Source organism: Bacillus rossius, chromosome 1 (genome assembly GCF_032445375.1).
Source record: "Bacillus rossius redtenbacheri isolate Brsri chromosome 1, Brsri_v3, whole genome shotgun sequence".
In the NCBI taxonomy this organism is placed as follows: Eukaryota; Metazoa; Arthropoda; class Insecta; order Phasmatodea; family Bacillidae; genus Bacillus; species Bacillus rossius.
Window position 1 is genome coordinate 365520635 of NC_086330.1, and position 72089 is coordinate 365592723.

General features: G+C 37.6%; 2 protein-coding genes and 1 long non-coding RNA gene across 4 annotated transcripts; 2 read left to right on the plus strand and 1 right to left on the minus strand.

The window, feature by feature from the left end:
• Positions 1-6149: 6149 nt before the first annotated feature.
• Positions 6150-23161, minus strand: LOC134528372 (RPII140-upstream gene protein). Its single transcript, XM_063361944.1, has 6 exons — positions 22469-23161; positions 21275-21440; positions 18192-18280; positions 15205-15338; positions 13891-14005; positions 6150-6517 (listed from the first exon to the last, which is right to left on the minus strand). The coding sequence occupies exons 1-6, from the start codon at positions 22633-22635 to the stop codon at positions 6385-6387; spliced, it is 804 nt and encodes a 267-aa protein (XP_063218014.1). The 5' UTR covers positions 22636-23161; the 3' UTR covers positions 6150-6384.
• A 156-nt stretch (positions 23162-23317) lies between these two features.
• LOC134528373 (zinc finger protein 714-like) lies at positions 23318-43072 on the plus strand. 2 transcript variants are annotated; one of them, XM_063361945.1, is made up of 9 exons: positions 23318-23520; positions 25927-26087; positions 26675-27130; positions 29210-29665; positions 31440-31613; positions 34032-34115; positions 35806-35970; positions 37253-37420; positions 38392-43072. In XM_063361945.1, the coding sequence occupies exons 1-9, from the start codon at positions 23486-23488 to the stop codon at positions 39414-39416; spliced, it is 2724 nt and encodes a 907-aa protein (XP_063218015.1). In that variant the 5' UTR covers positions 23318-23485; the 3' UTR covers positions 39417-43072. The 2 variants fall into 2 exon arrangements, with proteins under 2 accessions (XP_063218015.1, XP_063218016.1); XM_063361946.1 differs by lacking the exon at positions 23318-23520 and adding an exon at positions 23531-24556.
• Positions 43073-52142: 9070 nt separating this feature from the next.
• Positions 52143-56728, plus strand: LOC134530550 (uncharacterized). Its single transcript, XR_010074837.1, has 2 exons — positions 52143-52519; positions 56586-56728. It is a non-coding gene; the product is annotated as an uncharacterized LOC134530550 (long non-coding RNA).
• Positions 56729-72089: the final 15361 nt, after the last annotated feature.

Here is a 72089-nt window from a genome sequence, read left to right on the forward strand (position 1 = left end):
AACAACTCGGTTACAAAAAAACTAAATAACCAATTAAATAATTTGGTGAACATATACTCTTTTGACACCAGTGTCACGGATGAAACTCGCATTTGATATTGTTTAAAATAATTAAATCTGTAGGCTTCATGTTTACAAATTAACTAAAAAAAATACAACTTTAACTAGTGTGATAAGTGTTCCAAGTATTATAAGTTACCTTTGCATAACTAGTTACATCATTATAGCAAATAAAAAAAAAAGTTATTTCATGGATCACACCTGGGGTAAAGTGAGAAACAGTAAAGTAGTTAATGTTAATAAATGTTTTGAAATTTCTATTAACAATTTATGTAAACAGTTTAAATCGAAGCAGCAGTTATTAAAGTTAAACTCGCTGGTAGTCGAAAGAGAATGCCAGTTACATAATATTATATAAAACAACATTTCCCCCGAAACAAAATTGTGAGTTTTAAATACCATGAACCATACCTTATTATGCCACAGTACAATGGGAATTTGGTGGAGAATTTAACTGTCGGAGCTAGTTACGATCTGATGAATCACTGTAGCGATAAATGTTCAATGACGTGTGCTTACAAAACTGAAGATTTGGAGTGGTGACTGGCTGCAGTCACCCAGAGTCATCTCGAAGGAACCATCGAAGAGTCCGCAGCACTCGGATGGGTCGTCGTCCTTGTTCCAAAATATCGTAGTTCAGGCGAGAGAGAGAGAGCGCGTGTGAGAGAGTGCACAGAAATTCTATAATTGATGACATTTCACTGTTGAATTGTTGCTTTCTTCAACTCTGGGTGATGGCAATTACATGGACAAGGCTTTATTCACTTTTGGGTCCTAATAAGAGGAGGTTGTACATGAAGAAGCTTGGCTTCTGGGTTGTAGCAGTGTCCTTGGCGAATAATTCACAGACATTTCGGTCGACATTGCAGTCACCATCATCAGGGAGCAGTTATCTACTCAAAGTTGTATTTTGTAGTTGAGGTTGTACATGCCATTAAAATTTGTTTTTTACAGTAGACTCCCGATTATACGGGGTAATGACTGGCAAGGGGTCCACGGATAATCGAAAAACACGGTTAAAGTAAAATAAACTTACACTATTTTATTCCGACTAGCTAGACAAATACTGTAACAAACGCCCCTTAGAGTAACGCCCAAATTCGTTCCAGTAAAACAGAGCGCTAATAGAAACAGCAACGCTAGTCAATTTTTTTTTTTTTTTTTCAATAAGAGTAATTTAATCAATATAATTCATTTTCCAATCAGGTTAGTGCTCTTGGTGACAACCATTTTATTCAAGGTACTACTCCTGTTAATACTTATATACGTATGTCTAAATATTAGGGATGTGCGGGTACTCGATAATTTCAACTTCGATTCCTCAACTATTTGAACCCGGAACCGAAACTAAAATTTGGAATCGAAAATTTCTGGCAAATTTTTCAAAAGTAAAAATTTTGAAGAAAGAAATTGGCGGTTACCGTTTAACTGATTGCTAGAAATAAATTTATTCGTCAATTATCATTAATGTAACTCGTAAAATTGCCGCGCACTTTCACTCAAGCAAATTTCATAACGTTTTGAAATATAGGTTAGGCCGAACATTAAATTTTTTTAAAGATCGTGTATGATATAATTTACACGTTCAGAACCACTAACTGTTTCGGCTTGCAAAGATAAATACCTTACGAAACTGCTTGTTTATGAAATAGTTTAACAATCTACATTTTTATTTCTGCCTACTTACGGCATATTACTCATGAGTCATGACCATTTCTCACGTTGCACGGGAAAAAAATATTGTTGGTTTATTTGTTTTGAAAAATAAATAACACATATTAAAAATGAATTTTACAACCATTAACGCACAATTTTCTGTTAACAGTTAAAATAGTTCCTTGTTCAACCATAGATACATTTACAAAGATCGCCATTCTGTGACAGTCTTCTGTTAACAGAATAACCAACATTAAAACATTTACGACATAAAAATATTTTAGCGGTGCCGGACGTGTAGACCAGTTGACATGCCGGGAAGCCTACAACTCACGTAGTTTCAGTTCCCTGCAAGAATTTCCGAAGATTTCCGAAGTTTTGCGTTTTGGTATTAACGCCACTTCAGCCGCTAAATCAGAAGTTTCCAACGAAAACAAGCATGTTGTGACTGACCTAACCTATCCTAAGAACACTTCGATTTTTTTAAATTTCAATTTTTGAGAGAAATCCGAAGTTGCACGAACGTGGTAGGGAACCGAAACTACGTGAGTTGTAGGCTACCGTGATAGGCCACCATTTATCAAAGATCGCGCGTGCTGACACAAAGGAATCGAATCACTGAATCGTAACATTCTGTCAGTATCTAAGTACTGTTTATCGTTTATGCTTTTGCCTTTTACATAAATTAATTATATTTACGTATTTTTTCCGTTTTTAGGGGAACAGATCTTGTTGAAAAAAACAAAGAAAAATATGTTACTTATTGGTTTTAATTTAAATAAACCTACTGGCTAGGCCATGCTGCATACGTCATATGTGCAAATGTAGGTTAATTAATAAATTATACTTCTTAGTGCAGCACGCATCGCACTATCTCGGTGACAACAGTGACAGTGAGGCAGCTGACTTTACCGTTGGTAACATTTGACATCTTTAAACAGTGGTGAAGTGATTAAATAAAAAAATAAGTAATGGATGAAAATGGTGGCAAGTTTAAGGGCCGCAGTCATCTTCCAGAAATGTATTTCTTATTCATTTTAGTTAAATACATATGGTTCAAAATAAATGCAATTTTTTTTTAGTTAGCCGTACCAGACTAATGACTATGTAGATAAAGTTACCCAAAGAATCGAAATCGGAATCGAATTTCAACTCTTGAAGTGAGAATCGAATCGGAATCGAATCGAACTGAAAATCATGGAATCGCACAACCCTACTAAATATGTTAGCAGTAGTGATGGGTCGATTCAGATTCCGGAATCCGTCGGTTCCACCGATTCCACTGGAATCGTGGGATTCAGAATACAATGGTTTTGGAATTGACCATGACCGATTCCTGCATTGTTTTTAAGTTTGCAAAATACATCTCCTACGCAACGTAAGAAAATATTAAAATGCATGTAAATATAATTTTTACACTACATAATAAAATCTTTTTTACGGAACTGATTTACGAATTTCGGTGATTAACGTATTTATTTACTCGCACCGCCATTTTCCCTACAGTACAAATGCAGTATCTACTTTCCCGCTTTAAGCGAAAGCATTTTTCGGAAATTACGTTGCAGCAGCACTGCATTTAATAGTAAACCTTCCAAAAAAATTAGACGAAACCATAAATGTTTAAAGAAATAATATAAATTTTATTTACTAAACGTTAACTATTTGATCATGGCAGCTACGTTTGCCATTATAAACAACCTAATGTTTTGTTTGTGCTACCTGCCATGGTAAACCATACAGCCATGAACCAAATCTTTGGTGACGTGAACGTGAAAATTAAGATGTTTCACATCTCTGCAGGTTATACTTAAGAATTATAAATGAAATAATTTTTGAATGAGATTTTACCCAAATTCACAGTGGATTACTGCTACCACATTAAAATTAGTTTAAAAGCAACATAACCAAATTGCCATAAATCGGCGTTCTTGTGCGTGTTTAGCGATGCTCGTTTTACATTAGAAATATTTTGGAAAGGCAGTTGGCCAAACTGAATTTCCAAACATTGCTGCTGAAACGTTCGTAAATTTTTATTACTAAACATAAACAATCTTTTGAAAGTAGTTGTGTTAGTTTAGAGGAATTGTTACCGATAAATTTCAGAAATGAATTAAATGTTAACACGCGATTATTTGAAGAGTTTAAATATTTTGTGTAAGAAATCTCACCATAATATGTGGAAATTTTGAGATGCTTAAACATGCACAGATCTTTCTTACTCAAGAACTGAAAATTTATTTTCTCTTTATGGTTGTGAAGAACTGCAAGGCTGGATGGATTTATTCTTTTCACCAAGTGAGATAATTAAGTTCTAGGTAATATATTAAAACGTAAGCATCTCTGACATTTTATTTTAGTGTGGTGCATATTTGTTTCTTATCATTTCCATCATAATGAGATAATAAAGTTTTATTTTTACATTTCCCTCTATTTATTTTTGCCCTGGTCCCTTGAAATATGTAAAAACGAGGTTATATTGTCATTTTATTTGGATCATCGTTTAGTTGTGCTTGAAAATAAAATTCTTAACCTAACTGTACAACCCTCTTTTTTACAATAAATATTTTGAGTTGGTAATGTAAGGTATCTAAAGTTGGTTAAGTTATAACATTATTTCCAAATTACGTCATATGACATCTTTGATTATTGGCAGTGTTTGAACACGTGTTTCATCTTAACTATTTGCAAGGTTAAAAGGCCAAATTGTGCTAGAAATTCAAGGTAGCGTAACTTGAAGGTAATGAACATGCTTTTTAACATTATATAAGCTGTATATAATGTTAATTTCTGCACAGAAAATGAAACATAAAGCAAGTAATTTTAAAATCATAAATAACCTTTTTTTCTGAGTATATTACTCTGTTGAACGTCGTCAGATAAAAATTAAGGAATCAGAATCGGAATCGGATTCGAAGAATCGACCCTTTAATTTAAGAATCGAAAATGGAATCGGAATCGGTATATTTCAGGAATCGGCCCAACACTAGTTAGCCGTGCATTAAAATAAATATTAAATAACATTTTGAGATTTAACCTCCTAAAATTAATTTTAATAATTCACGTACTGTATTATTTACATACATAATACTGCTTGAGAATAACATTCCAATGTAGGCGCTACCAAATACATAATGTTTTACTATAGGAAATATATTTCATTTGTAATAAGATTAAAAAAAAAAATTAACGTTTTCTATTGTTAGAAAGAATATTTAACCTGGTACCACAATTCCTGATTTTTATTTACTAAATGCGTTTCAAACTGATTTGCAACTAGTGCATCCTAGGAGGTGCGAGGTAAACTAATCCTGAATTTTTCTGGCTTGTTTTTCAAGAGTTGACACGGCTGACATGCGGGATGGCGGAATATAAACGTTGGCTTAACCTCGGTCGTCGTCGGAATTAAATACACAATAGCTATGGAGGAAAAAACAAAATATTGTTTGATGTTTCGTCATATTAATAATTTATGTTTTACTAATTAATTTCATTGGATTTAATGTTACACAAGTGACGTTGTCATGGAAATAAAAAATAGTTTATGTTTTATGGAAGTGAAAAATGCCACGGTTAACCCGCAAACCGGATAATCCGCAAACCGGATAATCCGCAGCCGGATAATCGGGAGTCTACTGTAGTTATAAACTTAAGCCTACCAAAATAGGTTAACATTTACATGATACATACCTCTTTTCTCCGAAGAAAACTTTATTAACGGACTCCTACCTACAATATGATTTTAGTTGGTAGAACTCATCTTTTTTTAAGTTAATTTTTGATAATTCAGAAGGAGAATCTCTTGTTTTCTAGTCTCTAAGAGGGCGTTGTGGTACTTCAAGTAGTTTACCAGTTTAAAAAGTGGTTAGTTTATTTTATTATAAATACTGTACTGTGATGAAACAATGGTGAGATATTTAGGTTGGCTTCAAATAAATCATCTTAAAATAATGTGGACGTTAAGTTTGGTTAGATTAGGTTAATTACATTTAAAATAGTGTAGATGATTGGTTGGATTGACATTTAAGATACTGTGAAATAAATCATTTCACTGTTGGTTACAACACAGCTAACATAACTTAACCAATTGCAAAATTCAATGTAAAAAATGAAAAATCAATAGCACTGAATGTAGTATTTAATTTTCACATTGTGTTTTGTTTTCATTTTGAATTTCTGAATAATTCCCAATTATGATCTCCCAGACTTTTCCTGGTATTTCTTGACTTTTCCTGGTTTTCTATACCTGTAGCAACCACATCCAGTCTCTCCACAAACACTCCTTTCCTATTTGTCGTGTCCTTCACCCTTCGTCCTTCCATGTGGCATTGTCCAACCCAAGCATGAACGTGTATGCAAAACCACTGCAGTTACAGAATTACCCCTAAGTCATTGCAGACCAGTGCGGAAGGTTACCAAATGACCGACCCAAATAATATAAATAACATTTTAATCTCAAATGATTGAGTTACATGATAATGCGAAGATTTACATTAACTTCCATTTCAGTGCATGGTGCGCTGTATTTGATACGAATACTAACCACCATTTACAGTCGCAACACGTACAATGTCAGAGCAGCACACACTGTGCAACAGCTCATGACTCTACACGTCGTACCACCAAATGATTGACTTGGTGGGTGACTACGTGCCTTGCAAACACGAGTCAGCGGTCGACAGATTCCCCAGCATCGAGCGTCGCCAGCGATTCACCGGAGGGCCCCACCATCTTGTTGTGAGCCTTCAGCAGACTGCTGTCGTCCATCTCGTCCCGCGCCTTGAACACGGCCTGCTGCTGCCTGCGACAAGCCGTGGACGGGACAGTTACCAGCCGCGAGCCTCATCTCGCAGCTGCCGACGCCACGCCCCGGCACAGAGCTGCGCCGGGGTGGTTGGCTCCACTTATGGAGAACATTCCAGTAGGTGTATACACATTTTGCCAGTTGAAAAAATATTTTGAATTGTGGTAAAAGGTAATCCTAGACAAGCAAACATTAGTCATTATTAGAGACATGCAGTTTTGGGGTTTATTTTATAGCAAAATTCGTTGTTATTTACCCTTAAAAGTGGTGTTATCATACATCAAAAGCGGTGTTATTTTTTAAATAGTTTTAGCACTATAAATTTAAAAAATTAAGCTAAGCATACCTTGAAATTTTGGACACATTCTTGCATTGTACAGTTGCACTAGCAGCAGTAATTTACAATCGAATTTACACATCACTTTTTACATACAGTAATTGAAAATATTTTAGTACCTAAACCAGCAAGAATAAATATGAAGTCTCTAAAATAGTGACATAAACACATGGAACAAAATCCTCAAACTTTAGCTCTCGAAAGCAAAAGTAGCCATGATACACAAATTAGCCTCACTTAAATTTGTCCTGCGGTCTGTTAAGACTGTGTTATATGAGGACAAAAATCGTTCACAGTCAACGTTTGCAGAAGGCATCCAGATGGCTTCAAGGCAGCTGGAAGCAAACAATGGCTGTGACAGCTTTACTACATTCAATGACTTCACTACGTCCACTGAATTGTCTGTTTCCATTTGTTTTGTAACAATGTCCTGAAGCTGACCAAAACCAGCTGTTAATTCTTCAGTGCTTATGGAGTAGAGACTATGGACAGTTTTCAGTTTCTGCACCATTTCTGGGTTTAATTTAGCAAGCAACAAACTTTCCTGACTAAAAATTTGAATTGCTTCAAATCTCTTTCTACTTGGGTCAGTTGTCATGAGAGAGTTCAGTTTGGAAAGGGCTTGTGTTGCTGTTCTTGTGATGGACACTTTAGCTTCAGCAGCTTTAGCGGGGGGCATGTTAGACAAAGCTCTACTGGTTGCCTCAAAATAAATGCCACGAGTGATGTTTTCAAATTTTTTTTTTATACCTTGCAAGTCCATATAGTGAATGGGCAGTTGGATACAAAGAACCTTCAAGTTTCTGTATTAGCTCTACAAGGCTCTTGGCATGCTCTTTCACAAAGACAGCTTGACAAAGAATGAGAGAAATGTCATTTTCTGTGAGTGAACACAGAAACTCAACCCCTGAATTTTGTGTTGCCTTTAGTTCATCTGTTTTGCAGAAATCAACAATGTCATGTATGTAGTCTGCTACATAAAAAACGCTGTTGAACCAGGAATTCCATCTAGTAACAACAGGAAGTGGGAACAATGGACGTTTCTCTCCATGCTTTTCTTCAAGAAAGCTAGCATACAGGTGCCTTCTTTTCCTGGTGTTGTTGAACACATTTTTTATTTTGCTCATAGCATTGTTCAACTCAGGCAACTCTTTCACCCAGACATTGCCAACAAGATTTAACTTATGTGCCCAGCACTGGACATGCGTTAACTGGTCTCCAAGGATTACTTCGAGAGTACTAACAGCCTTGGTCATATAACGAGCAGCATCGGTTACTACTGAGAGCACATCACCATACTGTACATTGTACATTTTGAGTGAATCTAAAATTGCCCTCACACAGTTTGTGGCATTAGCAGCTTCAAGAAAGTGAACTCCTGCAACAAATATTTCTGGTTTATCCTGTTGAAGATTCAGAATTCTAAATAAAACAACAAATACACACCTACCCATTTTATCTGTTGTTTCGTCGCACAGTATGTCAATTTTTTTGTCCTTTAATGCAGTTTTGGCATCTTCAATTCTGCATTTGGCTATGTCCCCTACATATTTCTCACGGACTGTTCTCGCAAGTGGCATGTCTCCAGCACCTTCGATGTATTTGTTCAGCCATGCCCTGATATTAGGATCATCAAGCTTTTCAAGGGGTATATTTGCCTTTATAAAGGTCTCTGCTGTTTCCTTTATAAATTCCAACTTTTTGTCTTTTTGGACATTATTTTTTGCTGTCTGAAACGCTGAAGATATTGACGACTGGCGTTCAGGCGCGCTAGATGAGCCTTGCAATGAAGAGAGACGCTTCTTGTGTTTTTCACTGCCTACATGTTTTTCACATGAGTCTTTCCTATCCCAAGAGACGGTGACATTACAGTGACGACAAAAAAGTGTGGTTGAATCACTAGCATAAAGTCCGTGTTGAGAAAATTCAGAGGCTCGCTGTTTTGCAGTTACCGGCACTTTAGGCATTTTAATAGGCCTAATGTTTTAGCAGACCTTTAAATTGTACACCTTTAATTTATTTCACAGACGTTGAAAACTATCTGTAACAAAATTCGACCCGTTAAACTTTAACTTGCGCACAACAGAATGTTACGAATCGTCACCGTGTTTGCATTTTAAATTTGGTATTTGGTTAATAAAAATGGACGCAATGGACAAACAACGCTAAAGACCATATAAGAGAACAACGCTTCGAGAAACAACCTGCTGTAAACACCGTGATAATCGACTGTCCAGGCGAGCCGAATATCAAAATACAGCAAAACCCCTTATTTGCACTTTTCATGGGGACAAAGTAAAAAAGTGTAAAAAGCGCGGGAAAGTGTAAATAAAGGGAAAAGTAAGAAATACGTTAAAGTTAATTAAAATACAGTCGCATCCTGCAGCGTTCAGAACGGGCTACATTACACAGTAAAAATAAATAAAAAAGGGGCGCAAATTGATGAAAATTTACCGTCAATTGCGCGCCTTGCGCGGAGAAAGGTCATTGTACTCGATCATCTGTTGTTACAGTGCGGCCTGCGGCGTCTGTTCTCTGAGCTGCGCATGCGCAGTATAACTCATTCAATGCTCCGCCCAGACTCGTGACCTTCCATCAGCAGCCAGCCAATAGAAGCGAGCTTAGCGGAAAAAAATATAAGCTCCACCTCCCGTGTACCAGTTTTGTCCAGTTCTAATACCAGTTTATTGGTATACGCACCCGCTTACTCGCTGCCGTGACATGTTCAAGTTTACGTTCATCTTGATGTCTTGATACCAATAATTAATTATTTACGATCCCCACAATTAAATGGTTAGTTTAAAAAATATGCGTCAACAGTATAATACTTCCGAAATTATATAATACGTATAAAACAGTTACCAAGGCTGTGTTCCAAATAGGTAAACATGCGTGCTCACGTACTCGCTCTCGGAAGTGACGTCACGAGAGTGTTGTTCCATATAGTCGAGTGCGAGCACGAGAACGAGTGCGCATATCGAGTGTTTTTGAATGCATGCTCGTTGCGTACTCTCGTAACCATTGTTTGTTTACGTTTACGTCTGGACTATTGATCTAAAACAAAGGCAAATGAACAATGCACGTTTCATTGTAAGTACGTGTTCGTAATTAAACAACACGCGATGTCTTCATGTGATCTGTAAGACTTGGAACAAATATGCAACAAAGATGAACAAGTATGATACCGGTAATAGCACGGAAATTGACCCGGAGGTACAGGTTAGGATAGTTAATTTTAACATGATGAAACATAAACATATACATAGGCTACATGCATTTAGGTGATGGATAAACCAACGTACATGTCTTAATGAAGCTGTTAGCATTGTACATTGTTGTAGGAAGCCTCATACACATGGGTGTGTTTACTTTGGAGTATGGTTGTGTTCCAAATGGCGAGCACGCATGGAGCATGCACTTTGCACGCAAGGAATTGTGGGTGTGAGTATGAGCACGAGTGCAAGTGCGAGTGCAAGTGCGAGTGCGGATTATTTGGAACACAGCCCAAGATTCCACTCATTTTATCTTGTGAAGTTCATGTCTCGTACCAGTATTTCGGCTAAGTTGTGACATAAATACAGTATCAGCACTTACAATGTTACGATCAGCCACGTAATATTTCCGACATTTCCGTTACGTTTCTATATTCGTGAGTTTACGTTTTTCCCTAGTACATTTTAGAGGTGTAAAAGTAACGAAAAAATGTGTACCCGTATGTATTCGTTACTATAACAATTAGTACTCGTTACTTTCGTATCGTTACTCGTTACTTCTGATACCGCATGTCATGGCACATGCTATCTTATGTAACAGCATCGAATCGAGTCGTATTTCGTACGCGTACAGTATGACGTCGCGTAAATAAAAATAAATTGAATATAAACAATTAAAAATATTTGATAATGAACAGCTTTTGTTAACCAAGAAACAATTAACTCTCATTAGAGCGGCTTTATTATAATATATCTTTTAAGATAAGAACATAAAACGTGAAAATACGCGATTATAAAAAACAAAAACATACATATTTATAATTTGTAAAAAATACTTTCTTACGTTGTTTCTGTTCGAATCTAAAACTTTGTCTACACACACAATACCTTTAATAAACAGTAAAAAACTTGGACGACGAATTTCCAAATTATACTTTTATTAATAAACAAACATCGTTCTTTGTAACGAATAAGCGCGCGCATGCGTGAAACATACGAAAGATGCGAGTAACGAAATGCATTCGTGTGTAACGTTTCGTTACTCGTTACTAGATGCCGCACCCGTTACTCAGTAACGAATACATACGGTTTGCTACAGCTCTAGTACATTTTAGATTGTCTCCTGCTGTAATTACTCGGACTTTTACACGCCTAGGCTTAAATTGTTACATGTTTAGAAATAAAAGCAACTTTTCATGTTATAAAATACACTGTGTGGGTAGTTATCTTTGGTTTTTTGTTGTTTCACGTTTGTTACTGTATTTACAAATTGAATTGCCGTGTTAGAATGAGGAAAATGTTCTGACTGTTCGCCGAAAATTCAAGGATTTCGCGTTATTATCCAAAATGTGAGAAAATCGCGTTATTCTTAAAAATGTACTCAAATTCGCGTAAAAATTCGTTTTATCGCAATCGCGAAATATGCATGTCTCTAGTCATTATACATAAAGTATATACACTTTATCTTTGTCAGAATAATTCCTTGAAAATTACAGCCATTTACATACTTCTTTTTTCTCAGTTGTGATCAATTGCATGAAAATACTGAAAGCAGTGAAAACATAACTATTAAAATTAATGCTTGTAAATATAGCAAAACATATTTTGAAGAATTGTTTTTACCTCTAAAATTAACTAAATGTTTTAATCTTTCAATAGTGCAACTCAAGAACTCAAGTCAAGTGAGTAGCTTTTGTTTACAAACAACAAAAAAAAAAAGCTATTTTTTTTAATATGCCACACAAAAAAAATTAAGTATTGTTAGTTTTTAACTGGGGGAAAATCAGTTTTAAACCGAATGGCAGAAGAAAATGGAAAAATAATACCATAGTTAACCTTTCTCCCAGTTCTTACACTTTCTTTTCAGTAATTTTCATGTTTATGCAGTTTTTTTTTTTACAAATCAAATGAATGGTGTTAAAAATAAGTGTAGGTTAGGTTATTTAAATTGCGAAAGCAAACATCATCCAGGACTACGCAAGGCAACACTGTCTCCTTCCCTACTCATAACCTCCCCTGCTCGATCTAATGTGTGTGTTCAACATGACACATCTCGGCATTTAAATAGCGCGCCACCGGCTTAGAAGAGGGTGCGAGTGATTTACCCTAGGAACAGTGCGACGTTCCCATAATTTCATTAAATATAACATTGTAATTTATTTTCTTTTATTCCCAAAGGTCTCTGTTTCTTTTCAACTGCAATGGTCAACATTTTACTAAATAACCTTACTAATTATATAGTACCCAGGCAAACTATGACATTAAGGAACGCACCCCTAAGCAGTAGTATTATTTGAAAAATTATCTATTCAAATAAGTTATTATAATGACTGTTTTAATACACAGTCCTAGTGGCCACTAGATATCTAGTGGAATCTGTGATTTTGGCACTATGAATTATGGTCACCACAGGTACGCAAAGTTCTTGCTAATAACTGCAGTAAGTCTCTCTTGAGAAATCACTAAGATGAGTGCCCGTTTACTCTTGCTACGCATACAGCTCTTCTGGAAAGGAAAAAAAAAAACTTGTTTCTAAATACTTGCTTGGCATTAAACTTTATAGACCTTTATAACCTCGGGGGGTTAACATGTTCCTATCCGGACAGGATCGGGAATGAGACGGTGCTAGCAGGAGCCGTGTGCGGAGAAAAGGGAAAATGACGGAGACCGAGGAGGAGGTGGGAAGAGCAGGTAGGTGACGAGTTGTAATACTACGGTATTATCAGACTAACTGAAACTGTTTGTTATTGTTTTACGTTCGAGGTTAATACCGCTTCCCGGACTTTCGGCAGTGTTTTGTTTTGCTTCTTGCATGGCGGCTCGCGCAGCTCGTGCTGCGTCGTCATGACAACTGCTGATATAAATAATCGTGCGGCGTTTGGAACAGCTTCAACGAGCCTATGCTTGTGTAATAATGACATTTTATTGGCTTAGGTAAAAAGGACGCTAACGTGTAGCGGCCGTGATTGGCCCTTTTCAAGTAACAATTTAATTTAGGCAAGAGAGAAGAATAAAAGTGGAAAATGACGCCATTTAGTGCATGTTGAAGTGTATTCCCTCGGGGAATATTTATACGTGGCGAGGCTAATTTCGGCGTTATTGTTGTGAAAAATACGCCTGCATACAGGGCAATAATCAGCGACGCCCTGATATTGAATGCTGAAGGATGGCATTCAATTTACGTGAGTGACGACGTATTTTCTGAACGACCTTAATCGTTAAGGTATGGTCTGCATCGTCTTTATATTGGGACGATAACGTAAATTTTACCGTTGACGTAGTTGAACAGTATTAGTATAAACTTTGAATTATTATCAAATTAAGTGAATATTGACTTTCGAAAAATATCGGCAAAAATATTTAAAAATCCACAATTTACACACACACAAGTTCAGAGGTCCAGAAGTTAGGAATTTCATGCTCGAGCAAGCCGGAGCAAACCCCAAGCCTTTTTACTTTGTGAACACTTTCAGGAACTTTAATACTTTTATTTTATTTTGTTTAAGAGTCAGGTTATCTACGACATCCCATAGACTGGATTTAATATTTGTTTGTTTGTTAATTCCATGACTCGAGGTTTTTCATGCTATGGTTAATGCAATAAAAATAATTATTGTTAGTATTATTTTGTTGTTACCCGTTGAATACCTCTGGCGCCCTGTTATTAATTCCTGCAATAGCGTTCATGAGTAATTTTAAAAAGAAAATATTAATTTCTTCAAGTACACGTTTGTGTACAGAGTGCGGAGAGAGAGAAGGCTGCCGCAGCACGCAGTACGCTGGCGTGTGGCACAACGCGCTAGTAGTGTCGGGACACTCACTGCAGGCGCTGCTCCTTCCACTTGTACTGCCAGAAGCGCACGTTCTCTATGGAGGCTCCCGTCATGTCCAGCAGCGCGAGGGAGCACCCGCCCGCCATCAGCCCCAGCACGCTGCCTGCAACACACCGGCAGGTGTAAGCATTGCACCTCGGCCACCCGGCCACAACCTCGCCGAGAAAGTCCGCTCCAAGCTCCACTCCCCTTTTCATCTACCAACTGAAGCTAACTGCCAGAAAGTTTTGGTGTCGTACAATAACCCCACTTGTGTTGAGTCTTTAACGAATCATAAACCTTATGCATGTCACCAGCATAAATTTGTTGTAGCCCTTGACACATTTTGAATCGGTGCTTTAGATGAGTACTGAGAAATTGGTGAACAAGAACTACGGTGGAGATGCCACGTTAAGCATGGATATAAGCTGTGCTGGCCCATGAAATAGCAACAGACTTATTTTGCACAGTAAAATGGCAGTACATTTTAAGCTTATTTTCAAGTGATAAGTACTGTGGACGTGTTAGGGATTTGCGATGAGACAACCAAAAAAAGAACTAAAAAGGAAAATTAAATTACTAAACATGCCAAGATAAAAGACTATGAGTTTTGTATAGCACACTGCTTATGCACTGGGGAACCACAGGATTATGGCGCAGCAAAGAAACTGGGATGAAAGAGCAATGCAGAATGTAATACATACTTTTTAACAACATGAAACATAGGCATTGGCAGAAGCTGTTGATGCGAGATGGCCAGATGGGTATTCAACACAAAACAATGTGGTGTGAAAGAAGCAAGACTGGTTAATGGTTTTCAGGAAGTAGCCTGCAATTCCAATCTAACTGGTCCACCACTAAGTCTGATCGCAATACGATTGGCGGAATAGCTTACCACAGACATAACATGTTCTTATTTCAGTAAGTCAATTTAAACAAAACAATTTGGTTTGCTCTCAGTTATTTATGTTTAACTAAGGGGGAAAATCATACAGCAAAACCCTGTTAAAAAGTTTCTCAAGGTATTTACAAATTTCAACTTATTAATAATAATGATAACTTATTAAAAGAGTAAAATTTTATGTATGCATAGGTCAAGTATTCATTTTTTTTATTATCTTTCTATGGACGAATTTTTCTTAAGTTACATTTTCTCAACACAGTTTTACTGTAGACAATTTTTGCCACACTGTCTTTATGGTGGTTGCTGATGGCAACAAAGTGAAGGATAATTAATCAGGTAATGGTTGTTTGAATATCTTATGGTAATGACTCCTATACACAGCGAGTATGAATTAGGGCCACGCTGTGGAGATACGTTACCCATGAGCCCGCCCACCAGCATGCCTCGCGGCCCCAGGTTGAACTTGTAGAGGGCGCCCGTGACACAGCCGGCGGCCACGTACTCCAGTACGCTGGACTTGCCGCGGTACACGGACAGAGCCGTCGACACCAGCCTGAGCACAGCGCAACGCCACGCTATCACACGCCACTGACATGGTCCCGCCAGGAACAAGTTACAATCAATTTGCACCAGATGTGAGACAAGACAGTAATCATTGAGCATGTGTCGATGTGTTGTTTTTTACTCATTTAGGTGATCATAAATACTAATGAAAGAGTTGTGATGTAGGTTCGACAGTAAAATCAAGATGATTGATGTACAGAATTGTATAGTTTAAATAACTATACATGGTACTTTCTCATTGCAAAAAGGAAGTTAATACGTTGCACTGCTAACATAAACCAAATTTTTAACTGTTCGTCTGACTGTGTGTCAGTTCTTTTACTGGCTTCTGTGGACCATCTAAATTATGAAATGTAACAAGAACTTTGAACGTCGTTTTAAATGTGGATATTGCAGTTGTAAGACGTTTCTTCTGCGAGTATTTTGAGATTTATCGAAAGATTATGTAGCAGGTGTTCCCTGGATGAATGTGATTTTGTCACATTAAATAACATTTATTGTTTGAATTTTTGACAGACCACAAGATCCTCTCCCGCACAGTTAAATTCAAAAAATGTTGGGCAATTGTTAATTTTTCCGAGAATAAACTGAAAATTGAGAGTCAAAATTGTTATGATAGGAAATATCTTCAGAAAGGCACAATGAATCTTGAATAGTAAACTTTCTTTTTTACCTTACCAAATCGAAGCATATACTACATTTCCAGGAAATGTCATGTTAATATTAAAACTGTAATGGATTGGACACTGTTTTGTAGAGAGGTGATGATTTAATGGTGCATCACTGTAACGGTCAGTAAATTTGTGAGCGGTTATGCAGGTAAGACAGACGAAGCAAAGTTGAGAAACTGATCTGCTCTTAGCGAAAGAATTCAACCCGCCTCCAACACAGGCGAGTTATTTAATGTACGTTCATGTTTCCTAGTACTGGTTATTGTTTTGTTTCTTTAATATATAATTCCGAGGTTATGTTTTCGCACTAGTTGCCGATTCATGCAAAGTGAAATGCCAGCTACATTACTAGCTAATTCATATTTAATACATAGTAAATATATACTACCTATGTAATTAATGTAGCTAACGTAACCTAACTGTTAAAACAGTATACTACACAGACTAATTAAAAAAATTTAGGTGGTGGGGTTTCCCCCCCTCCCTTATATTACTGTATAGTGTGAAGACTGATGTTTATTCCAAAACCACAGCCATGTTTTTCTCATATGAAACAACACACACATTTCAATATTTCAGAGAAGCTTTTTAAGTGAAGGTTGCTTGAACATGCTATATCTATTGTCACAGTAATTTTGGAACATAGTATGTGTTTTTTTAAACCTTCAAGTGGAAACTACCACCGGTAACCGAATGGCAGTTTCTTAAGTTAGAATTTTCCTGACTGTGGGACTTTAGTTACAAGCACCACCTGCTGTGTACAGGGGGTCAGACGTCGTTCGGACTCTAAACCGACTGGGAGTCAACTGGTAAATACAAGCTCATCAGTAAATACCGAAGTATCAGGGGAGCATGATAATCTGCTATGAGTCAGAATCTTCAGAAGGAAGAATAAACCAGCATTCTGCAGCTGTATTTTTTTTTATATAAAATTTGAATTGTTTGTCAAATGAGACATCTGTATTTCATGACAAAAATTAGTGGAAAAGTAGTTTTTAAAAAAAACTGTAGCTTTTTTACTGTTATGGCAGTACATTGGCAAGTCAACTGTAGAACACATCCCACTGACCATAGCTAATAATAAAACTAATTATGCAAATATTAACACAATGTGTAGAAGTTTAACAAACAAAATTGCTTAGTGAAATACAGTTGTCTGAATTTATAAACAATAATAATTATTGTTTGTAATATTATTGCAATGCAAGTTTAATTCTTGAAGACAAAAGGAATTTAATGGCTTTAATATACCATAAATCTACAAATCTATATCAATAATCATGTAAAATATAATAGTAATATTACAAATAATATTTATAATCAATATATTCAGGGCTCGATTTTAGCACCTGTCCGCCTGCCCGGGACAGGCAAAATAAAAAAGGCAACTGTCCGGTGGACAGGTGCAACTTGTGACGCCGAGGTTATTCGGACGCACTAATGCAGCAGAGGTGATTAATAACATTTATGCGACCGCGACCGCAAATAAAACGTCTCTGACAATATCTATAAATAAACAATAATGGCTGAAAGTGAGTTTGATCCAGCACCAGCAATAAATCTCTGGTATCATAATGTTCAGAGAAAACGTTGAACCTTTCAGCCTCCTTATCGAAGATGTTCAAGACAGAATCAGCAAAGTAATTCGTGCAGTGACTCAGACAGTGACTTGTCTGAAAATGATGATTAAATAAGGATGTTAAGTGTGTGATAAAAATAGGTGCAAAATATTGCAAAAATCCTTTTTTCTCACTTTTTCAGCGACTTTGAAATTTTTTTTATTTGGGTAAAACAGCGGAAAGGCAAATTGAATGGCGGACAGGCAAATTTTCGATTACACCTGTCCGTTGGGCAGGTTAAAATATTCCTTAAACTCTAACCCTGAATATATTACATTTTATTATAATAATTACTCATTTAAAAAAAAAATTCTAACAAACATGTGCCTCACACCTCACAGACTACTGTCACCACGCAAAGAAGATGGTTCGACCAGATATGTCTCACCAGCAGCATGTAAGTAATTGTGTTTTTAACCATGAAGCAATGAATGGATTGGTCAGAAAGGAAGCAATGTACTCGTCAAGTAAATGAAACGAGAAATTAAAGCGTCTCCATGCAGTGCACACCGAGCTAATCTGCTCCAGAGCGCGACGAGCGACGACACTCACATGTAGCTGCCGGAGAACAGTCCCAGGCGCCAGCCCCACTTGAAGGCTCCTCTCGCGAAGCTGATGGTCACCTGGTCCTGCAGCTTCTTCTGCAACACAGCAGCAGGCATGCCAACCCACCCACACGACCCGGCGTATGGTCACCAGGTGAGTGGACACTAACATGCAACTGACAGCAAAAACTAGAACTTTTTTTTTGTGAAAGTGTAATGTTATGTTAAGTATTTTTGCTCACCATAAAACCTATTTTTTTTTTCCATATAAAAGCAATAGTATGGATAATCATAAAATTCAAAACCGGTATTTACTCAAGAGTTTGCAATGCAGGAAATTACGTTAAAAAATACATTAGGGTGTAACTAAGAAAAAATATAAGATAATACAAAACAAGTGACTGTAAACAAATATTTTAGTCACATTCTTAATAAATTTTCACTTAAATGCATTCATCTTGCATCTTATCACAGTAAATACCTCTCGCAAATATGTTTCAGACATGTTTTACCATTATTAATGTTACTTGTTTGAAAAACGAGGAAAATTATAAGATCCCTATAAAACTGCCTGGACTGATAAGGCTCCAAAAACAGAACATGTTTGGGTGAAAGAAGATGTTGGAAAATATAAATATATCATTGCCAGCACTTAGATGAAGCTATAGAACCTACCTGAGGGCCAGTGAAGTGGAGGATGTTTAATGAATCGCAAAAGTAAATAATAGGGACTCTTTTGTGACACATAAGGTACTTTCATTATCATAATAATGTGTAAACTGATGGGAATACAAAAAATCTGCATCATTGCCCCTTTTGAAAAGTAATTTTATTTCTCAAAAACTATTTATTTATTTACTAATGTGGATAACCCATAAAGTCATGCTCAGGAATATCATGTATGTCTTATGCCTGTACATGTACACAAAATATGTTTATAAGGTTAGATAATTGCAAAAATTTGCAGATTCGTACAAAAAATGATTGTTGGGTTAGGTCAGATACATTAGTAAATCTAATAATTACATAACCATGATCCCATATAAATGTATCCTGAGGTACATGATGCTTGCTGTTTTAATTTGGTACGTCGACAGATGCTGGGCATAAAAAACTTGTGACTTGTGATAGACCTGTAGCAATGAATTATGATTTTAAGTTTAATATAATAAAAAAATATTTTTTTATTCAACTTACACATTTTTGTTATGTTAAGAATTTTTCAATGTAGGTACCAAACTAAAACAGCAAGCATCATGTACTTCAAAATAAAATTATTCAGGATCAAGGGATAAACCTGGACATGAGATACAGAACGTTTACCAATTTGTCAAAAAATTTATTTGGGATTTTTAGTATGCACCCTTATGTTAAATAATAAACAAAATCATTTGTCAAGATTATTAAAATACAATAACATTCAAAATACCTTACATGAAACAGTATATATACATACGAATAAAAATGGTAAATATTTACTTGGGCGGTATTTCCGAAAAAAAATGTTAAAAATCCGAAAATACCTTTATTTAATGCTCTTCAACTTCCTCTTTTCATTAAAAGTGGCGGACATTAGAAATTCCAAATACTTTAGGAGATATCAAATTTTTAAATTTCAGCACAAAACCAGCGCATTCCTGTGGCGTGCGTGCAACATTGTTTCTTGTTTACGTACGAGTATCTATTTTTTTATTGGATAATGATGTCACGTGATTGTTCGTGATAGGCCAGAATTTTAAATGAACTAATACGTGATTATTTAGTTCAATTATTGTTTAAAACGGTGTTTAATTACCGCCTCCAACTTAGGTGAGTTTTTAACGTTTCTAATTTTAAAGTCTTATTTGTTATTTTGATATTGTTGCGCAAGTAATAAGTAACAAAAAAATTTACGTGAGTTGTAACTGTACATCCTTTGATACGGGTTTGTTAGGTAAGGTCAGTTACATTATAAATAATTCAAAACTAAAGAATAATTAAAATTAATTCACATTATTTTTAATATCACCTTAGTTTGAAAGTATTTATAATGTAACTGACCTGACCTAATCGACCATTTTAGTTTACTGTTCACCCTCTGTCCGGGTTTGTTTGGTCAGGTCAGTTACATTATAAAAATTTTAAAACTAAACAGCCATTAAAATTAATTCACAAAATAATTTTTAATGTCGGCTTAGTTTGAAAGTATTAATAATGTAACTGACCTGACCTAATCAACCATTTTATTAATTACACATTCACGATTCACGTATTCACAAACACACTGCAAAATAACAAAAATGGCGCCGCTCTAATGGTTCCACAGGTCTTGTATTGCAAAATTAAAAAATTCGATATCTCCTAAAGTATTTGGAATTTCTTATCTCCGCCGCTTTTAATGAAAAGAGGAAGTTGAAGAGCATATGATAAAGGTATTTTCGGATTTTTACCATTTTTTTTTGCAAATACCGCTCAACTACATATGATGAAATTTAAAAATTCGATATCTCCTAAAGTATTTGGAATTTCTTACCTCCGCCACTTTTAATGAAAAGAGGAAGTTGAAGAGCATAAAATAAAGGTATTTTCGGATTTTTAACTTTTTTTTTCGGAAATACCGCCCAAGTAAATATTTACCATAAAAATAGTATCAAACAAGTTTTGGTCACATAAAGTTAATTTTAGTACACAATTAAAGAGTTTTAATAATTACAAAAATTAATATTAAAAAAATTTATTACAGTTACAGTTTTCTATCTTTCATAAGATAGAAGAATTCCTTCAGAAATGAGGAGTGCAGTGAAAAGAAGTTACAAACAACCAACTTTAAATTCGTAGAAAATTCTTAACCTATGGTGATCTTGGTCACCTACAGTTGTAACTTGGCCACGCTGAAAATAAGCAGAGTTTTGAAAACTTGTTTTGTGAGAAAGGTGAAGTCTAATCCAAAAGTAAGGGAGTAAGCAACAAACATTAGTAAGAATTATTTAGTTACAAAGGTATAGACCTACATCAATCCAGAACGAATAAAGTAATGTAAGGCCAAATTTGTCTGCAAAAATCACGTGTAAGGTTAAAAATGACAAGCTAGAGTAGGTACTGGGGACATACCTTGGCATCTAAATGGCTTTTGAATGCTGTTGCCTGGTTTGTATCCATGAAGTTCAAGTAAGCAGCCTTTGAGCCCAAGAAGCCCCCGATGCAGGCACCAATAAAAGCACCGTAGAAACCCGCCTGGTACACGACATGCAGCTCCGGGCTGTGGGTGCCAAACTCACTGGAACAAAACAACCAGTACAACAGTGTGGCTCGGTGATTGCAGAGTTTGGGAGCATTTCTGAAAAAAATTGAAATAATATTCCAAAAATTGTGATTTTTCCATACTGCTGAAGTATGTTCCGTACCATTCATAATCATGTTTTCAGTTTAATTTTTTTCCCCCCTTATTCTGCTTCCCAGAGTCGAAGTGAAGAAAGAGCAGAGGGTAGCCTGTGCCTATCTACTTGCACTGAATTATTATTTAGGTAATTTAAATAATTCTATTATAATTCTATTCATCTTTTAATTACGAAATTGCCCAGTGGCAAGGAACCAACAATCCAACACCCCTCCCATATCTCCTTCTAAATGACCCTTAATTTTCTAAAAACAAACATCATCCCATCCAACTCAACCGAATCTTCATCTATCCTCACTATAAACCAGAGTATTCCCTCTTCATCCTCCACTACACACTGTTGCTTTGGTTTGTGTAGTTTTCATTTAAGTTATTTTGCATTCAAAACCACTACGTCAAATGCACCAATTTTCCCTTTTGTTTTGTGTAACCCTCTAAGGGAGTTTAGGTGTTTTTATTACAGTTGCGTTTTTATCTAACTTATCGTAAGTAAATTACCGATAGCCAGTACACTGTGTATCTTACCTTTCCCAACTCTCTCCACACAAAAAAAATGCTAGTAAAATCCTTGCTAATAAAATCCTTCCTAACACTCTCCACACCAACTGTTATTGCCTCTCTGCCATTCATTGCATTATGGGAAAATCTTTATTATTTAATTATATGGTCAACTCTTTAAGTACACACCCTGAGAATTTAATCGGCACTCTTTAAATCTTCATTAATCACAAACAGATATTTCTTGCAAATTTAAACCCGTTGCCTGGAACTGAACCCAGATCCCCTATAAGGGGGGAAACACAACAAGTAGACATGTGTGTTGAACCCACCGCTCGAATTCCGATACGCAGAGTAGCACAGAAGAGAACCAGTATGATGGAGACAGGGGTTCATACAGTAAAACTTACTCTACACTGAACATTTGATATAGTCTGTCCCATCCTGTTGGTTTGTTATTGTCGTCTTCTAACACTGATTTAGCTGTTTTAGAGATACCGGAAACGTTATCCACATCTTCAAAAATCTTCAATGGAAATAAACCACAAAACCTCAATTTTCTGCTCCACATCAGCATTCCAAATACGATTCGAACCGGCCACGGTTATATACATAGATAGGTCTGGCAACTTCCAATTTTTATACTCTTTTTTTCGACTATGCTGTATTCTTGTAGCTGTAGGTAGGTAGCCATTTCTTGTTTGCGAGTATCAAATGGTTTTTTCTTGTAATTGGAGAATGTTGTCATGTGAACATGAGCAATAGGTGATTATGTATTCATTAATTAAAAACGTTGGCTGCGTGTATGCATGTTTAGGACAACTTTTATTTAAAACGGTCAATTAACTACATTATAAATACTTTAAAACGCTGCGGACGGTTAGTTAGGTTAGTATAGCTACATTAAAAATACTGTCAAATAATTTTAATGGTTGTTTAGGAGTTTCTAATTTAATATATAGCTGTCCTAACCTCACATAACAAACCATTCACACAATCTCCCAATTTTTTTTAATGTAGCTATACTAACCTGATTAACCGTCCAAAATAATTATTTAAATGATTTTAATGGTTTTAGGAGTATTTCAACACGTATGTGTTTGTTTTTTGTTTAAAACAGCTGTTCATGCAAACAATTTCTCAGCTACGTAGGCGCCATATTGCTTAGTGAATGCCAGCTTCAAGAAGTTTCGGTTATGTTCCATCTGGTCCATTTACTTCTCTCTGGAAATAGCGCATTTACTTGACCTGGGTCAATTTATTTGCTTGTATCCTAGTCTTTGTTGAAAAATTTATGTGTAGCAGTACATAACCTGGAAAGTTAGATCGTTTATTCCTTTTCTCTTTTGTTATATTAATATATAATTTAATTTTGATCACTTAAAAAAATATTTTTATTAATTTTTTCGTAAGAGCCGGAATAAATAATGGAAAAAGTTAGCCAAAATACTAACGTTTGCAGGTATGATTAATGTTAATAATTCTGATTGGCTTAATATTTTTAATTAACGATCGTAATTTTTATTTCGTAATAGGTTTTGTATGTTTCCTTGCCTTCATAGGTATCGCGGAACAGAATAGTAGACCATTGTAGAATCTGCTAACAAAAACTTTGTATGCTTTGAAATGTTAGGACCGTCTAAAACATTCCAAACTTGTGCATGTTTCGTGTCCTTAACTCAATGTGAATGACGTCACATTGTAGCACGGAAAATATCCTGTCTGCAATCATGTCCGATGTCCGAATCCACTTATTAATAAAGTATTCACCAAAGCGCAAAATATTTTTTTTTTTAATTTTTTATTTATTGTTTCCATGCATTGTAAATGAGTTCTCAGCTAAGCTTTGAATATTCATTTAACTTGTAAAAGTTGGGGGAGATCAATAATATGAATTTATTCCATAAGCCAAAAGTAAATTGTAATAAATTAATTCCAACCACACAGCAAAAATGTATGTGTGTTTTCAGCCTTTGAAAAGCACTGATAAGCACTGAGCATTTATTTGTCTTAGTTTTCTTGGCTTCTTACCACAATATCTGTTATTTTCTGTTTATTATTTTTTGAAACTGTAACTGGAAACAGCAATTATCACAAGTGTTCTTCTATGCTGCCAAAGGACTCGGATTGGGAAACATAGTTCGAGAAGAGGGATGTATTGGGACCAGGGAGATCTGGACTATTGCACACACATTACCCATGTTGTCAGAGGGTCACGTGGACCAATCAGCAATCAGTGTCCATGGGACACAATCGAGGACAACACAATTGTAGACTGACCTTTACCGGACGAGTTTATTTTTTGTATAAATGAAACCTTAACATTTGGTTAGCTGGGTCATTTAAGACGGTAACACTGCAGACTGGGTAAGGAATAGGTGCCTTATACCAAGGAACCATTCCAGTGTTTGCCTGGACTGATTTTGGGAAACCATGAAAAAAAAATCAGGATTTCAGGACTGGGATTGAAACCTAAGTCTTCTGGATTGTGAGTTTAGGTAAATTTCAAATGTTACTTCGCCGTAAATGAAATAAAATTCCACTCTTTTTTTTTAACACTTCAAATATTCCTCTATCTACTCTGAAAAGAGTGTTTCAAAATTTTCCTGTTTTGTGTTGTACATTTGGTAGCCTGTGCAATGTTGTGGCAGTCACCATGATGTGCTTTATTTGTTATTAGCATAGCTGAGATTGGCCAGATTGTTGTTGCTGCCCTACCATACACTTGGTACTGGCTGCAACTTGATCCTATGTTTCTCCAGAGATCCTTAGGAATACTGCATAGCCGAGGCTGCTTTCAAAACAACACGGTTGTTTAATATCAGTATGTTATGCCCAGGGCTAAGACTGTTTTCACCCTAATTGGTTTTCCATCTAATGTGCCTTTCTTTTATAATATAGCCTTGGCTATGCTGAATTCCTAAGAATCTCTGGAGAACCACAGGATCAAGTTCCAGCTAGTACCTATTAACTAAACAGTAAGGTGGCCAAAACAGGATTAGGCATATCTCTTGTAAACTGTCTCTGCTATGTTATTAAAGCACAAAATAAATTTAATTCATCATGAAAGCAGTCTCGGCTACGTTAATAACAAATAATGGACAACATTATGACAGCTGCGTCATTGCACAGGCTACCTAATTTAACCCATAAAAGTTAATTACTCAGAAAGCAGTACAAATTTTGAAACAATCTTTTCAGGGTGAATAGAGAAACGCTTTTAGTGTTCAAAAATCAACACACAAAATTTTATTATTTTAGTCACTGAAAAGCTGGAACATAAGAAATTTACCCCAGATTTAGGACTGTGTGGAATTTTTAATGTGGAGCAATTTTTTCAATGTGTTGGACAGGTGGTAGTGTAGAGTTGCAGTGCAGTCAGATGATAAAATTAACACAGTTGAGTTAGACATTGATTATTGTTCCAACCGGTATTTAGGCTTTCGATTAACATGAATTAACTGCGTCAATCTTCAAAGGAACGTTGGCCAAGCATTAGTTGCGATCACTATGTGTTAGTAATTGTTTTCTCCACACTAGAACTAAAAAATATATTGCTAGTCATACATTTTACATACATTAAGCTGAGCATTTAAAAAATGCATAAAACTATACATCATGTCGCAATCTGCTACGTACTCAAGAGTACTCAAGAGAAAACAGTCTAAACCACTGAAATGCAACCGCATTTCCCAATTATAATAAGTCCTGGTTCGACTTTACCGGTAAAAAAAAAAATGGATATATCATTGTTTCAAGGCACGTGCTCTAACCATTCCACCAGTGGCCCCAGAGACTTACAAAGTCACCCTCGAGGGAAGACAGATCCTTTGCTAGGCTGGTGAGTGTGTGCGGGGTTGCGTTGCAGCGTGCCGGAGACGTGCCCTCAGTGCGGCGGCCAGGTGGACTCCTCCCGGCCGCGCCTCGTGGTCGACAGCTGTGGCCACAGGAAGTGCCGTATGTGCTTGATCCTGGACGAGCTGGGCTGCTCCCTCTGTAGCGACTCACGCGAGGCGACAGCTCGCCTAGGTCAGTGAGGAGAATGTCCATGCTGAAATGGTACTTGTTGATACCATTGTATATACGGTACTACGTATTGTGTTCTCACAAATTCATCAATTATACTTCTTTCAATTTTAAATTGTTTTTCTAGTAACAATACAATAAAATCTAAATTCTTTATAGAGATTCTTAAAAGAAAGAACCCACAAGCAACACTGCAAAATTAATATATTATTGAAGCTTTCAAGAATTAATATAAAAGACTGAAGACTTAAGTATACAGTTGCCCTCTCGTATAGTTCTATAAACTGGAGCAGGTCACCTGTCATAATCCTGCGGGATCTACGCACGCAAACCCAGTGCATAAGTATGAGGTAATCAAATATTCTTGCGTTTAGCAATGTCCGTGTAAAGTAATGGTGAAATTTGTTAATTGACTGAAGTATTTTTAATTTACATGATAAGGAAGAACACTTTTACTATCTTAAATAGTTAATATTTTTAGTTTTATATCTATTAGGAAATGTTTGACTCACATTTTTGCACATGAAAAGAGGGGGGGGGGGGGGGGGGGGGGAAGGCATCAGAAAGTCTCATTGTGGATTGTGTTTCAGACTTTGAGCACAAGACAAAGAGCCCCGCAGCGGTCGATGCACTACCGGTCGTGAAAGAGGAACCTGGCGACGGCTCCTTCGCTCTCAGTTCCGTCATCAAGTTCCGCGAGGTGGACGCCGGCCACTTGGCAGACGACGCCAGTGCCGACCGCGATCCTGGGGCGAGCCCTGACCGCAGTGCTGCCCGGAAGGAGCCCCTGTCCGGCTCGGGGAGTGTCGGCGAGGGCCGAGACCATGCCGGGCAGGTGTCGCCCCAGAGGCAGCTCGGCGACCAGTGCGAAGACTACTTCTCTGGCATAGATACCAACCCTGAGTACGGAGCGACAGACACACTAGATGCAGTGCTACTGACCCAGGACTCGCCCATCGCCCACAGAAACAAGCCCCCCGACAAGACACAGCTGCGCAAGAATAAACCACCGGTGAAACTCGCACAGCACATAAAGGTTTTACCAGGTAACAGCTGTCAATACGCACTGCCACTTACCCACGGATCATCGCATCCTGTCGGTCAGCTTCGTTTACTTACAAAATCATTTTTAGCTGACACTCAGTACAAAATATGCCTGTTAATAACTTCAGTGGATACTGTTGTATTTCAAGAGCTTTTCTTGCAGCATTGGCGTTGTCCGTTGTTTCCAGGAACACGAGATGTGTTTTCGCTCACCTACAATAATGTCACGTATCTATAAAATTATTTTCAGTATCAGAAGTCGTAAACCCAAGTTCTTTAGCAATGCTTACACGTGATGCTATTGGATTTAAGTCCCCATTTTGAATATTTTTCAACTTTTCCTTTACTAATAATGGCTTTCTGTTTATCGCTGCTGTATGTATAACGTACAAAAGCAATAGTTAACATTAAAGTTTTTAAATTTAAAAAAAAAAAATATTTATGTTGTTTGAAACAGTACGTGGTATTTTATGTACACTGGAAAAAAAATACAGCTTGTTTTCATTAAGCAAATATTAAAAAAATGTTCTTGACATTGTGACAAAGGTGGAAAACCGAACACAAACAGGGTTTTGTTGTGTAGTGTACTAATGTACCGTATTTACTCGCATAATGTCCGCAGTAATTTGGCTAAATTTTTGACCAAAAAAAATGGGGTGTGGGCATTATGAGGTGAAGTCCGAAAAAAAAAATTTTTCCTCAAAATTTTACGTTTTGTGTAGAGTAAAAAATTTTTTCTCTCATAATCAGTTTACTAGCAGAGCGCTGGTGACTGGCGACCCTCTGCAGCGGACGTGAGAAATGTGATAGGTGTCAAGATAATTGGGTGCCGGCGATTAGTGGAAGACACCACTCATTTTTTTTTCTTCTCTCACTCGCGTGTGCGCTCTTACGTTCAGAAGCTGCAGCCAGCCTACACAAAATAAACGCTTTGCGTGAAAAGATATTTTTTTAATCTTTCATTGAGATGGCCACTGACGGCACGGGGCAGATGTCTAATGTCTGCATTAGCCGACGCCGGCGAGCCTCCCTCCCTGTCCCTTGCCCTAAGTGTGTATAAAAAAACTGTGCACATGTACCCACACCACTTCTCCGCTACCTCCCCTACTTTGTGACGTAGTGTGAGTTGACGTGTACTGGCTTGTGCTATATATAGCCCATCCCCTTGCAACTCGCGTGACGTCGCAGGCAGCTGCGCAGTAAAGTGCGAGTTTCTGAGTTCGGACAGTTTCACCACGCTACAAACCCTCTCAGCGACCGCTCCGGAGAAATGAACAACTCAAGGTCAAAGCATTGTTGACAGTGTCGGTAAATTTCCATCCCGTTTCTGTGCCTTTCAGGGGTGGCCAAGGTTGCTTTGTCTGGTGCGGAATTTATGCTGATTTTAAAAAATTCCATTTCAAGTATTTAAAAAGAAATGTGCGGACATTATGCGATTAAATACGGTACTGATTCAGTGGAAGAGACAGGAACCGGAAAACAAATCATGGTTTTATACAGGTTTTATGCGGTTTAAATTTCTGTCAAATTAATTAAAAATTTTCCTTCATATTTATACCATCATTGGATTCTGTGTTATGGTTGAAGCTAATTTATTATTGTTTAGTTACTGCTTTATTTGTTTGCAGTACTCAACTGAAAAAAATCAGGGCATAAACAATAATATCTTTTATTGATAATCTCTCTGCAACTATATTATTTTACGTCTCACTTTATGAAGTACTAATACTGACAAGTAAATGCATTAAATAAAGATTCTCAAAAACTTAAAAAAAGTATTATACTTACAACTGTTTTTCTATGCTGCTAATTTTGTTTTTAACATGAAAATATCAAATAAGATAAGACAATTTTTGCACTGGAAATTAACGACAACGTTAAATGTAAAACATGGGAACAATTAACATTGTGCTTATGTGAATATTAATGGGTCGGAAGCAATTAAATATCTAAAAGGGAAAAATGGATCCCTCAGTAGAGTAATAATTTACACTTTCTTTTTTCATTATTTTACATGTTTGATGTACAACACCCACATGAAGGTGAGGGATCAGAAAGTCTCATTGTGGACTGTGTTTCAGACTTCGAGCACAAGACAAAGAGCCCCGCAGCGGTCGATGCACTGCCGGTCGTGAAAGAGGAACCTGGCGACGGCTCCTTCGCTCTCAGTTCCGTCATCAAGTTCCGCGAGGTGGACGCCGGCCACTTGGCAGACGACGCCAGTGCCGACCGCGATCCTGGGGCGAGCCCCGACCGCAGTGCTGCCCGGAAGGAGCCCCTGTCCGGCTCGGGGAGTGTCGGCGAGGGCCGAGACCACGCCGGGCAGGTGTCGCCCCAGAGGCAGCTCGGCGACCAGTGCGAAGACTACTTCTCTGGCATAGATACCAACCCTGAGTACGGAGCAACAGACACGCTAGATGCAGTGCTACTGACCCAGGACTCGCCCATCGCCCACAGAAACAAGCCCCCCGACAAGACACAGCTGCGCAAGAATAAACCACCGGTGAAACTCGCACAGCACATAAAGGTTTTACCAGGTAACAGCTGTCAGTACGCACTGCCACTTACCCACGGATCATCGCTAAGCCTGTGCGAATATAAGTTTTTTAGTTTGAATCGAATTTGAATACGAATACCAAATTATTCTCGAATATGAATATTGAGTTCGAATAATTGGAATGAGAATTGAAATCCCATTAAACATGTTATATCACATCCCATACAATATGATAACAGGTACATATTTACTGATACAATGTATGTAAAATCAAAAAACTGACAGTACTTAAAATTTTAAGGTTCTCCAATTTTATAATTAGTTCGTATTAAAAAAAGTCTTGTCACATCACTACATATTAGCTAATTTAAATTTTTGTGGAGAATCACAAGCTGCTCTACATTTTCGGGGAGTAGACTCTCTCTTCTACACGTCACAATGTTGCCAGCTGTTGAGAAAAGTCTCTCACTGCACACTTGTGTGGCAGGTATAGGCAAGTACTTTCTTACTACCACAGCTATGTTTCGGAAACAAGTGCCCCCCTTCTCTGACCAGAAACTGAAAGGATTTTCATTCTTTGGGATTAAGGGTGTTGCCAGATATTCGTTTACTTCTCCTTGGATAGTTTCTTCGTAGCTTGCAAGCGTAGACTGAGCTGCTGTTGAAGGTTTCACGTAGGCCCACAGAGATGACTTATTAATAGGCATTTCACTTGTAGCCTACTTGTCTCAGTTATAGTTTCAGCTACTGTGTTCAGCTTACACAGCTTACATACCTCCCTGCACAAATTTTCAACCCATTTTTTTTTTTCAACCTCAATTAGTGAATCTTTGAACCGTGGATCTACCATCATAGAAAACACATTTACTTCACAATCTTGGTACACTATGTAACGTGATCGCAAGCTTTTAATTTAAGTAAGTTCTTGGCAAGGTTTTTTTTTTTTGATGCGCGGGACAGGATAATTGCCTGAGCTGTCACTACGCGAGGAATTTGGGATGGGCGGGAAGGGTATGAAGTTTGGGGGGGGGGGGGGGGGGTTTCCGCCTGCATCCGGTCGTTTACTGTGTATTATCCTATTGAAAAACATTGACGTAGCATGTTAGGCTTTTGGAGTCTTTGCTGTGAGTATGCGGCCAGATGTTTTCCACATGGTCTGTACAATTTTCTTTCTCTTCGCCGTCACGTTCGGAACGAAATTACAGTGCCGAAAAACCATGTTTCACCCTCTAATCTGAAAACTGTCACCTATAACACCCCGGTTGTGTGGATTTTACAGACACATATCTATCTTTATCAGTGTGCTGACAGTTCTAATCTATTTTAAACAACCTGACGAGGACGACATTCTTCTACATAAAATACGTTAGTTATCACTCCAAATTACTGTGTTCAAACGGGCTTTACGTGGCCAGATGTAGTGGAATAACTCCACATACATAACTCTAAAACATTACGAAAATCCCGCAGAACTTTTGCCCCCGCCCAATGAGAGAAACCTCCGTGATACCGAAATGTTTTCCGGTTTCAGTGATCCCGCTCAGCCTTTTTCGTGAATGACTGAATATTATTTTTCGAAGTGTTAGTATTCGAAATCGAATCGAATACGAGTAATAAACTACATTCGTTTTGATATTCGAAAATTTGAATATTCGCACAGGCTTAATCATCGCATCCTGTCGGTCAGCTTCGTTTACTTACAAAATCATTTTTAGCTGACACTCAGTACAAAATATGCCTATTAATAACTTCAGTGGATACTGTTGTATTTCAAGAGATTTTCTTGCAGCATCGGCGTTGTCTGTTGTTTCCAGGAACACCTGTCAAGTATTTTTGCACCATCTGCCGCAAAACCGTGCTGAGCAGACAGCAGAGGAATTACCACAGTTTTTGCAGCGGGGACAAGACCAAGCCGTACCACTGCATGCTGTGTAGCAAAGCTTTTGTGACGAAGTACCATTACGAGTACCACATCCGGACACACGCAGGTTAGTGTTGTGAATTCTCTTTAGATTGCATCATTGAAGTCACACTTTTACTGTCTTAATCGAAGATCGTGTAGAATTATTGTGTAGTGTCCTACCTTTTTGCATGGCGTATACAAATACATGTTTGAGTTGTATTAAGAAACACAGAATTAATGCCAAAATATGTATAGTAAGGTGGTGGCAGATGGAAATAATATTAGTAATTAGAAAAAATTCTACTGATATCAATAACCTATTTTGAATTAGAACCAAGTAACTTATGGTATGCATATTCATACCCAGGTTGGAAAAAAAACAGGAACTTTTATTACATTATTTATTTTGGGTCCTAGCATGTTCAAATGAAAGCCATACAACATCCCACTTTTTGCTACGCATGTTGAACCACAAAAATTATAACATCAAAGAAAATCTACACATCTGGTTGGGACTTAACCACAGAAAGGGTATTTCCCCACAGGAGGAGCATTCACCATAGAACGGGTGTTTCCCACAGAAAGGGGTTTTACAGACAGTAAGAGATTTTCCACAGAATAGGATTTTTTTAAAATTTTGTTTTCCTTTTTTTATACACTTTTGACTACAATCTACTAATTAATTTAATTTTAGAGGAGTATTTAGATGGTTATAATTTACAACTTATTCAAATAATTTAAATGGTAAGATCTTGATTAGCATATAATTATTAGTATGTACCTGTATCACAAGAAACATTAATGAGCAAACTATTGTTATTAGGATGAAATTAAATTTTCATTAAAATTTATTTAGATATTCTAGTGTGTGTGTGTGTGTGTGTGTGTGTGTGTGTGTGTGTGAATGTGTGTGTGAATGTGTGTGTGTGAATGTGTGTGTGAATGTGTGTGTGAGTGTGAGTGAATGTGTGTGTGAGTGTGTGTTTTTTTTTTATTTTTTTTTTTTTTTTTTTTTTTACTAATCACTTGATTTAAACAATGGTTAAACCGTTATGATTTGATTTACATCAGCCAACCCTGATTCATACACAACTTTTTTTTTGTTTGGGCTATTTGAAGTGTGTTATTTTTTTTTAATGAATTAATGAATCCATGAAAATTATGAACTTTTAGGGCCATTTTCTAGTGTGCAGCTAGCAACCAGGTTGGATGATTCTGTAAACCAAACGCTTGTGGAACATTTTCTTTACAACATTAATAATTCCTTGGTGCCTGGTTTGTAGTACAGAAGTGGAATTGAAAGGAACTCAGTGATAATGTTTCTCAAATTTGTGACAATTTTTGGATGAGCAGGGCAACGATCCATGAAAAGAAAATCTTTTTGATTTTGCACCCCATTTTAGTATTCAAAAAATGCAAGAACACCTCAAAAATACTGCAGGTCAACCAAGCATAATTGTTATTCTTGCATGGACAAGGCAAAGTCTTGATATTTTTAAAGCACCTTGGCTTCTTGGGTTTACCAATCATTCGACCCATCCTTATTGGCTCCGGCCAAAACAGTCATTCTGTCTTTCCTCTGTTTCCCCCATGACCTGTTTCACCTCCCAGAGCAAGTGCCTTGTCTGGTAGCATAATATATGTTGTAAGCTCAGAGGGTGGTTTTGATTCAACAAGTTGTTAAGTGGGCGCCACCGTGTGTTTAGGGGCACACGAACCAAGCGGAGACTCCTCTCAGGGCATGACGGTCTCCCGTGGGAGGGCAAGATTCGGACCCTCCTTATGTGAGCTACCCTCTCTCAGCGTTGGGCATGCTATAGACATAATATGCTACATTGGGTTCTTGAGGTGTCCCACACGCCTACCAATTGCAGATGGTCAGCACGTGGCCAAGGAAATAACATGGAATTTCAAAACACGTATTTTATTGGCAGTTACAATTTACAACCTGCCCTCTTCACATTTGAAGCATAACAGTTACAAAGCCCTATGGCACGAATCAGTTAAGGTGCCGTACAGTTCACCTTTGTAGTCGTACGAAGTAACTCGTCGGTTCTTTTCAAAGTCCCGTTGAGGGGATATAAATATTTAAATAAGCAGTCTGCCGCCCGAGTCAGACCCCGAGGACACTAAGCAAGTGATGTAGATTATCATATTATTAGAACATAATTACATACTTAATGATGATTATAAATGACTAAATGAGGTTCCCAGGTTGCTGGAGCGTCCTACCTCAGTCAGTGGTGAAGACAGATTACTCAGAAGAGCTCGCTCTCTGAGGCAAAATGGTGTCTTGGCACTGATCAAAGAAACTGTGATACTTATTTGCTTACGTGTCATAGATTGCTGGAGGAAATAAATATAAAAAACACTTTTATAAAATGTTGTCTGTTAACTTTTATATTTTTTTAGACAGTAAGTTGCAGAAATTAAAAATTGTACATTTCATAATATTTCTGACTCTCAGAAAGGATGTCACTAATGTGTTCTTAATCAATTCCAGGGGTTCGACCATTTTCTTGCGAAATATGCAGTAAAGGCTTTTACGAAAAGGTAAAAATGATTCGACATATGATGTCTCACACAGGTATGTGTATAGTATAATTTGCGCATTATGAGTTACAGCTTTTTTGTTGAACGAATGTATTTTAAGGTTATTTATGAGTTGAAGATTTGTACATTTATTGTTTTACGAGGGCAAAATATTGAGCTGATTAAAACTTCAAAATTTTATGCTGTTGGAATCCATAAAATTTGTATTGTCAAATTATTTTTGTAAAATATATAATTTTCATTGTTAGATTCTTATGCTAATCCTCGCCTTTTTTAAGAATGATACGTAAGTAAGTGGTTTGGCACCCTGTAATGCTCAAGGCAGATGTTTAGGCCCATTTGTACAGTCATGACAGTATGTCTCATGTACTCTGTTTGATAGCCGGAAAAGTTTGTACTTAAATTTTCTTCAACTAACTGCGTGATGATCTCAAAGCAACAAGACCTCTAAGATTGCAATGAGTTACGTCTTGCTCGAGACCGGACCGTCAATTGTTTTTTATGTGAGCCTGATGTTCGGTAGTCGCGTGAATTCGTGTGCTTTCCAACCACGCAGACGAAAGGGGCATCTCACAGTCTCTGGATCCTTCTTCATCAGTTCCTAAAGTAATTCACTTGCTTAATTGTTGTGTTTTATAATTTGTTTAACATAGCATGTTTTACAGGCTTGGAAAGAAACTCAAATAAATGATTCGTAACTTAAGAAATTGTGTTCTTGCCGTTCTTTGCATGAGAAGAGAAAGTGAAGGTTTAGGTTTGCAAATGAAAATAGATATATGTAGAGTGAAAGATCTTGAATCCTGCAGTCCATGGTTCGGCACGTACTGTAGTCCAGCATCAATTTAACTGCTCGCATTCAAGTTTTTTGTGGTGAATTTCAGCTTTGACTTTGGTCGCCAATTTACTACTGTTTTTTTTTTTTTTTTTTTCTCTGAGTTTATCGTTGCTATTGGTTTTCACATTGGTACAGTTTTTTTTTTCCTGTTTTATTGCAGATTAGATTTCATGGGTACATTTCTGTAATGATATTTTGAGAAAGACTAATTCTCACTTGTATTTTGTCTTAGTAAAGAGCAGCTCATTACAACTTGTTTTAGATACCATATCATACTGTATGTGTGAGTGTATTTTATTTTTATTAAAATTTTATTAAAGTTTGAAAAATTGGCAAAATCACGTATTAGATGTATATCTGTGACCCCAAATGTGCTATATTAAACACCTTTCATTGTACAATCTACAATGCATTCAAGATTATCTGAACAGTTTGTAATATTGAATCAGTTGTTTCTTTTGGTTAAGAAGGCATACTAGTAGGGACCGGAAAAATTTGCGGATTCAATGACATGTAGGATGAACTCCATAGTTCTTCATACACTCGGTCAAATGCCACCCACTCATTGGCTGCTGTCTTGAGACGTTCCAGCGTAGCAGCCTGTGATTCGATAACGCTTTGGCCGGGTGTTTCTCATTGGCCCAGAGTCATCCAGGTGAGTTGTGAACCAATAGCAGAGGCAGCACTGAGGTACAACGATTTGTATTTTAAACCTATCGCAAAATGAATTCGCAAATTTTTCCGGTCTCTACATACTAGTTGTTTATCGTCGGATGTAACCGACGTGAGAACATGCCACATTGTGGGGTAGTTGACGGAAGTGACTGGCAGCTGAAGTGCACCGGGCAGAATGAGGCGTCGAGAGTGCGAGATTGTCCGTCTGCCGCAGGAGAGCGTCCCTTTGAATGCAAGGAGTGTGGCAAGAGGTTTGTGGAGGACTGCCACCTCAGGTACCACCTGAACACACACTCCAAGGAGAGGACGTACCTGTGCTCGTTCTGTGGCAAGCAGTTCTCGCTGGCGCTGAACCTCAAGAGGCACGAACTCGGGCATGGTGAGCCTCGTCTGTGAATCCCTTCATAGTTTAGTTAAGTGGATTGAGCTTCTTAATGCAGACTATAATTGGTTTTATTTCCCATGGTTAACTATGTATTTCCCATTACTTCACTAAGTACATTGTTACGTGCGGGAATACAGGTCTGGAAAGGATAGCATTAATTTCTTAATTTATTAGAGTTTGTTAAGGTTTCCAAAATTACAACAATCTAAATGACTGTCACAAATTAAGCAATCACACTTTCATAATTCCACTATTTATTCTCCTCACTGGAGCTTGACTCGATATTGCTCTCTGTTGTTTGTCTCTTACCGCACACCTCGGTCCTTCGCATTGCTCGCTCGTCCGCAGCTTCGTGACACTGTCCGTATTGCTCCAACCTTCGCACACGAAGCCTGTTGCTCATCACCTGCTGTCTCTCGCCAAGGGTTCATGTCACTCATCCTCTTCGCCTCACTCTTGTATCGCTCTGAGGATTCACCAGTCTCTCTCTGGCCACAGGTCGGCCCCAACTTATACAACTCTCAAGTCCTGTCCTGGAAAGGTCTCGTAGCCCTCCGAAGTGTCGCCTCATCAAAATTCCCCGACCAACACTTGCACTTTCGAGAATGCGATAGGGCTCTGGGAACTTGCTGAATCCTCCAGAGAGAGACCCTTGGGTGGCAGGGGAGGGCTAAGGGGAGTTCCGTGTAGCGGCGGGAAATGGATGGGAGTCACCTGTGTCATGTCCGCTCCCGAGGAACCCCACAGGGTAGCGCGACAGGCTGGTCAGCCGGCCTCGTCTCTGGCAGCCTGGCAACACTGTGTTTCATTTTAAGACAAAAAATGATCACTGAGTGGAACAAACCTCACAGTAAACAAGTTGCAGGTAACAAAAATTTCTTGTAACATTTACATCATTAAACAGTTTCCTCTTCCATCATAACTTGAAGTGCAGATATGAGTATTGTGCAGTGTTCGGCATGGCATTCCTTGTACTACACCACCTTTACTGTAAGTGATCATGCATGTGAAAGTTGATATCAGTTTTCTAATGTTTAATGAAATTACTGACAATTTTCATTTCAAATTTTACCATTATTATTAGTATAACCGAATAAAGACTCAAAATAGTGTTTTATTTTATATTTTGTTCCCAACGTAATGATGTAATATGAATGGTTTGCTGATATGCTATGGATTATTGAGCGTATGGGGTGATTGGAATGAACGCACACGCCCCCGGGTGTAGCCCTGACACGAAGAGACTGGCCAGATTGTGTTGTGTGGTCTGTTCCAGAGAACAGGCAAGTGATGTGCGAGCTGTGTGGCAAGGTGTTCACCAACAACTATGCCCTCATCATGCACAGGAAGATACACGCTCGAGTGCGGTCCCACAAGTGCCCCGTGTGCGGCCGGACCTTCATGTACCGCAAGGACCTGACACGGCACCACAACATCCACACTTGTGAGTTGCTCTGTGCTCTGTGTGCTCTTCGCGGGCCATTTGTGTTCTGTGTTTGTCTTATTGAAGTGATTACTCAAGGTGGGAAATATTGATGTAATTGTTGGTAATGAATCAGCATATTGCTAATAAATACGTAGTGGTAAAGAAAAAAAGGAAAGGTTACTGCTACCTATATGGTACATATAATAATTTAAGTTTAGATATTAACAAATAAGGACTCAAAAATCACAAACAAAATACCATATTTAATAAAAATTAATTCCAATAACTGAATTTTTTTTCCCTGTTGTTTTATATTGTTTTATCCATCTATTACGTTCAATTCTACTAACTCATAGTGTCCACATTCTCGAGAGTCAGGGAAAAGAAGTAATGGAAGTTAAAATTGGTCAGGAAAAGTCAGGGAATTTAATTTAAAACTTAGAATTGTGATGGAAATTCCTCAGTAATAGTAATTTGAGGGGAAATGGCATTCTCTGGTATGCCATTACACAGACTTTGAACTGTTTCCCAACACCCCCCCCCCCCCCCTCCTCAACATTATCATACACACTGTGAAATGGCAGATGTAAGGTTATATTTTAACTATTACAGCTATAGGGATGGTGGAGGCTGAAAGATTATTTTTATACATTTCAGAAAATTGCAAAATAGGTAAAATATTTTTAAATATTTATTAAGGAAATTTGTGATTTTGGTTATTGCAAAGTTAGGGAAATTTTTATGCAGATTTATGTGAACATCCTGTGACTTCATTAGTTTATGTAAATCAATATCTGCCAATTATTATTTTTGTGATTGGTAATCATTAAAGTCATAAAAGAGTCCCCTTAGTAATGAAACATCATTTAAATGCAAACCAGGCTAAACATTATTTTTAGTTTGCACGTTAGGACTGACCCTTTGTTTTATTTCTACCTTTTTACAATGTTATTGTAAATATTATTACTATATGTGTGTGTTTTCTGCAGGTACTCGGCGTTACAAATGCTCTGAATGCGAAGTGGCGTTCGGTCGGAAGGATGCGCTTGTTAGACACATTAAAGGCATCCACAATGATGGTGGGCGAAATAAACAGCCAAGCAAGACTGTTGAAGCAGAAGATGGGACAGCCGTGCTTGGACCAGACAGTGCAAAGGATAAAGAAAGTGAGGAATGTAAGAAAGAGGTAGAGAACAGTGATGTGACTGTAAATGTTATGTCTCCTCCTCATCACCCAAAATCCCTGGAAGAACTCCTTGACCGGCCAAGCTACGCCTTCGAGTGGGACGGTGAATTCAGCAATGAGCTGAAGCTGCCCAAGTCTGGCAGGGTGAAAGGCTCGAAGAACCATACAACTGCAAAGGAGTCGGAGAGAGAGGAGAAGAAAAAGCTAAAGCCACCTCGGTCCAGAGAATCTCAGCCCATCTTCCGGCAGATCATTTACTCCAACTTTCAGGTCAATGGGAATTTCAAACAGATTCCCGTGTTGTTGACGCAAGACAAGACAGTTCGTTGTAAAGAGGTTTCCGTTATAAATAGACCTGTCACTAATACCGAAACACCTGTTGAGAAAAGTTCCGTCTTGCAACCAACTACACATTCCACAATATCGCAGTGCATCATTCATCACACGAGTGCCTTGTCGACGGTCGCGACGACGATGATGCCAACCCTATCAACGACCACCCTCTCTGCAGCGATCCCAGCCCCGGGTACTGCGGGCAACAGCGTTCAACACTCGGCCGTTCCTTCGCCGAAGCGCCGTCCCTGCGGTGAGAGGAGCGCCGCCAGGCCGGCCACCGTTGTACCGGAGAATTGCATTCGCACCATCACGAGGCTGCCGGAAGGCCTGCTGAGGCCCCTGGTGCCCGCGACCGGCGACAGCGCTCGAGAAGGTGCCCTGTCGGGCAGTAACGTGATACAAGTCTGCGGACAACCAGCACTCTCCAAATCACTCCACGATGTGCACTGGAAGAAACGGTCTGTCGAAATAGCCATGAAACAAACGCAATGACTTGTGAGTGCAGTTCTGTCGTGGAAAGCTCTTGGAGTGATTAGGCCAGAGTCCGTCACTGTATGATCGTGGTTTATGAATGCCGTATCGTTGTATTCATGTGCCCAAAAATTACTCGGCAGCTGTGCTGTTATTACTGGCAAGGTTTAACGGCTTATTGCGAGTGATCCGTACGTATAAATCTTCTGCAAGAAGTCTCCATGGGTTGCAACTTGCAAGTTATTGGTGGTCCCAAAGATCATTGAGCCGTTGGGTATGTTTTCGGATGATCTCACTCTTCTGTTCAAAGGCTGAAGAAGACGTGACTTAAAAGATTAAGGTTGGCTCCGAACCACTTGTGCTTTGACTTGGCGCCTTGGCGCTCACTAAGATCGAGCTCACAACCCTCGCCATGTTGATGGCCTGCGAGAGATGCAGACAGAGATGAAAGGAATCATGAATGTTAAAGTTGAATACTCATATTTACGCTGGATTAGAAAAATTTATGTTTTGTCAGATTTAATTACGCTGGAATGCAAGTTTTATTTGCAGTATTATGAAACTGTTTCAAAATTCTGCTGAAAACTTGGCTTTCAACCCTGTTAACTACTGAAGTGAAATGGCAGAAACGTTATCCAGTATTAATTTGGACAGCTCTGTGTTTGTATTTCCTGACAGTGTGTTCAATCCTGACGAAGGTGTTCGTGCACGCATTTCATGGTGTGCATTATCTAATTTGTTCTTTTAATAGTTCAGAGTATAATCAATATTAATTCCTCAATTTTGGATCAGTTTGACTTCTGGGGGTTCTAAACACCCCAAAATAATGCTATACTTAAGGATCTAGTTCAAGACAATCAGATGAACATGTTTAATTCACCACCAAAGAAGTCAGTAACTGGAACTATGGAAACTATAGGAAGTTATGAGCTGTCCAAAACAGAAGTTTTAAAATCGGAAGTGCATAAAATGGATGAGTGAATTAAAACTGTTGAATCGTTTTGTACCAATTTCGATGATCTTAAGAGTGAGAACTTGGTTTTAAAGACGTTACTAATTGATTCACATGCTAAAACCACGAAACGACGATCAAACAGGAACTTCTCCACTCAAAGCAAAGTGGTGCATTAAACAGTCATATATTAAAGAAACCCTTGAGTGTGAAGAAGGCTGTTAGGTTGGAAACACCCAGTGGTGATGGTAATGATACCTTTGTCTCGTAACCTACTTTCAACTCAGCGCAAAAAGCACAACGTCTCGACCGACTTTATTACCACCCAGCATGTTGATAACAATGATGGCTTCACTGTGGTGCAACACGCACAGAAGCATAGAACCAATATCAACTCTGAAGCCAAAAAAGATTATGAATGCAAGAAAACACCAATGCAAATGGGCATACATAATTTCCCTACTCTTAAAACTCTAAGTAAACCTGTTCAGAAAAACACAAAAGCTCTGTTCGTTGCAAGATTTGATCCTTCTGTTCAAGATCATGAGATTTTATCATGAGAGTATGTTTCCAATGAACTCAATTTGTCGCATGTAAAAGTAGTGAAACTCGGTACCAAATTTTTCCATATTTCAGTTGTCTGAAGATTTTAACAGAATATACAACATTGTGCAGGAAGCTTCAATCAGATCAAATTATCAGCAACGATTAATCTCTTGCTTATGTCGTAAACACAGCTAGAGCAAGTTCCAAACCCCTACCAGCCAATGACCTTGCTGCGATCCTAGTGCCTGGAAGAGCCTCTTAAATAACTCCTGTGCAGTTGGACTTTTGTAAGTGGGTAATATATTAGCAAACCGTTAGAGGATTATGAACCAAAGTTACTGAATTCTCAGAATATTAACCACTTATTGATCATGATATAATATGTCTTACAGAAACATGGTTTTGTAACAATATCATCACCTCTCATTACCGTATTTACTCGTGTATAGCGCGCCCTCGTGTATAGCGCGCACCACGATTTTTGCAACTAATTCCAAAGAAAAAAAAAATTGAAATTTTTTTTTCCCCCATAAATAAATTTTACTAACATTTTGTGGTACCTGATTATTTAAATTGATGTGTGGTGATGCGTCAGGAAAATACATAAACTCTGCTGTCTAAACGGAAGATAATGAAGCGCTATATCGTCACAACTGGTACGTGGAAGGAAGGAAGGGAGGGAGGCGTGCCGCGCTACGTTGCTAAGCTGGCGCGGAGAACTTGATGACTCACCGGTGAGGAATGGAGGAAGCGAAGAAGTTGCCGGGGGGGGGGGGGGGGGGGAACTGGTGACAACATTCTCTCTTTCTCTCTCTCTCTTTTTACTAGCTTCTGAGCTGGCTTTCTGTAAAGGGGGGAGGTCTAAAAATAAACAAGAGACCATGATGTGCGAGCTTGCGCGCGCGCGCGTGTGTGTGTGTGTGTGTGTGTGTGAAACAGAGGCCTTGTTGCTTGTGCGTATGTGTGGGGGCTGGCCAGAAACGTCACCCGTCACCCGTCACCCGTCACCCGTCACCCGGCAGTTAACGACTTCCACTCCTCCTCCCCGCCTCACCCCCCCAAAAATTTTTTTTCCCGTGTATAGCGCGCATCCTTATTTTTTTCCTTTACTTGAGGGGAAAAAAGGGCGCGCTATACACGAGTATATACGGTATTTTAATGATTATTATTATATTTTTAGAACGGAAAAGAGACCCCTTACAAACCTTGATGGAAAGAGGAGGCGGTGTTGTGATAGCAGTTAATAATCATAAATTTTAAAAATGTAATACTGACTCCTGATTTTGATCACCCTCAAATAGAAACTGTCTGGATAAAATTAAAAACCTGTCAACCAAAACTTTAATCCTTGGTAACATTTATATTCTCACACAAACAACTCTTTCAACATATGCAACTTATTTTGAAGATTTAGAAGACAAGTTTGCGAAAACCTAAGACAGTCTCCTAGTGACTGGTGATAGAATGCCAGGTGTCAACTGGACACATGTATACACTAAATATGTTACAATCTAGTATTACATCTGAAGCCTGGGTCTTAATTAACTTTGTATCAGTAATGGGTTTATCTCAATTGAATTACTCAACCTTCCAATCACCTGCTGGATTTATGTTAATCTCAAACTCTGATTTGCTGGATTCCCAAGTTAAAAAAGTCTTACCTTATCCTGCCATTGTGGTCAACATTAAACTCTACATAGTGTCAAGAAATGAAAATGTTGCTTCATTATAAGATTGGGTTTAATACTATTTTTTGCACATACACCATTTCAGTTTTGCACTGTTTGTCGTAGAAAATATTCAAGAACGCAAATTAAGAAATAAAAATGAAAACATAAACCAGCAGACAACAAGTCTAAATCAGCTGATGTCAAACAGTTGAACCCAACGATGAACCTGGAAAACAGGGGCCTCCTCAACTAGCACAGCCAATGGCAGGTGAGGACTCTCCTGATTGGCCGCGCACCTAGTCAATGGCAGCTGTGGGCTCCCCTGAATGGCCGTGCAACTAAGGGCTGATATTACGCTGTGAGGATTGTTAGTTTGCGAAAGATTTTTTTTGTTAAATTGGTTTCTTTTTTAATTGAAGGTATCCAAATATTTTTTAATTCAATACTTTGTTGACTGATTATATTGTAATTTCTGACAATAAATGCTGAGTCCTACAGTTTTCTTTAAATTTGGTTTTCTTCCTGTATGAGTAAGCAGCATTGTCTCTTTTATGGCCTTTTGTCCCAGGCATGTTTGGAAAGTCTCGAAATTTTTTAGTTTCACCACTTAAAATATGAATTTCTTGCAAATGGCTTCCCACATGATATCATATGACATGACAAACAAATCTCAAATCACTGAGCAAAAAACTACAGGCCTGTGCGAATATCAGTATTTAGTTCGAATTGAATATGAATATAAAATTATTCTTGAATATGAATATTTAATTTGAATAGTAAGAATTAGAATCTTACTAAAAAAAAAAATTTTTTTCATTTAACAAATACATTTTGAAAGAAAGAAAAAAAAGTAAATGTGAAGTGTAGTGGCTTCTGGGAAATTAGATTAATAATATTGAAGTGCATATATATATTTATATAATATATGTCGATCGTGGGGGGGGGGGAGGGGGGGAGGAAGCGCCTGTATCTGGTAGGTCATCGTTCACTGTGTATTCTCCACCCTAAAAATGTTGTCCTAGGTTGTTAGGTTTTAGGATTTTTTGCTGTGTGAATGCAAGTTTTTTCCTTTGCCAACCTGTAGGAAACTGATCACATGCTGTGTTTCTACTCTGATCTGAAAACTGTCTACTTTAACACCACGCAGTATTTTTATATTTACAGGCACAAATTTATCCTTCTTAGTAAGCTTTGAGTTCTAATCTATTTTCAACGACTCTGTTCTCTGTAAAATACTTTAGCTGATAACATGGGTGTTAGTAATGGTTCCAAATTACTGTGTTAAATCTGGCTTCACTATCTGAGTCTTCTCTAAATTTACGTGGCCAGATGTAGTTAAAAACTCCACATAAATAACCCTAAAACATTACGAAAATCCTGTGGAAATTTTGTCTCCACCCAACGAGAAAAAATAATGAAATCCCTAAAATTTTCCAGACTTTCGAAATCCCACACAGACGTATTCGTAAATGACTGAATATTTGTTTTTTTGAAGTGTTAGTATTTAAAATTGATTCGAATACGAATAATAAACTATTCATTTTGATATTTGAAAATTTGAATATTCACACAGGCCTGCAGATTAGTGATGTGTCGTTCATGAATGATTCATTCGAAACAAACAAAATCGTGAGATTTGTTCGCGATGTAAAGAATTGGTTCTTTGAGTCAATTCCTTGAAGGCAGAACACAAGTCAGATTGAAACAGCGAAAGAACGAGACGAGAACCAGCACGCAGTCAGTCGGATTTGTTCGTTGGACTCGTTCGTGAAATGAATCATGATATCAGGAGTCAAGAGTGATCAGAAATTTCTGCGTGAGTTTGCGCATACACAAGAGCAAACGATACTTCATAAAATAAAATAGTGTAACATGAAATTATTTACACCTGACAGTGTCAATGGTTAAATGGTAGTTAAAAATTTATTTTTCACATACACAAACAAAATTTTTGGAAATAAAAAACTTACAAACAATTCAAACTAAAAAAAAATTTAAAATACCAGCAAAAAAAATGCACTACACTTACCATTAATTACTTTACATTGCTTGTACAGGCTTTTTAGAGCTGTTTTAAAACCACGTAGTTTAGTTGTTGCTTATATCTTTATTAAACGATAAATTATAAATATAAAAATAAAAAAACATGTAGAAAAAAGTTTATTTAACGGTTTTTATTTTAGACAAAATTGTAATGGTAAAATTGTCATTATCTAGTCTGGAATTTCAGCTACCCGAGCTAAGCATATTACGATAGCCAGCCACACACGAAGACATAACTAAACAAGTTACGATTCTTGATAAAAGACATATCCCGTAGAAGAACGAAAAGAATGAATCTTTTGAACGAATCATTACATGGAATTGATTTAAATTAATTGATTCGGTAAAAAGTATCATTCTGCCCATAATTACTACAGATAAACCAATTGGTACATGGTTATTCACTATGTTTGTGGCCTCTCTGAAAAAATAAGATGTTTGGGAAGGAAACACTGACTTAGAATAGTTTTCAAGTCCAATTCTACCATCAGAAGCATGATTACCAGAGTAAAACTAGCCATAGATAAGTTGCAATATCTTCTAATACATTGTAACAGTAGTATTGACAGTGGTATTTACCCTTGCAAAAGAAAGCTTGCTAAGGTCATTTCTATACATAAAAAATTAAATAAGTTAAATGTTTCGAACTATAGACCAACATAATTTTTAAAAGGGTTTCCTAAAGTCTTTGATAAAAAAAATAGTTAAACATCTCGAATTCAACTTAAAAAATAGACTTGCCGACTTTCAACATGGCTTTAAAACTGGTACAACAGCCAAGACAAACTTAGTTTCATTTCTTAAATATCTCTATTCAGAAGTTATTACATGTGGTCAAGTCGATACTTGGAATTAGCTAAAGCACTCAGTACTATCAGTAATCATATTCTACTTATTAAATGTACTAAATTTGTATTAAGTCACAAATACATAACCTGGTTATCTAAACAACAGAATACTTTCTACAGCAATACAAAATGTAAACTGTGATTTACATTTTTAAAGTTCTGACGTTCCTCCATGCGGTACCCTTTCACCGTTACATTTCAATATTTACGTTGTTGATAATTTTAGTACCAAATCATTCAACTGGTACTCTTTTTGCTAATGACTTAAAAATATACAGGAAAATATCATCTTATCATGATTGCTATCTATTTCAGTTTGACATTTCTGTGATTTTAAAATGGTGTAAATCAAACTTGGTACATCTTAATAGTGAAAAAACTACTACCAATACCTTCTCAAGGAAATTTAATCAAATTGTATGTGATTAAATAACTTGAAAATTAACCAAATTCAAAGTTGCTTTATGTTAAAAATCTAAGAATTTTACTTGCTTCGAATCTATATTTCCATCTTTATTTAGAATCCCTTTTGTCTTACTCCAATAGAATTCTTTCTCTCATCAAATATATTAAATCAATGCTCCAAATTTATATTCCACCCTTTACCTCTATACAACACTGGTTGGATCCAAACTTGAATATGGTTCAATTATTTGGAATAGTATCTATAATTATGATAGCCAAAAACTGAATAAAGTTTTAAATCTTTATTAGGTTCTCTTTCCGATAAAAGAAGTATATTTGTTGCTTTATTTATTTACAGTTGTTATAACCACAACTTTAACTGTCCCTTCTTTTTTGAAAAGACTTTTTAAAAATCATTTTTTCTGTTAGTATTTATTTTGATAATAGTAGAGCTATTGATTGGAAATGTTTATCTGTATTATTATTCGTTGTGGTGTATTCTGTTGTTTTGTTAGTTTGTGTGTAATGTTATAGTTGTCTTTTATGTTCCTTGTATGTGCCTACCACCAAGGTTCATACAGCCGTTTGTAGGTATGTAACAAATATTAATAAATAATAATAAATAAATAATAAATATTTATCTATGTAAAATCAGTGGTCATCTTATATATTTTTTTTTAATTTTAAACAATTGTGGTTGGTATTATTTTATTTGTGTGTGGTCATTTAATTACATTAAAGCAGAAGTATTTTATTTAAAAGTGGACCAATAAAATAGACCTTTCTCATTTCTGAAGAATAAGATGCTTGTGTAACAGTAGACTGATATGTAGTGAGTTGGGCAAAGCTTCAAAAATACTAAATCTTCAGGTTTGTAATAGATAAATTATTTCTTTCAGCTTTTTTTTTTTATTTATAAATAAACTGCTGTTTTAGGTAGGTAGTTAACATAAAATAACTTTCGGGTAACACATGTATATTTAGGAGATGAAATAATACAAAATGACGTCTATGGTATGTTAAAGTACTAGCCCATAGCTGAAGCTTTGAAAAAGGTTGTCTGATGTATTTCATTAATTTTTAGTAATGTGTATTTGTTACACATACATATTTTTTTTACATGCTGGTAAAATTAAATTTTATTCTAAATTCTATTTGATGAAATTATTTAGTGATTATTGCTTTTACCGCAAAAATAAATATCCAGCTATGCAAGCCCCCTAAATACTGAATACAATTTCAGTTTTCAAAGGGTATTTAGCTAAACAGTTTTTGCGAGAACTGATTTCAGTGTTAAAACTTTTGTTGAAGTAACGTAAACAAATTCCAATGTACAGTTTTTTTAAAACCATAGACAGTTATAGATCAATCCAGCTGTCTGTGGTTCTGCTCCCAATCGAGCCGCTCACGTTTAGAATTTTTCTGGTGGATTCCAGCTGTGGACCTTGGCTGCCGGCATTTTCAGTTGGCCCGTTCAGCGTTACTGTCAGTTTTCACTTCAATGCAGTGTTTCCTGGGTTACATTTTACTTGTCTTGTTTTCAAACTTGGTATTCCTGTTAGAACTGTATTGATGTTTGATAGTCTGGCATGGCTGTGGTCTCAGACATGCCGGATTAAAGACTTTTCACTGCCCCGCATGCATGAGAGTGTGTGTGCATGGTGCAGCATGGACGACCGACTAACAAGTGCCTTGTGACCGTGATTCCCAAGCCATCTCGCTTGTGTCTCACGTTGCACCCTTCAAATCCCTTTGACCGTATTCACATCTATGTCTGGAGCATTCAGTCTACGTGCAAGTGGGATAATGATAAGAAGGCATTCCACGTTAACTCAGCTCTTGAGTAGATAAGTCCGTTAACATGAAAACTTAATTGCATTAATGTGTGTTGGCAGCTGCAGTAGCTACTATGTTACAAACTACAAACTACAATCTTGTTCCACTATGGATGAACGTGGAATTGAAAAACTGATCACCAGTGTTCATTTGTCCTGGAAGGCACTACCGTAGTAATGACGTAGTATTCATGTTGTTAGTAGGTTATGTGGTGCATTGCGATAAAACCATCAGGCATGCTAATACAACATATAACATCGTAAAGGAAACTAGTATGTACACCATTTAGAACTGAAATGGAACTAAAAACACAAAATTAATCGGAACTTATGACAAAACTTAATTACAAAAAATAATAATTTTATCGTGATAAACTCATTGAATATAATTTGCGTAGCATGTACTTGAATGTATGACCTAAATCAATTGGGGAAAAAAAATTGATATTATATAGTTTGATCTAGATTCTCTTACATTAGTAAAACATTTTTACAATATAATGGCACGCGCTTCAAACACACACAAATTTGCTGATTTATTTTTATTTTTCTTGATTATTTCTGTTTGAGACATCTTATTAGTAATTACTAATGATTTTGCAGTATTAGTGCACGAGGTGTCTTAAAATGATACTAATTTGGTGAAATAAGTATTAAGAAATATTTTACTTTAATATTTGTTGACTAGAACACTTTCTTTTTAATTAATAAAGACAATATATAAAAATAAAACCACAAAATCTTGTCCCTAGTTTTTACTGGTTGGTAAAAAAAATCCGGCCGCACAGATAACTGTGGGGGAAAATCACCTTTCTTCTTTGAGACGAGATTGGAACACAGTGTGTTACAGCTTTAGTAGTTTTTCGTCGGGTGAGATCTTTCAGTTACAAATACGGCTACTTGTTCTTACATGCTGTCAGTTGGTGCAAGTCAGAGTCAGGCTATGTCTGGGTTGGTTTCTGAGCAGTCGTTGACAGCCGTCTGTAGTTGATTCCAAAATTTTCAGACTATGTGGAATGCACTTATAATTATGTTTTTAAGAAATATTTTCAATTTTTATGACTGTTTATTGCAATAATTTTTATAACAGCAGCATACCCAAGCTCTAGAACTTTTAATTGCCTTGTTGTATGGTAAAGACAGGAGAATGGAAAGGTGGCATAATGAAGGTTTGCAGTTCTGGTGACACCTGCTCCAAAAAAGAAACATGACCACATACGTATCTCTGAAAACATGTCAGTTGCTATCACAATAATAAATCCCAATACATTAGCATATTTTACACCTGTCATTAAACATGAGCATTTTGTAACAGAACGTACTCATCAAATGCAAGTTTATTTTATTTTTTATTTTAAATATTGTATGAATGTGTCTATTATTACTTTAACGAAGAGATTATTTTAACTATAAATTTTACATGTACATGTTTTCTATTTAACTTCTTCCAGTCTGTGTTATTCTGTTAAGGATAGAACGATGATAGGAAATGAATGGGAGTGTTTCAAGTTTAATGTGCCTCGAAAAAGTCAAATCGATTGTTGTTCCAATCAAGTGGAAGAGAGATAGATGTGGCGCAAGCGTACAATGAGCGTAACGGGACCATGTGCGTTACGGGACACTTATCATGCGTGCAGCCGGTGTTCATTGATTTATTAGACGTTGTCACGTCAAAACAAATATTTATGGTTTTCAAAGAATTGCAACACTGATTCGTGAACACTTGACAGTGACACATTACGCACCAATGTCACGCCTGAAGAGGCGCTAACGAGTCTTCCACACTAGTTTTTCCTGCTGGATTGTGTTGCTGGAGCTCTCGACGGTGGACCAGGAAGTCGACCATTATTCCCTGACGTGTGGACTCTTGTTCTGTAGTGTACGTGCTTTTGTGCTGCGGAGGTGCATAGGTGACATCTCCATACGTTGTCATCGTACTTCATTGTCTCTCCCTTTCATCAGGAGAGGAGTGACTGCATCATTGCAGACGATGTTACAGCAGTTTAATCTGTTTCACTCAACAGGTTAAGAAACTGTTTGTGCAGTCACTCAGGGATTCTGGGTTTAAGTTGTTTAAGGCTGTCTCATTTTTTCTAATCATTACTATTATTTAGGGGTTATTTCTGATATTTTAACACAGTAGGTACCTCCTGTAAATTTTTTCAGCAGATATTCACTAAGTGTAATATAGTGGGTGTAAAAATTTGCACAACTTTTTTACACCCATTATATTACACAAATGCAAGGGAGATGAGTTGAAATTTCAGAAATAGCCATTGAATAATAGTGATGTTGAAAACAGGAAAAAATCAGTAAATATGTGCGAGGCCAAGCCGTAAGGAACAAGAGTTGCAGTGACATTAGGAAACGTTCCAGCAGAAAAAAGAAAAGTCTAACACATTTTAACACTTATTTGAAAATTAAAAAAAATTATTTAGAAATACCTAGACTATTATTTACGAAGCAACACTTCAATCCCAAAAGTACAAATGTTTTAAGTGTGATCCTTCCATAGCTAGTAAACATAGCAACATCTACTGTCTTTAAAAATCATTCTGCATATTACAGGGTGGTATTGTTTAATTATATGTAAAATAATTTGTGTTTTGAATAATTTTTAATTAGAAAAGAAACTATGCTTTTGAACTTTATCACACAACTTGCCAACCACATTCCACAAGGAATGTCTGATTGAGTTATTTCAGCTGTATCTAAGCAATGTGGGTACTTTTTTTGGTGTTATGATAACATACCACCACATACCTAATTAGACTTGTGGGTATGATGGAGTGACCTTTGAAAACTAGATTGCTGTTTGCAGTTATTGCTAGCTTGTGGTCACAGGGTCCAAGGCAGTCAGTTTCTTTGACACTGCTGCAGGGTGGGTTTTTTTCAAAGTTGTCGTGGTGGTGCACAGAGCTAAGGTCATATATGAGTCTGTGTGGAAGAACTGGAGTGCTTGTAATGCACGTATGATTTTGCATAGAAAAATTTTATCTTCAAAATATCACACCATTACAAACAAAAGCTACAATATTGCAGAAAGTACTGACAAAGAATCCACAGATTTTCCTGTTACTTTCCTATAAATTACACAAATTTCTGTAGGAAAGAATAACAATTTTTCATGGAATAAATTATGTTGGTTTAGTTTGAATATTTTGCATATTTCAAAGTAGTGTTACTGTAAAAAAAAAGTAATATTATTGAAATAAGGCAAACGGATAAACAATTTTCCACAAGCCATCAACTTCTCCAGCTAGTGCGTGCAGGCATTCGTTAACTCCATGACACTGATAAGAAAGAAAATGTGAAACATATCACCAGTGGTGAAACTTCTTTAGAGCCGGTAAACCGAGGTGATGACATCTTATAAAAAAATGTTGCACTGATAGCGTTACAGGAAATGTAACTGTCAGGAAGAGAGGGTGTAACTGCAAAACTGTTCTGCGCCATGTTTGTTCCATTTTTACTTTTATGGTGTCACCAAACAATTGTGTGGTGAGGCTTGGTGACTGCTCTTAACAGTTATAGAAAGGTAATTTTCATGTTTATATACATTTGAAAAAGCATAACTTAAACATTACCTGTAATTTTACTGGACTAGCATTAACACAATAGCCCCTTGAATTGCGAATATCTGCATATTTTAGCTATCTTTAAGTAAGTTACCTGAAACACAGATGGCAGAAGCAGCACTGTTAGTGAGTTTCCTTACTACGATCTGTGAAGTTTCACCTCTAATGTGATTTTTTTTTTTTTTTAATATTTACCACCATAGAACAAGAGAGTATTTCAATCTAATCACAGAAATTTTTACTGGTATACTGTCATTAATTTAAAGAACTGGTGATCGAAAGATGTAGTAATAATGCTACTTAAATACATTAAAATTATTATTTTTGTTGTTCATCTGGAGGGGTGAGGTGGCATAGTGAAGGTCTTGACAGCGGTCAACGAGACATTAAGCACAATAAAATGAATACGTATATAAATTGTGTACACAGCATGGCCCCCACAAGGGTGGGGCTGGGTGGACCCCTGGGTCCAGGGCCCAGCCCTGTTTATTTTTATCTCAGTGTGTGAAATGATATATACATACTCGCTAAGGTTAATTTAAAGTAAAATAATTTTATTAATAAAGCTTAGTTTTGACTTATGAAATAGTAACCATAATAATTATACCCTGTTTTTCAGGTTAAATAACATTCTAAAAAGAGTGTAGGTAAGAAATAACCATGCAATTATAAATCAGCATGTGACTGTAAAATTGCCCCCCCCCCCCCCCCCCCTTCCAATCCACCCATCCCAGATCCTGGGTCTAGGGCCCGTAATCAAATGTGGGGGCCATGGTGCACAGATATTTCCCAAGCTCTCGGAGAGTTCCCCAGGTGCAGTTCTCTGGGGTTCACGGTTGTCTCCTGCTCTTCTGGTCAGCATGAAGAGAGGCCAAGTGTAGAACAAGCCTTGCCTAATGTGTTCCACACAAACTTCGTTACTGCCCAAACAGATGACTGTGATTAGCAGCTATTGTGTGACGAGCTGATGCCAGCGTGACGTCTCAACAAGGAAAACCACGCTAGTCAATGCTGCTGGTATAAGAGCACCAGGGAGCAGAGCGCAGTACCAGCCGCCGGGACAGCAGCAACTGAACACTAGCTTCCAGACGCAGCGAACATGAAGCTGATTGTCGCGCTCTTCCTGTGCCTTGTCGTGATGGTAGCCTTCGCGGCAGCTGTCCCTGCTCCGGAGGTGATCATGAACCCCGTCGTGACCGAGGCTTCGGCTCAGGCGATCAACAACTCGACCGGGCTCCCTGATGGCGGTAAGAAGGCTGCATGTGTTGTTATAGGCATATAGAATAAACATCTTTACATAGTCTAGCACAAATATTTCTTGCTCAACAATCAGTCAAGAAGATAAAAAAAAAACTAAAAAATAATATAGGTGGATGAAGTTTAAATAATACATAGTTTAATCATATACCTATTTTTAAAATTCAACTTTGAATTCAAACTTAACTTTTTTCTTCGGACAGTTTTCTGTTCGAAGGATGCAGGCTGGTCTCCCGGTAGTGTTGCTTGTAGGAATTGTTGCTCAGAGCCAGTTCTTTCTCAGGAAAACCAATCTCACAGAGAGGTCAGTCGTGGACAAAGGGGAAAGTAGTACCTACTCGCATGTCTGGTAGCTGTTATATCCTGTTTTATTACAGGGCCCAAATGCCCTCAAAGTACGACACTCCTCGATAAAACTGTAATTTCTGTCATTTGGATAAGTTACAAGGCACTTGATCACAGTCCGAAGCATTGTGGCCGACACACGTCTGTGCCGGAGATTACCTTTTAGACACACACCAGAGTCTGCTGGTCTCGTAAGATGTCAGTTCGCGTGCTTGATGAAGCGAGCGGTTAACTGATGGAGGCAGAAGAGGGTTAGACCCTTTTCTCCCAACTCAAAAAAAAAAAAGGTGAATTTTGCACAGAGTTCCAGATATATTGAAAGTAAAAGCCTTGTAAAAGATTTGGATGACAATAGATTTAAATATAAGTTAAAACGAGTAATTGTTGGGGGACTTTGTGGGACGTCTGCTGTCACCAGTTAGGCACGCTCCGCTGGCAAGGACTTTAAAGGCACCGCTTCCATTCCGCTGGGGCAGAAGTTCCGTCAAAGATAACACTCAATTAAATATGAGCTACTGTCAGTATGGATTTGGGTGATTGTTAAAGAACAACCAAATCACATTTGAATTAATGATGCCGTCCATATTTCCACTTAGATTCTTAAAACCAAATAAAACAGTATTTTAAACACAGCATGGATGGCTGGTGGCGGCCAGCTGTAACGTGCTTTCCTACAATTATTGTGGAAGGTACTGGGACCAGGCTTCGTATACTGTCCAGGGAAGTACCACATTAAAGTTTAACAAATTCATTCTTACAATCATATTTGCCAGCCCAATTTTTGTAATAGTTTGTGTACAATTTGGTAATTAATAATTTTTTTTAATAAAAAACTGAAATTTTATGGTGTATTTAAGATAGACCTTAAATTTCATAAATAATTCCAAAGATATTTTTAATATTATATTACAGCATAGCTGTATTTATTTCTTGCATCTTGGAAAAATATTGACTCAAAATTCAATTTGACTTTAAAAAAAATTTGAAATATAAGCTTTAACTTTGCTTTAAAATGAAATATTAGGCTATACACAGGCAGTCACCCGTAGTCTCTCTGAAACCCAGGGCCAGGGTGAATATAGTGAATGCTCACGTGAATGGAAGCTGTTAATTGTTCGGTAGGACGCCAGCTAAGTTCATGTGTCTAACCACAGATGATGTGTGGGTCATCAGCCCCAGCGTGGTCTACTAGCCTTGTGTGCTACAACTGAATTAAATAACAAGGTAGCTTATAGTCTACTGCAAATTCCCTGTTCAACATAACGTGCTGTTGCCTGGCTACTCTAGTTAACTTAACTCGGTAAATGACTTTAAAATGTTTTATGGAATATGTGGTTTTAATCACACGTTGCATTGTTAAAAATATATGATTTGTGCTGACAAAGTGCAATGACACTGTAAAACAAAACACAATGCAAATTTAGTTACAACACACAGATAAGTCCTCGTGGCAGTCTGGTTAAGTAACAATATTTTGACTTACTTACCTAATTAAAATGTGGATTGGGTGATATTTTGAATTACTTAAATAAAATGTGCATCAGGCTCTACTGCATGAGTCTAAAATCCTGCATTAAATAGGTGATTTGGAATAATTAAAGATGTATTAAGTAGGCAGTGCTGCAACATATACTTAGTGCAAAGTGCAGCACTTATAAGTGCAAATGCTTGTGCATCTTTGATGCGAGTAGCTGCCACGCTCGTACAAGATAGTGTGTTGACTTCAGATGAGGACAATATAATGACCTTGGAGATTATAAATTTTAGATAGAGATGTAGATTAGCAAGTTTGATATGATTCTCATATATCTGCTATGAATTTAATGTTTTGTGGCAATAATTTTTAAATTCATTTAAACTGCTGCCAATTAATTGAAGTGTTACCAAATCATATTATTTTCAAAAAAAAATAATTTTAATTTATATATATTGACTCCACTCCCGCTGCCTGGTTTTAGCTTTTTAATTAATTATTAGTATTGTAAAATATCTCAGGGTTTTTAACGGGGGTTCGGCCTCGTGGCTGCAGGCAGGAGTGCGTCTCGGAGTTTGAAAATTACGTTCAGAAATTACCTGGGCTGTTTAGGCCACCCAGGACGCCTTGTAAATGATTAATAAACAGATTACAAAAACACTGCACTTTATTCAACGTTGATACACGGATTGGTCCTGTAACTGGCCGCGTCCGTTGTCGAACCGCTGTGACACACGTATAAACGCGGGCGAACAATACGCGCGACCAGGGTAGATTGCAAAGTGAAATCAACGGGTTGAATTGGTGGCTACGTGTCCCTGAGTAAGATTCAGTATTCAGTCACGGAATTATAGTTGCAACAAATTATGTAGAAAAGTAAACGAATAGCGGAAACCCTGTGATTAGGGTGGTTTGCAGTCTAGCCTGCGGCGAAAAACTAAAGTCTCGAAAGTTACGCGATCACGTCAGTGTGCGACGTACACGTAAAGTCTCAATGAATGGCAAGATAGTCACTTAAAACACACGTTACCAATTACACTAAAATATGAAGAAAGTTACAATACGAAAGTTATTCAGTATTTCACAAGATTCTCGACGATAACAAATAATTGGCTAATGAAGCCGAAAACTGCGTGCCAATATTACGCTGTCCTTAAACTGGACATGGCCTTACGTATTAAGTTAAAGATCCCTGTAGGGAATAAATTATTAAGCTAAGAGTCGCACGAAGTATCGTGCGACTGAAGTGGGGTCGGCGCCGAGCTGATTGAAAGGTTTGTAGAAACTTACACTAATGCTGAAATGTTGAAGAGAAACTAGAAGTGCTGGTCCGACGTTCGCAGAGCGTCCGACCCCTGAGAGCCCCCGACGAAGACTGAGCGCGAGACCGCCCGGCGGCCTCGCGCCTAAACGCGTGGAACGCGGGAAAACCGACCCGACCAGTTTTGGACTTAGAGACAAATTATACAACATATGCTTATAAGACAATTAGACATAATTTCCCTTACATGAACCCTTCTTTTAAATTGTTATTAATTTGGTTGTTCTAATTAACAAAATAATCAAGTGTTTAATTAGGCGCATTGCCACACCCAGCCGGGCGCTGTCGTCGTCGCGGCGTTCGTTGCGGTGCACTTTCTTACACTTTGTGAAGATCACGCTCGGGTGTGTTCGTCGCACTTCGGAGCCAGTGTTGTTGTGGCATAACGACCTTTGCGGACCAGAGGGAGCACCGGCGGTTGGCGTCAATATATATATATATATAAAAAATATTTTTAAAACATCACTAACAGCAATGTATAGCGCTATGGCAGTACATACCTATTTTCCTGCCGATTGTGCCTTACGTAAATATTAGATCTTTAAAAATAATTTTAACTCTTAACTACTATAATAATAATAATAATAATAATAATAATAATAATAATAATAAAGTTATTACAGCAATTAATTTTCTGTTTCACATGTTTTCACAAAGTGAAACGTCATAGACTGTACAGGTAATATATGAGTGAAAAGGTTAACAAAATTTTTTCTACCTCAATTTTATTTTTTAAGTTTTAAAATATTTATGCTGTATATGCTTCCCTATAACTTGAGCTCCACTGTGGTATCATTCCTTCATTTGTTACAATGGTGTTTCTGTACCTTTTTTATTGCTGTTTGTATTAAGCATTGTAATGTTCACATGTTAATGTGTCAGTTTGTTTATGTTATGTGTGTGGTGTCTGTTATAGTTGATGATCGCTGGCGAGCATGTGTTTGCTACAACAGGGGCTGATAAACTCATCACCTTCTGCAAATGGTTATTGAAGCATAACACTTCTGACTATTGAAAAAATCTGTCCTGTTTTGGATAATAAAACTAATGGCTTAAAAATTCGCTACAATTTTTTTCTCATACCAGACACAACTATTATACTATACTATCTAATTATACTGTTTTTTTATATATTATTACTAGGCCTGAAAGAATATCAGTTTTTTTTTTCTAGTTCTAATCAAATATGAATACCAAATTATTCTCAAATATGAATATTGAATTTGAAAAGATGTAACCACCTGTAACAAATACACTGGAAAAGGAAAGGTGAATGCGTATTGTGATAGTCCATATTAGCCAAATAATACTTAAGGCGATTGGTGCACGGTAAAAAACGGTCATAGGCCCGAAAACAATGAATTTTGTATCATATGACCACTAAAGAGTCTAGATGCCTATGTGGGTGACCATTACTATGTAGGGAGGTCAGGAGCTTAGTTCCAGCTCGTCAGTGGCGAGATGGCCTTCATACGGGAAGGGTGTCGCTGGTGGTCGCTCTGCGGCCTGCCATCTAGCGGGAACTAACAAAACCTCGAAGGTGGTATCTCGCTCTCCCTCTAACACACAGCCGATAAGGTTCTATCGTGCCCGGAGGAGAGGAAGGTTTATCAGGTTTCTCTTTCACTCATTCTTCGCCATGGGGAGGCGGAATGGATTATTTTGTCCGCAACTGCGCAGACGTCATGTGGCCACTCCCGCACTCTTCTCACTCAACTCGCTCATTCTCTCACACTATTTCAATAAATCTTTTCAAATCTTCAACATCAATACTTTAAACCATTGCGCTTCCTACAGATTAATTATATTTCATGCAAGTGCCCGAATTCAGCTGCAAAAAAAATAAAACGCGTAGTCAATTTTTTTCTTCAAAAACCTTCCCAAACACTGTGTGTTAAAAAACATTCTGAAAGCCCATTTTTCTAGATAAATGGAAATTCTAAATCACCTACGCCACAAGGAAACATTGTGCTTTAATATTATGTAAAGAAAACACCTCTTAGTTTTATAGTTATGTAAAGGTGGTGTGATACGTTTTAGATGTCGCACCATCTTATCATCCATGTAGAAGAGTTACCCGAAAAGCTAACAAGACTATTGCCATGGAAATGGTAATATGTTAAAGGAAATATTTTTCAAATGTTTGTAAACAGTAAACAACATATAAAAAATCTTATAACTGTAAAATTAAAATACAAACAACCCTATAGCAAATTTAATTTTAATATGAAAAAGTCTACAATAATGTTTACAAGAAACGAAATTGCAATAGCAATACAAAAATATCGCAATTTTGTTACATTGTTAATATTTATATTATTTTTAATAAAGGCAATAAAAATGACATACTCAATAGTTCTGTAATTTCATTCTGATAAGCACTGTGCTGTTCCATTTCATTTGACGAAAAATCACTTACCAAACACATTTCGTCTGTCTTCTCATCCGTGTTTTTCCGTTCAGCAAAAACTGCTGCAGAATGTTTTCACAATATGTAGTTTATAATTCTGTATTTAAAGTAAATGGACGACAGATGCGTATTTTATTACATGCTTTATATTAGCTTCACCTGTATGTTTGTTTGTTTGTCCGTCTGTAACTCTTTCGACTAAGAGTGAGTGACTCATCACTATAAAATGTCCCACCAATTTCATCACGTTCGTTAGCCGAGCGGGGCGACAGTCACCTTCCCCGCAGGGCCAGACCCTCCTCCCGCCAATCATGAGGACAGCTCGAACTGCAGGTGAAGCGACAAAGCCAATTTTAAACACATTTTGTAGGTTATGTTTCACATTACACTAGCAATTATGAATCGTAAAAGCTTTTTGACTTTATTTTTTTTTGTACCGGGAATAACTTATTAAATGAAAAATAATATTTCAACAGGTTTTGTGAAGAAGTTTCGAAAGTACATACATTTATAATGTTTTATAATTGCCGTTATTTATTGAACAATAAAAACACATTTCGATTGCAAAAAAAAAAAAGCGGTCTAAGGCGCGCGACTTCCGAGACGTCAGCTTTCGGATTCAGCGATCGTGGGTTCTACTCCCGGCCACGCCGGAAAAAAAAATGTTTTTTTTTTTTCTGGTAAATTCTAAGATTATATCCATACATCTAACTGTAAATGATTTGGAGAGACTTTACCATTTCTTTGTGACGTTGCAACTCCAAATAGTTATCTCAGATGGTAATAGGTAGTGTCGGTAACTCATTTCCCTATGATAATTATACATAAATAAAGTTTAAAAAACTAAAAAAACATGCTTTTAAAAAATATCAAACTAAAAAGTTAAAAATAAATATAGTTTAAAAAACTAAAGAAACATGCTTTTAAAGATTATCAAACTAAAAAGTTAAAAATAATTTTAAAATTTAATTTATGACAATAGTATATAAGCAATACAAGTATAAATGAGAAAAAAGCATGGGGCGCTTAATATACAAAAAATATGGCACAAAGCGCCTCAAGCTTTTTTTCTCATTTATACTAGTATTGCTTATATACTATTGTCATAAATTAAATTTTAAAATTATTTTTAACTTTTTAGTTTGATAATCTTTAAAAGCATGTTTCTTTAGTTTTTTAAACTATATTTATTGATGTTCCATACCTCTAATATACGGACAGAGAAAAAACCACTCTAACACATCTTAGTTCAGTTTAACTGTTAACATATATTTAGGTTAACAGGTCCTATACATATTTCCGAATGTTTTACTGACTGAGTTATACTGGACATTAATTAAATTGATCGCTGATATTTATACTTTTAAACGAAATTTTGAATTTATCATTTTATGTAAACTCTAATGCGTTAAAAAGTGTAACGCAACACTACACACAGGTAGTGATGTCTAGTGCACTGCTCTATGCAAATTAGTTAACAAAAAAAATAAAACGAAATATTAATTACTGATAAATAATACCTTGATGTCGTGATACAAGTAACACATGCTTATCTGATATTTATCTCAATTAGAATACGAAATAGGAAGATAAAATAATTAACTGATTTTAAGACTGATTTATTACTTACACAGTACAGTGCATTTTGAAGACAAATGGGTCTTAAGAAGCGAAAATCGTACTCGATTAAAGGATGGTATGGTGTTCGGTATATTAAGGTTTCCCTCAAAGTAACGGTTTCACAATGCTTTTAAGATATTAGTTACATCCCAACATAAGTTTAAAACATTTCTCTTAAGAGTGTGCTTCGTAGCATTAAAAGATGTGCCTTAATTATTTTGCAAATTTATCATTGTTATGGTGACGATGACAGGGGTTTTCGTAATTTTTTTAGAAATATAGTACAGTATTAGCAACTACGTTAAGAACTGTTATTTTATTCACACAGAGAAAAGAAATACAACATGCTAAAATTTGGCGTTTGTCTTTTTATATACTATATAGGTTTGTTATTATATGTGTGTTGTAACATGTATAAAAATGTTAAATATATTCAACAATATTTGGTAATTATATATATTAAAAATCTTTTCTGTACGCGACTTGAAACTACGTGAAAGGTTTTCAGTCTATAAAGGCCTATTCTATGATTTTTTTAAAATTATTAATTCTTATGCAAACAATTAATAAAATTGGAAGTTTCTTACATTGTCAGTATATGCATAGCATTACAGTTATACTTAACAATTCTCTACCAGTGTTTACCTAAGGTTTGCATGTTACGTTGGTTCTTCTACTAATACACGTATATTACAAGAGGTTTGTAATAGATTAAATGAGGTAAGTAGGAATTCGTTTTTATAAACGTTGTGTATGAAATTATAAATTTTTAGATGTATAATAACAAAAAGAAGTGCGTTCCGAAGACATATGTCGGTAGTGTTACCCACTGAAACATTATTCCCACTTCAACTCTCTGTAAAAATAAAAGTATGGGCTTGAATGCGTCAAAAGGGGTATATAAATAAAATTTGAGGCTTCTTCCTTATTTCATACGCTAGTGTCCTTCACTTACAATTGCAAACAAAAATTTTTCTTCGATGTTGTAATTTACTCTGCATAATCACAAAAAATTTTGGCAGTAAATAAGAATTTAATTTTTAAAAATGAAAGCATTCATTTTTCGAAAAAAATATTAAAGCGATGTGGGGAAAAATGTTTATAGATACTCCAGTAAAATTTTCAGTTTGATTGTTTTGATAGTTTCGGAGCTGTTGCGAGTTTAGTTTGGAGGATTCTCGGCCGCGCGAGGCGAGTTTGGCTCTTTTTCATTTTCTTCCAGCGTAGGAAGCCGATACCCGGCTTCACCTCGCATCCTCTGCTGGCCTTCCCTTGTCCTCTCCAGATGTATTACTGTATATTAGCTCCATGAGCGCGACCTTGACAGTCCCTTTGTTTCTTTTGTTTCTTCTCCGTCATCCCTCTACACCCCATTTTTCCCCCTCCCCACCCGCAGGCTGCGGCCCGCCGGTCGGAGCTCCGCCGGACTACCTGGTTGCGACAAGCGCCGCCCTGTGCGCCACGTCGCGGGGACATTCTTCCCGGCAGCGAGAGTTTTACACGCAGCACTAGAACTGTCACTCCAGAGGGCATGTTTTGAGTCGGATCGTATCAAAAACAAAAGGATATGAAAATATATACATAACTCAATAGTGTTCTGCCAATTATGTTTTCATTTTCATTTAAATTTATTCTTTAAATCGCTCCTAAAGTAGTCCAGCAGTGATCAATGGAAATTGTCAATATTAAACTGTAATTTTGACGACGAAAATTTTTTCTTCTTACTTTTATATGTGCAGAAACCTATTCGTACACTCGTTTCTTGAACTATACTTAAGTTTAACATAATTATATGTTTTCTAAATAATTCTGGCTTGGAATAAAAATAAATGCATTTAAAATGACATAACTTAGTAAAAAAAAAGTTTATTAAAAATATCCTAGGTATATTATGTCTTAAAAAGAAGCATCAAAAATAAATATGTACAGTTAAATTAGTTTTGTCGTAATATTTTCCATGCACCAATCGCCTTAAGGCTCGGTCTCATAGCAGATATACAATGGGAAAAAGAGTTCATTTTGCTGCACTCTTAGCACATATTAGAGGTGGGTCGAAAAGTATCAACCTGATACTTTGTCACTGATATGTGCCTGTATCAGGAACGGCAAACGAAAAAACTTGAAAGTATCAAGTACTGTAGTATCAGTTCAGAATTCGCCTGGAACAACACCACGGCCAATGTGCGCAGAACCCGATCGCAGATGACGGTCACTTGGGCGGAGCTTGTGAAAGGGGAGGGAAGCGGAACGACGAATAAGGGATAAAGAAGGGAAATAATGTAGGGGAGGAAGCGCAGGGGAAGGCGTTGAAGGAGAGGCGCAAAGCGAAATTGTAACGAGTCGTTTGGTTATTGTCCCACATCAAAGTACGCTCAGTGCGCAGTGCGTGCACAGTCTCGTTCAATAATAAAACTAATGAAATTTTAATATTAAAAAGTACGTTAATACAATATATAATATTTATATTTGTGCACCTAACAGCTATGAAAATGCAAATAAATTCTCAGTTGACACTAATAACAGATGTAATCAACATATGGACTTTTTTTTCCGAAAACAATTAGTAACTAGTGTTTTCATACATTAAAAGATTACGATTTTATCAAAAATTAAAAATAAAAAATACGTACATTAGTGAGCATACTATATCAATGTTTACGTTTCAAATGTTTCTTCAGATTAGTCGATGATGATTTATAACTCAGTTTTTGTTTACACAAATTACAATTAGCAAACTCATTATTTTCCGTAAAAAAATTCCACACAAATGAAGTCTTTTTCCTGCACTTATCCATTCCTTATTTCACTATAAAGATACTAACTACAAAGCATGACAGCCCGCAACAATGTACATGGTGGTAATTCACGGCCAAGACGAACTGCAGTGAATGTTGAACTGATTGATACTGGCTGTATCAGGCGGGCATGAGAGTAACAGAGGTAGAGAATTACCGGGCGTGATAAATAATGTAAAAGAGACACCGATACCTTTTTACGCTGGTGATGACGGCACGGAGGATGTGTACCCTGTAACGAGAATGCTGATACCTTGTCGCTTCCTGGGACCACTACTGCTCTGATACAAAAGTATAAGATCCTTGTAACTAGGTACATTACTGTATCAGTATCCGGTTAGAACAGATACCGAAAATAGCTGTAACAACCCACCTCTAGCACATATTATCTTTGAAAGATTTGTGCAATGGGAGTGCATAACTTGATGTAAGCTTTTGGCCATACGCCATTGCTAAAGCACACGTATGTCTGTAGAAGAAATCTACAAAAAAACACAAAATACAAAAACACAAATTAAGCAAAAAATTGCTGTTGTCAACAGGATATAAACACCACATAATATTCCATAACAGGAATATGGTCAGCAAACAAAGAAAAACAAAAAAATTGACTAACAGAACGAAAAAAAACCAACAAATGATGGCAGCACAACAAAAAATATTGAACCCGAAAAAAAAAAATTCAGCACAACAGTTGAAACGAGACAAAAACACGACAAAAAACGAAAAGACGAAACAAACACAATAGTTTTCTAAAACAGTTATCTTTGTTTTTCTTTGTTTGTTGCCCACGGGCATTAAACAAGTGCATCTTAGCTACTCCGGGCGAGCATCCGCACGCAGGGAGTAGACAACGAACCTCATTACCAATCACCGCGGCTACTGGTATTAATTAAAGTGCCCGTGACAATGATCGAGTCGGATTAGTATAAATCCAGCTAGAAAAGTTCACAGTGAGACAATATGTTAATAAATTTACAGTCGCCAACTTGATGCCACAATTCTAATAATTAAATACTCTAAAACAATTGTTAAGCCTTAAGCACCCAATTACCAGGTGCAGCCTTTTAATTGAGCACCTGTAACGTGTTTTAGCTTATAATAGAGCAAATGAAGTTGATATAAGTTTTTGGCGCCGACATACAAAGGAGGTGAAAGTTTCCCTCCCTTGCGAGGCGGCCATGTTCGGCAGACTCCAACCACTCCGCGCCGGGTCAAGACGTGTGTCCGTGAACAGCCTTCCACTTTGTTACACCGATCGTTCATTCTGTTGTCACTTTAATATCTAAACCTTTTCTTTTACTTCATTGCTGCTCACGTAGACTCGGCGTATATTTCACGGAACCGGGCTTATCTCGATCGCAGCGCATACGCCTGCCGTCTACAACCTTATGTAAGTGTAGAATCGCATTTAGGACCACGCAGGTTGATCCCTCCTAAGGCAATTAACTTTCGGCGCTGGTCGCCTCCAGCGAACTAGTAATCACGTCTCCGCGAGACTGCCGCGGCAAATTCACAGTGTTATGTCAGTGTCGTGTTTTGTTTTGTAATCAGCGTGTGTTAGTGTAATAGTACAATGGCTCAGACGCCGCATAGCGCACTATCCTAGCTTTTGTAGCGGTTCTGCCACCACGTAGTGTATGTGCAGGGAGTACAGCGTACCCATGCGTACCACCAGAGAAGTCCGTGGATTAAAAGCTAATTTAATATAAACTGTGTCGTCTACGATTATTCCTCACCATTCCGTCCTCCACATGGCCAAGCGGGCTCACAGCCAAGTAGGAAGTTTCAGGGTAGATTCCCAGCCACATACCTGGCGGGTCACGTGGGGGCAGCGTACCCGCAACCCATTACCAACGGCCTAGTGTCCCACTAGCCTGGCGCCCCCCTCAGGACAACAGCAGCACCGCGATGCCCGTAGCACCCGTCCGGTACTTCCCGGGCCTTCTACAGAGGCCGGGTGATGGCATATGATAATAAAAAGCTTCTACTAAGATAATGCATCTATTGCTGGTTATAGGTGAAAACTGATAACCATTCAACCAATTAAAAAAAAATTATTCCGACAGAGTGAAGAATAGCCCTAAGGCTTGTGGATTGACTCAAGTGGTTCGCCTCTGATTGTATGTCTTAAGCAGAGGCAAATGACACCATGGTAACTTCTGCTTTTGGAGTTAGTTGTGTCACAGACCAACCAACCTGAGAAGATTGTTACAGATGTGATCCAGAGGATTGTTATTTATTTGTTGTTGTTGTGAGGGAAGAGAAACTAATGTAGTAAATGAATGGTTGTTAGACATTCATTCAAGAGAAAGAGTTGTCAGATGCACTGAAATTAAATATTTTAGCTTGGTCATATTTTTATGCAGGCATTTCAAACAAAACTTCTATTTCCTCTTATTGAGATTATTGTAACTCTCGAATATGGCACCATTTTGAAATAAACATTTTTTTGAGATATGTCTGGAGTTGTCTTTCTATATGTGACGTCGTCCCGACCATGGCCTCTAAGCCCGTGCTCCGCACCGCTAGAACCAGATCCCATTTTCGGAGCGCACCCCTAGCCCAGCGGGAATGAGTCAGGTGAGCGCCTCGGGCGTGACCCAAATAGACTCAAAGAAACTTAAGGGCACGGAACCCTGGGGGCTCGAACCCATAAAACAATTAAGGGACAAGACACTAGGACACAATTATTAATTCACAGTGTGGGGAAACTTTTATGTTCTCGTACAAATGGCCCCACTTGGGTTGCCAAATTAATTATGTGCGGACCCTTTTGCTATTTTGTATAGGTATAGTCACCACCTTGATGAATACAATTTAATACGTTGGGCTTTCTTTCTCTGTGTAACCAATACCGCTTAGGTAACATTCAGTTGGCATGTGTTCGTAATATTAGGCTACAGTTAGGGATTGGCTTGAAAACATAGACATACACATATGCACTTGAATAGATGGGATAACAAATAACATAAAAACAACACGCAATTAAAAATTTTACTTATTTATTAGTAGTATGTAAATGGGCATACTGGCACAGGGTCCAGGGGCGTGGAGCTGGAGCCGGTCAATGACCGATTTCTCTGACGTCACGGCGGCCATCTTGGATGGTTTTGAACCTTGACCTTGACATTTGACCTTCAAAATTCTCCAAAATTGGGCAAAATTTCCCAAAATTCCGCCAAAAAATCTCAAAAAATTCCACAAATTAAAAATTTCTCTTTTCGAGGGAAAAATTCCCGTTCGAGGGAAAATTTCCCGTTTTTAGTCCTTAAAAATCCTGGCAGCTAGAAATGTCCATATAGAGGCTTAAGTATCCATGTCGACAGCCTCCGATAAGCTTCTGACATCATCATGAAATATGTCATCTTGGATAATGACGTCACCATTGCAATTTTCGTTACGGTCGCCATCTTTAACTTTTTTATTTACTATCCGATTTTAATGAAAAAAAAATTAAAATTTATAAAAAAAGTCACTTAATAAAATTTTAATAAAAAAATATTTAAAAAACAAACATTTACGACACGGAGCTCAGAGTCCCCGGTTCGAACCCGGTGAGGGCAAAAAAATTAAAATTTCATCCAATCCTTCCCTCACAGTGGCTGGAGGCAGACTGACCCCCACCACTTTTGTTAAAGTATATATATCGTCACCAAGTATGACGTCATGACCGCCATCTTGAAAATCCGTAATTTCAATGCTAGAAATGGGGAAAAAATTTCTAAATTCGTTAAATAAATTGTAAATAAATAACTGATTGATGTGATCGATTCCCGTCCTTGGTTCGATCCCTAGACGATGTAAAACATTTGATTTTATGTAAAAAATAATAATTTCAATAAATAATGATCAAAGTCCTAAAAGAAGCATAGTTTCCAAATCAACCAATATCCTATAAGACAGTACGACCGTCATCTTAGATATTTGTATTTATTATCCGATTTTAATGAGAAAAATTGAAAATTCATTAAATAATTCACTCATTAATTAACATATTGATTCGATCGATTCCAGTCCTTGGTTCGATCTCTGAACGAAGCTAAAAATTAAATTTAATTTAAATATCAGAAAAGTGTCAGGTTCGAGGAATTAAACACTGCAAGTTCTTTTACAAACATAATATTTATTACATAATTTCTATTTTACTACACGAACATTTGCGAAAGCCAGCAATCTTATAATCATTTAGTTCAGCAGCGGTGTGAAATGACTAATTCTTAGCTCCAATCGGTTTATACTAGACAGAGTCCAGCCAGAACCTTTACAGACATAGTCCTCCTCTTCTTGACAGAGTTTCTGGATACCTACAGTTTTTAACAGTTTGCTTCACATCGTTAGAACTGTAAATTACTGCAGCCGATGTCTTGAATGCACACTTCTTCACTTTGTCATCGAACGGATATGGCTTTCCATATATACAGTCCAACCACAAGTTATATTTCAAAGGTCCGTTTGTTGCTACATCATCAGTAAGCTGATTGATTATGTTCTGTCGGATATCATCAAGAAAATTACAAATGTCTTTCGACTCACCTAACGTATTTAGATAATAATAGTCTTTCAATGTTCCACGAAATGCAGACTGCGCCAAGTAGAAGCCATTATCATTCACCTGTAGAGCACCGATCACAGTCTTAGGTTTAGTTCCATGTCCAGATGACATAACAATCGGTTGCTGCGCATCTGTTCTCTTGCTTGTACGCCTACGAATCTCCAATCTAAAGCGAGGAGTTGAAATTTCTGCAGGTAGTTCAGTAGTAGGCGCACGGACTTCACCTTTACAGTTTTTCGCATGTCGACGCAAATTATCAATTCGAGTAAACCATTCATAACACTCATCACAGCGAAACTTCATGCGAGAAGGATTCTTCATGCATTTGCTCCGCTCATGTCATCGTGAATTATGGGAAAATGCGATCGACGTAACACAGTAGCTGCAAGGATACCGCGGTGATGAAGACGAACCTTTCAGACTCGATCCAGATACTGACGTTGCCGCCGACATACCATTTCCAGGCATACTCTTATGCACATCAATCATTCGCTGTTGTATAGACACCTTTACTTTCTGCCGCGCAACAGGTCCTTTGCATGTCTCCAAGTGTTGCTACAAATTAGCATTTCTTGTAAATTGCTTACGACATTTCTCACAGCCAAACATTTTTCGATAAAGGTTCTTAGCACATTCTCTCTTCTCGTGTCGTCGAGCATTGCTGTTGTTTGAGAAAATCTTGTCGCAGTAACAGCACCGATGTTCGTTGTTTGTTGTCGAATCACCATCCATTGAAGTCACCATCGAGGGCGAAACAGCGTTCGTCGAGGTTTCCTGTACAGCCAGCACTACCGGCATTAAAGTCTCTTCTGCTGGTGGTATCATGTCTGATGAAGTCTCCTCCAGTGTTGTCGTCGTCGTTGCCAACGGGATCTGCTCTTTCTCCGTCGTAGCTGTCGTCAAGGTTCCCGTAGACGATGGTACAACCTCCATCGAGTTCGTCGTTAAAGTCGGTAAAGATGCCATCGAGTTCGCAAGAACTGGTAATTAATTACGTGACTAATGCACCAGAAGAAACAAACTAGGTGATCCGTACACCGTCGACGACAGTAACAAACTGAGCGACCTGCTGTCTAGGACTCACTTATATACATGCTCCGAATGGAATAATACGCTAGTCAAATCAAGATCAATTTATTATAATACTAGAGTCGAAACAACATTAAAAATAGAAGTACCATCAACAAAAATGAAGCACATTCTGGAAGCACAATAAAAAGGCAGCACATTTGGAAGCACCGACAACGAAAAGGCAGCACATTTGGAAGCACCGACAACGAAAAGGCAGCACATTTGGAAGCACAATAAAAAGGCAGCACATTTGGAAGCACCGACAACGAAAAGGCAGCTCATTTGGAAGCACCGTCAACGAAAAGGAAGCACATTTGGAAGCACCGTCAACGAAAAGGCAGCAACGCGAACAAAAAGGCAGCACCATCGACGAAAAGGAAGCAAATTTGGAAGCACAAGTTACGAGAACTAAGTCTTAGTTAGAAATCAGAATACAAGAAATAAAAACATTAAATTTTTATAATTCAAATTATTTATTTTATTTCTTTACATTATACAAATGCAAGTAAAACAAGCCATTATTGTATGTAGCCAGCTTTCCTCAGTTCTTTGAGTATGAAGGATATTTCTTTGATGCACGAATAGTTTCCTGCACAAAGCGAGCCAAGTAGAAGTCTTAGCCGGTCAACCAATATGTTTGGATCTTTCCATGATGTGTAATCAATCTCTTCCACCACCATCTTCCTTGCACGTTTATAATAAATATTATGATCTCTGGTGTATTCCGTTTTAACACCAACCTCAAGGTAACTTTCATTATCGAGATAGTGATCATCACAAGCTTGATCAGATTTATTTAATATATCACGACGTTTCCATCGTTTCGGTCTCAGGACACCGACACAGTCTTTGATCTTGCCTGCTTTAGCTGCTTTATCACAGTCTATGCCTTTGTCAACAGCCTCAGAGTCGCTGTAGCAATCACCGTAGAAGGCATCATATTCACCCAGATTACCGTAAGAATTCGATGCCGATGATGTCGAAGTGTCTTCATCGTCTTCATGCTTCATTTTTAAGAGTCCATCATTTTTACAGAGTAGGAAAGATCTACTTGAATTCGGCTGGAATGTATTCTCACTTTTCACGTTAAGGATTCTTCCATTGTCTTCATTCTTCCATAAATCATCATCGTCCTTCAATTTAAGTTTTTTGTCGAGATCAGAAGAGCCGCAAACATAATCTCTCCCAAGACAAGGAAAATTATTGTCGTAATGCAAATCGCTCTTCCTTAGCCTAGTAGAGCCATCGTTGTCCTCTAGCTTGTACGCAGGCTTGGCGTTACAAGTTCTGTCATGTCTTTTTAAGCTCTCTCTCCGCGTAAACGACTTGCTACATCTAACACAACTTATCATATTACGTAGTGGATTTTTAACACAGTCATTCTTCTCGTGTTGTATTCCATTCTTTCTCAAGATAAATTCTTTGCTGCAAAACTTACACCTGTGTCCTTTCAATACAGCAACAGACACCGAATCCGGATTCATATTAGTTTCTGAGACTATTGTCAGATGCAAACTGAGTGAATTAAATTAGATACATTACTTAAATAGAATTTTTAAAATATTTCATCAGCAAGAATTAAGTTACTTCATACAAAATAAATTGTTACATGTGGTTTCGATTATTAGCATGAGATGTCGCCACGTGTTGTGTTGAGTCATAATTTATTTAGTTCTTTTATGTGGTATGCGGGATGCTCATTAACGTTCGCAAAACAAGGATGGCTTCGCTAGACATCAAGGAGAAGGAAGTTCGTCTTGCATGTTGGTGCTCCACAGATGTCTCATGGCATATTATTAATTTGACTGAGTAATGATATTTTTTAAATTCCACCTGATAAAAATATTGCAAGTTTTGATTTAGTAGCAGAAATTATCGAATTAAATGTAACTCCAAATAAAATGACATGTCTCATTAGACAAAAAAAATCCATGCAGAGAGCGGTTTCTCAGAATAGTCAGAAGCACTTGAAGAAACCACAGGAATGATTGCAAGAACACGGGAAAAACCATCAAAATATTGACAAGAATAATCAGGAGCACACGGAGAAAAAATCATAATATTGGCAAGAATAATCAGGAGCACACGGAGAAAACCACCATAATATTGACAAGAATAATCAGGAGCTCACGGAGAAAATCACCATAATATTGACCAGATTAATCAGAAGCACTCGGAGAAAACCACCACATGTTTTCTTTGATATCATTAAATTACAGGAAAAAATACATAAAAATAAAAATATATCAATAAAACAATTAAAATAAAATAATAAAATACATAAACAGATTCTGCTAGCTTGTAAACTTATCATTGTTGAGCAAAGATAGAGTTCTTGTACAAGCCAGAATTTTATGTTTCGTTTTTAATTTAGTAGCGAGCCGCGGTCCACACAGGTGGGCCCGCGCGTCGCAATTTACCAATTACCGGATTAGCCGACGCTAATCGAACACTCTCCCTCAACTGCGACTGGCGTGAGGGCTTAATAAGTAAACACACGTAGAGGCACGCAGGTGTCCCTCTCAGATAACTTGTGGAGTGTAATCGTGTATGTAAAAGCACCACAGGGTGCCGTTTTGTCAAGTGTATTTGTAATAATAGTGTTGGTAACCAAAACTTCTACGTGTTACGACACCTCACTGGCAGTCATGTACCGCCGAGTAGACCTCACGCCCAATGTAATGAACCAGTGTAAATCGTGAGCAATAAAACGTCCACTCCGCACCTCCCGTGCGCGACGTGCGACCCGTAGAACAACCAGAACAGTGTATGTAAATTAACCTAAACAACCCATCCTAATCAGGAAACAAATTCCATCACCGCCGACGGTTCTAACGGGCCACGCTGGGGCAACGAACCCACGACCATCACACTTTTAGACACCGAGCTAACCTGGCACCCCCCTGGAACAGAAATCTCTTAGAAAGCCAGCCACCCCGCTAGGACTTGCCCCCGACCTCGAACACGAGACCGCGGCGGACGGCATAAGTTTTTGGCGCCGACTTACAAAGGAGGTGAAAGTTTCCCTCCCTTGCGAGGCGGCCATGTTCGGCAGTCTCCAAACATTCCGCACCGGGTCAAGACGTGTGTCCGTGAGCAGCCTTCCACTTTGTTACACTGATCGTTCATTCTGTAGTCACTTTAATATCTAAACCTTTTCTTTTACTTCATTGCTACTCACGTAGACTCGGCGTGTATTTTGAAGACCCGGGCTTATCTCAACCGTTTCCTTTAGTGGTTCTGCACCACGTCGCGGACCGCGCAACTTATGGCACTGGCCGACTCCAGCCAACACACTTTCGCTAAGACTGCCGCGCATACGCCTGCCGGCTTCAACCTCAAGTAAGTGCTGACTCCGTCCCCGCTGCCTGTCCTGAAATTATAAATAAATTACGTTAACTAGAATTTTGTCTCGGGGCGGGGTTCTTTGCCTCGTGACTGCAGGCAGGGACGCATCTACAAAGGGCCCCCCGGGCTGTTATGGCCACCCAGTATGCCATAACTATTAAAAAAAACATACGTGAACTTTACTGATTTTATTGCTGTATCACACGTTACAGCACTTCACTTCGTACAATACACTTTCATGTGACTGGCCGTATCATCGTCGACCTCATCTCCGCTCAGTCTGCCCTCGATTGGCGGTTCTGGTTTTGCGTGTGGCGGTATTCCGGGAGACTACCATATCGAGGGGCGCAGGCTATCCTGAGAGCTACGGTGACGACGATTAAGGCACGTGGTGAGTTTAGTGATTAGGACATGGTAGTCCGGACGGTGCGGTATACGCACATTTTAAATTCGATACACATTAACGATCACATCACTTTTAATTAACAACTCCGTGCAAGGGAAGTGCGACAAAGGAGTGCCCGGGTCACTCACGTGTGGTTTTTTTAGTAATACAGTTGTGAGTGCTCTCCTTGCGGCCTTCAGCCTAATTTCGATAACTTAATGTGTAACTTAATTAAA

Bases quoted from the DNA above. Each gene is read 5' to 3' on its own strand.
- LOC134528372 (XM_063361944.1), bottom strand. From the start codon at position 22,635: ATGCTGATGTGGAGCAGAAAATTGAGGTTTTGTGGTTTATTTCCATTG. The intron at 21,441-22,468 runs GTAAGTTTTACT...GTTTTGTTCCAG, and splicing joins TATCAAATGTTCAGTGTAGA to TGAGTTTGGCACCCACAGCC. The intron at 6,518-13,890 runs GTGAGTGTCCCG...GGCTTGTCGCAG, and splicing joins TGGAAGGAGCAGCGCCTGCA to GCAGCAGCAGGCCGTGTTCA.
- LOC134528373 (XM_063361945.1), top strand. From the start codon at position 23,486: ATGGAAAAAGTTAGCCAAAATACTAACGTTTGCAG. The intron at 27,131-29,209 runs GTAACAGCTGTC...ACTGTGTTTCAG, and splicing joins GCACATAAAGGTTTTACCAG to ACTTCGAGCACAAGACAAAG. The intron at 35,971-37,252 runs GTGAGCCTCGTC...GGTCTGTTCCAG, and splicing joins GAGGCACGAACTCGGGCATG to AGAACAGGCAAGTGATGTGC.